The following is a 72,089-nucleotide window of genomic DNA, read 5'->3' on the forward strand; positions in this document are numbered from 1 at the left end:
AATTTCATATTTTTTTATTATTTTGGGGGGTCACAGCCTGAAAAGGACCACCAGTGGTGTAAAGTACAATTACTCAACAAAGTACTGCACTTTTTTTTTGGTATTTGTACTTCCAATTTCCAATACTTTTACTTATACTTCACTAAATCTCAGAGGCATTAATGTCTCTCATATATGTTGACGTGTTTCTTTTTTTGCCATTTTTTTAAATCTTTAGGTAAGTCTAAATAGTCAAATTAGCTGGTACCCACTGCGATTACTTGGTAGATTTTGATTATTATTACAAAACATACATTAAAGGACAACTTTGTTTTTTTTACAACAAGGGCTCATATTTTAGATTGTAATTAAAGAATATAAAAGATGAGTGTTAAAATTATTTCATTTACTTCTTTCTATTGTTTTAGAGATTCTTATTTCAGTGGCTGGGGGCATGCGTACAAGTGGCTAAATATGTAATTTTACACAGAATATGGCCATTCCCAAGATACAACGCAACCTTTCATGGTTGGATGTGACTTAAGGGGGCTAGAAGTGTTACTGTAAATAGCAATAAAGAAACTGCTGGCTTATTGTGTCTAAAAATGCGTATTTAGCCACTTGTACGCATGCCCCCATGTGTACGCATGCCCCACATTTTAGCACGGTAAACGCGATAAAACAATAGAATGAAGCAAATGAAAACATTTTAACACTTCACTTCTCTTTTCCCTAATTACAATCTAAAATATGAACCCTTGTTGTAAAAAAACAAAGTTGTCCTTTAACCACTTCTATACATTTCAGCCATTTGAAAATAGCCGATCTAGAAGCTCACAATATTGCGTAGCCAAATATTGGAGTACTTCTACAGGGCAGTATTGATACTTTTACTTTTCCACCACTGAGACCACTGATGTAGATTATTTTTTTCCAGTGGCATCATGGTTTGTCTTCCCCGTCTTGCCAGTCTCTCTGGACTAGACAGATCCGTATGAGGACACACACACACACACACACACACACACACACACACACACACACACACACACACACACACACACACACACACACACACACACACACTGACAGCAGCCACGTGTCGCGGACACATTAATTATGTATATAACACACACTCGGCACCACAGGCCACAGTGGAAGCAGCCGCGTTCAATCACATGTTTGGACACTGTAGATGTGCTCACACTGACAGACACACAGAGATGTACTGTCTGTACAAACACGCGTGCGCATGGGCATATGAACCGACGTACATGCTCTAAACCAGTGGTTCTCAACCTTTTCAGGCTGTGAACCCCCCAAATAATCATATGACAGCTGAGAGCTTACTCTGATAAGCGCGAGCAATTCACAAGTTGAGACATTACCTTTAGTTTGACTCGGTTCCACAGATAAATATTGTGAAAATAGCAGATCTACAAGTTCACGGGAGGCAAATTGTGAGCTTATAGATTATAGCTTATATTATTTGAGAATTTGGTTAATGTTTGACCAGTTCTTATAATATAGTTTGTGATCAGTTCTTATTGCGACCGTAGGTCGCAGTTTAGTATGAGAACGGTCACACCTTGTCTCCGTGTAACGTCCGTGTAACGCTTGGTTTGACGCTCTGACCTCACACTCTGACATCACTGTGATGCCAGGGGAACCACACTAACAGAATCCATTTTATGCCCATATATGGAGATCCCTGATGTCACATACACATGCACGCACGCACGCACGCACGCACGCACGCACGCACGCACGCACACACACACACACACACACACACACACACACACACACACACACACACACACACACACACACACACACACACACACACACACACACACACACACACACACACACACACACAGACACACACATTATTGAGAGAATGAGAGATCTTTTGGTGTGTGCCTTCCTTGCCAGCTTCTCTTTTTGTTCAAACGATTGTTGGCAGCCGGCGACAGTTAAGGCCAAACGAGGAGAAATGTCTGTTATAGTCAGAGCTGGAGCAGAGACATGAAAGACAACAACAAAAAAACAATCATTGGATTTACAGGAAACAAGGGTTGTTCTTTTTGCTGTTGTCACTCTCAAGAGATTGAAACATTGCATGTGTGTGGTTGCTCTCTCTCTCTCTCTCTCTCTCTCTCTCTCTCTCTCTCTCTCTCTCTCTCTCTCTCTCTCTCCTCCCCCTCTCCCCAATTCAATTCAATTTAATTCAATTCAATTCAATTCAATTCAATTCAATTCAATTCAATTCAATTCAATGCAATTCAATTCAATTCAATTCAATTCAATAGGGCTTTACTGGCAAGGCAGACATACAATATGGCCTACTTCAACATTGCCAAAGCAAGTGTCTAGTCAGTGTGTAAATGTATGTACAGTTAAAACTTAATTTAACTGGCCTACTAGAATAAAGAACACACACACACACACACACACACACACACACACACACACACACACACACACACACACACACACACACACACACACACACACACACACACACACACACACACAGACTCGCACTGACCTTTGGACACTGCACTATTAGGTTGTGTTAGTAGTTTTTTGAGTATTTTTGCTTGTGTTTGACATGACGGTGAGATACTACTGACAGCATTGACACTTTGATTCGCTTGGTCACTTTGATTTGGGCACTGTATTGATAGTTGTGCTTAAGGACACTTACATATATATATATATATATATATATATATATATATATATATAAAATGTGTTCCTTTTCTGGGTGTACCTTGCTCTTTACTGTACTCCGTTCTTGTTTTTCTTTTATATTTTTCATACTTCTCTGTAACTTTGTAAATAACCTTATACTGCTGTGCTGCCTCTGGGCAACTGATTTTCCCCCTTGGTATAATAAAGGTATCTATCACACACACAGTCTACTGTGGCAGCAGTAGCTATTGCAAGCTGGTGGTGTGGGAGAGGTGCTACAGTCGTAGCATGTGTGCTGAGCAGTGCATTACGATGCAGAGCACACAATCTGTCTGGGAGATGAATACTACTGTCCAGTGTGCAGTCGCCATAGACAGACACTCGCATTTCTGTATATCGCTGTTGTCGGGTGGAAAGCTTGTATGTCCAAAACTGATGAAAAGCTCCACTGGCTGTCCCTCCGTCTGTCCGTCACGTCACGTCACACTTTTGCCCCTACTCTTATCTCTGGCACCGTTGCCCCTATCCATGCCAAACTTTGCACACACACACCCATTGGATGGCAAATCACAACCTCCGCCCCTGATTTCTCACATGGCCCTTTTCTTGCGCCACCATCAGGCCGATTTTTGCAAAACAAACTTTTGGACACTGCTCCTACAGATTTTGGCCTAAAATCACGCAAAGCGGTACACAGTATCTCTGAAGTCATGTCATCAACATGGATCTGTCCCATTTCCCTCCTGATTGGCTACAATTGCCTTCTAAAGTTTGTGTATGCAACGTGACGGTCGCTTATCTCCGGATTAGGGAGTCTTACTGGACATTTAATAATGATTTAAATTAGTGGAATTAGCCGATCTGCAAGCACACAAGGCCTCGCACCGTGAGGCATTGTGTGCTTGTAGATCTGCTATTTTCACTAGTTTTGTGCGATGAATCAGGGCTTTACTTTACGAAAAAAGTAAAAACATACAATTTTGAAACTTGGAGATACGAGGTTTCTGCCTGACAGTGACGATATTTCCTCATCCTCCCACCGATCAATTACTGGCACCGCTGAGATCGCTGTAAAAACCTCTGTGTTAGTATAACTCAGGGAGTATACAAATGGAATCCATTCGTTCCATGCATGGGTTCCATTCGTACAACACGTAAATTAACACAGGGTCTTATGCTGCGTAGGCCCTGTACTTACAGTATGTGCATGTGTGCGTGCGTGCGTGCCTGAGTGTGCATGTCCAGGACATATATATTCCCTCTTCGGGGAGAAGGTAACATTTTAGCGTTCTGGCATTCATTGTGTCTAGAATTAGACTCAAGTTAGGAGCGGGACATGTTTTTAGGTCAAGCAAAACAGACATAGACCTACTTGTGTGTGCGTGTATGTGTGTGTGTTTGTGTGTGTGTGTGTGTGCGGGCATGGGCGTGCGTGCGCGAGTGAGTGTGTGTGTGTGTGTGTGTGTGTGTGTGTGTGTGTGTGTGTGTGTGTGTGTGTGTGTGTGTGTGTGTGTCTGTTGGACACATACAGTAAATGCCCTGACTGGTTGTTGGAGGATAAATTAATCATAGCAGGACGGTTGTCGCGCTGAAGCTTTCCCAGATAAAGTGGCTCTCATCCCGGCATGTTGTGAGAGCATGCGACCCCCACGGGGAGAACACAAGCCCATGGGGGGGGGGGGGGGGGGGGGGGGGGGGGGGGGGGGGGGGTCACAGAGGTGACATGTGACAAAGTGGGTGAGAGCTCTCCGTTACTTACCACTTGTTCCCTTATACATTATTATTGCACTGGTTCCCAAGCACTGGGTCGGGACCCATTTGTGGGTCGCGGACACATCTTTATGGGTCCTTTAATTCTTGTTTCTCACGTTTTGTTTTTAGTTATTGTGGGCTCGCCTGGAAGGCGAGCACACGTATGTTATCTTCATTATTGTGGGCTCGCCTGGAAGGCGAGCACACGTATGTTATCTTCATTATTTATCTATCAGTCAGTCAGTATCCTCAAAACTTTGGCGCGATTCATCTCTTAAACGCTTACACCTTTCAACACCATTCAAATTTTTATGTGTTCAGCTTACTGAGGACACGTGTGCTTGTATTTTTGGTTTTGAAATGTTTTGTAGTATAAATATAAAAAAATAAAAATGTTTAACTTTAAGCACCCAATGCATTTCCAATGGGTTTAGTGAGTGGAGAGAAGGATAATAGACCCATGTTTATGTTAAGGCGCTGTGGCTGCAGTGTTCACACTTCAGATATGCTATCTATATCATTGCGTTCACACAGGTCTGCTCTCTGATTTGATCCAAATATCTAAGCTTTGTGATGTATATATTCTGAGTTAAAACTACAAATATCTATAAATGTCCCTCTCCACTCTACTGATTGAGACAGCTGTGATTAAAGGCCTGTCTGTCATTGGCTGTTCTGTGGTGCTGCAAAGTAACTAAGTACATTTACTCAAGTATATACAAGTACTTGTACCTACAGTACAATTTTGAGGTACTTTTACTCTACTTTCCATTTTTGTTACATATACTCTACTATAAATACAGCATTTGACAGCCTCAGTTACTTGTTACTTTGCAGATTTTATTATTAATAAAAAACATAGATGGACCACTTAATACTGCTATGAAGTTGATCTACAATGTGCACACGCACGCACGCACGCACGCACGCACGCACGCACGCACGCACGCACGCACGCACACACACACACACACACACACACACACACACACACACACACACACACACACAAACAACTGTTACTGTGTTACTGTGAAGACGTTTGCTTGTATTTGTCTTTGAGACATGTTTTGTAGTGTTTTAGAAATTGTTCTTAAAAAGAATAAGGTTTTAGGATCCCGGGCAATGGGATTTACAGTATATATCCTAGAACCCGCAGGGACAATCAGCCGTATTAGTGGTTGTTGTTGGTTTTCAGGGAGATATCACAACCGATGCATTTTCAAATCAGATCCACAAACACAATAAAAGTCATGCTCCACTCCTCAGTCTGGAGTGGCCACATAGAAGAACGCCTTGGTTATAGACATAGTGGAGGACAGATGTGATCTGGGATTGTTAACCTACAGTATATGCACTCAATATACACCTCTAGAACACATAGAATATGTACAGTAAGGTTCAGTAGAGTACAGTAAAAGTACAGTTAGGTTCAGTAGAGTACAGTAAAGTACAGTAAGGTACAGTAAAGTACAATAAAGTACAGTAAAGTACAATAAAGTACAGTAAGGTACAGTGGAGTACAGTAAAGTACAGTAGAGTAACGTAAATTACAGTAGAGTACAGTAAAGTACAGTATAGTAAGGTACAGTAGAGTACAGTACAGTAAGGTACAGTACGGTACAGTAGAGTACAGTATAGTATAGTACAGTAAGGTACACTACAGTAAGGTACAGTAGAGTACAGTAAAGTACAGTACAGTAAGGTACAGTACAGTAGGGTACAGTAGAGTACAGTAAAGTACAGTAAGGTACAGTACAGTAGAGTACAGTAAAGTACAGTAAGTTACAGTAGAGTACAGTAAAGTACAGTAAGGTACAGTAAAGTACAAAACAATAAAGTAAGGTACAGTAGAGTACAGTAAAGTACAGTAGAGTACAGTAAAGTACAATAAAGTACAGTAAAGTAGAATAAAGTACAGTAAGGTACAGTGGAGTACAGTAAAGTACAGTAGAGTACAGTAAAGTACAGTAGAGTACAGTAAAGTACAGTATAGTAAGGTACAGTAGAGTACAGTACAGTAAGGTACAGTACGGTACAGTAGAGTACAGTATAGTATAGTACAGTAAGGTAGAGTACAGTACAGTAAGGTACAGTAAAGTACAGTAAGGTACAGTACAGTAGAGTACAGTACAGTACAGTACAGTACAGTAAGGTACAGTACAATACTGTAGGGTACTGTACCTTACAGTACCTTAAAGTATCCTATTTGTTGGGTTGGAATCGAGCCCACACTGTTTCGAAGGAACAGTATTTCTAGTGACAATATCTAACCGTCATATCAAGTTCTCCTCAAAACTTCGGTTCCTTTCTACTCCTACATACTTAGTGAGAAAATGAAAATAAAAACATCAATGTGTTCAGCTTACAGTGGCGAAGTGTGCTATTATTTTTTACAGCAATCGGCCAAATGGTGGCGCTGTAGGAAGCCTTCGAAAGTGCGATCTTTGAACAGGTATAGCTCATGCTGTGTTATACGTACAGCCATGAAACCTGTATACACTTATGCGTCTCCTCATGCCGAACAACTTTTACCCTCTAACTTTTGACCTCTGACTTTTACGTCTCCCACAATTTGGAATTATATGAAAAACAGTAAAAATCTATCTCCTCCTGGGATTTTTGCATAACGCGCACGAAACTTTTTGCACATGAACTTTGGACCAATACGGTCAAACTAGTCTCGGCGGATTTCTTTTAAAGTGAAATATAATTTTTTAATGATTCAATCAATATTGCGGTTTTATGCAAATTATTCTTCGGCCTCTAAATCATACATGCAAAGTTACACGTTCATGGCATTTGGCAAAGATGTGGAGGGTTAGTCAAAGTATCACTGAAACCAATTTTATTCCAATCGGCCAAAGGGGGGCGCTATACGAAGCGTTTGAAAATTCTAACTTTTTAACGGGCATAAGTCATGACTCGTTTTGTTTGAAGACATGCAACTTGTTACACGCGTGCTTTGACTCGAGCGGAATACATCTGTGTCGTTGTTAAGTAAGCTCCAACCTTCGATTTTCCACCATATTGAGCAGTTTGTAAAACGCGTAAACCCGCTTTTATTCTGGAATTTTCGCTCCACGTGCACAAAACTTTTTTTACGTGAACTTTGGACCGATATCTAAAGATCTGTCAGATCGGATTTCTTTAAAATTGAAACATGCTTTTTTAAATAAATTCAATGAATATTGCAGTTTTATGCAAATTATTCTTCTGCCTCTAAATCATACATGCAAAGTAACATGTTCATGGCATTTGGCAAAGATGTAGAGTGTTAGTCCAAAAATCACTAAAACCAATCTTACCCCAATTGGCCAAAGGGGGGCGCTATATCATTTTGAGCAGTTTGTGAAACGCTTAAACCCGTTAGGATTTTTTTTTTGCAATTTGCATGAAACATTCTACACACAATCTAAGGACCTTTATCTAATATGCCTATGAAGTGCACACACACAAAAACATAATAATAATGAATATAGCTGCAAGCAGCGATAAAGTGGCCAAAGCCAAAAACACCTCAAATCATGAACACAGCCTGCAATGTGCGTGAAATCTTGCAAGCACATTCCCAATAGGTCAAGGAACAGATACCACCCTTCTCGCATTGGCCTGTTATAGCGCCACCAGCGGGTCAACTTTTGCACAACACATTTTTGGAACAAAATGGACCAATCTTTGACGTCAGTAACGTCAAAGAGAGCACTGCCTGCGATCTTGACATTTTGTACTTTTATAGCCATTGTTTTCTGGCTTGAAGCGAGCCCACAATTGTTTCGAAGGAACAATATTTTCTAGTTTATATACTATACTAGTCAGTATCTCCTCAAAACTTTGGCGCGCTTCATCTCTTAAACGCTTACACCTTTCAACACCATTCAAATTTTTATGTGTTCAGCTTACTGAGGACACGTGTGCTTGTACTTTTGGTTTTGAAATGTTTTGTAGTTTAATTATAAAAAAATAAAAATGTTTAACTTTAAGCACCCAATGCATTTCCAATGGGTTTAGTGAGTGGGGAGAGAGTGAGACAGAGGAAAGGGACCCATGTTTATATTAAGTCGCTGTGGCTGCAATATTCACACTTCAGATATGCTATTTATATCAATGCGTTCACACAGGTCTGCTGTCTGATTTGATCCAAATGTCTAAGCTGTGTGATGTATAAAACTATAGTTATAGTTAAAACTATAAATAAATGTCCCTCTCCACTCTACTGATTGACACAGCTGTGATTAAAGGCTTGTCTGTCATTGGCTGTTCTGTGGTGCTGCAAAGTAACCAAGTACATTTACTCAAGTATATACAAGTACTTGTACCTACAGTACAATTTTTAGGTACTTTTACTCTACTTTCCATTTTTGTTACTTATACTCTACTATAAATACAGCATTTGACAGCTTCAGTTACTTGTTACTTTGCAGATTTTATTATTAATAAAAAAACATAGATGGACCACTTAATACTGCTATGAAGTTGATCTACAATGTGCACGCACGCACGCACGCACGCACGCACGCACGCACGCACGCACGCACACACACACACACACACACACACACACACACACACACACACACACACAAACAACTGTTACTGTGTTACTGTGGAGACGTTTGCTTGTATTTGTCTTTGAGACATGTTTTGTAGTGTTTTAGAAATTGTACTTAAAAAGAATAAGGTTTTAGGATCCCGGGCAATGGGATTTACAGTATATATCCTAGAACCCGCAGGGACAATCAGCCGTATTAGTGGTTGTTGTTGGTTTTCAGGGAGATATCACAACCAATGCATTTTCAAATCAGATCCACAAACACAATAAAAGTCATGCTCCACTCCTCAGTCTGGAGTGGCCACATAGAAGAACGCCTTGGTTATAGACATAGTGGAGGACAGATGTGATCTAGGATTGTTAACCTACAGTATATGCACTCAATATACACCTCTAGAACACATAGAATATGTACAGTAAGGTTCAGTAGAGTACAGTAAAAGTACAGTAAGGTTCAGTAGAGTACAGTAAAGTACAGTAAGGTACAGTAAAGTACAATAAAGTACAATAAAGTACAGTAAAGTACAGTAGAGTACAGTAAAGTACAGTATAGTAAGGTACAGTACGGTACAGTAGAGTACAGTATAGTATAGTACAGTAAGGTACAGTACAGTAAGGTACAGTAGAGTACAGTAAAGTACAGTACAGTAAGGTACAGTACAGTAAGGTACAGTAGAGTACAGTAAAGTACAGTAAGGTACAGTACAGTAGAGTACAGTAAAGTACAGTAAGTTACAGTAGAGTACAGTAAAGTACAGTAAGGTACAGTAAAGTACAAAACAATACAGTAAGGTACAGTAGAGTACAGTAAAGTACAGTAGAGTACAGTAAAGTACAATAAAGTACAGTAAAGTAGAATAAAGTACAGTAAGGTACAGTGGAGTACAGTAAAGTACAGTAGAGTACAGTAAAGTACAGTAAAGTACAGTATAGTAAGGTACAGTAGAGTACAGTACAGTAAGGTACAGTACGGTACAGTAGAGTACAGTATAGTACAGTAAGGTACAGTACAGTACAGTAAGGTACAGTAGAGTACAGTAAAGTACAGTACAGTAAGGTACAGTAGAGTACAGTAAAGTACAGTAAGTTACAGTACAGTACAGTACAGTACAGTACAGTAAGGTGCAGTACAGTATAGTAAGGTACAGTACAATACTGTAGGGTACTGTACCTTACAGTACCTTAAAGTATCCTATTTGTTGGGTTGGAATCGAGCCCACACTGTTTCGAAGGAACAGTATTTCTAGTTATAAAACATTCCCCCCAAAAGCTAAGATTTTCATGAATAAAATAAATTCAACGATTTCTCTAAGTAATTTCATTCATAAATAAAAGAAAAATCTAAGAAATTCCATAAATTGTAAGTAGTGAAAATAGCCGATCTACAAGCTCACAGGGGAGACCCGGGACAAAAGAAAAATGTGAAAAACCACCCACTGCACTCAACTCCTGGGGTGGTTTCCTCCAGAAAGTTTCAATAAATATTGCCAAAAATAGGATCACCGCAATTACCCTGAACAGCAGAAGGGCTTTTAAGCCGTGACATCATTTTGTAGGCAGAGGAGAATCTGCCCCCAGAGCATTTTCTGTCCCTCGCTATTTCAAAAAACAACGACTAAAGAATAACGACTAAAGTATAATTCTAACACTTTCCTTTCAACAACAAAGAGAAGAAAAATGTGTAAATAGTAAAAATAGTAAAAAGATTCACGGAAACTGGGGGCAGAAATTCTCCTCTGCCTACAAAATGATGTCATACTTAACAGCCCCAAGATCTGATACGATGCCGCACCACAATTTACAAGGTAAATATTGCAATGTAGGCTACACCATGTTTACCTTACTTACTTTACATTGTTGAATTGAGCAACTGATTATATATAGGTCTCAAGTAAACCTTTCAACCCTGTGACCCGGTGACATACTAGCATCATGTCCATGTCAGAATTCAATTAACACAGGTCAAAATAGCACTGTCAGGGATCCCTGTGTAGATTAGTACCAGCAAAGAAACTGAGTTCAATACGAATGGCGACGCGACATGACATTGCCGTGCAGGCAAGTTTGAGAACCCCTGTGTTTAGAGAAAGAACCCATGTGTTCCCACGTGCTCAACCAAGAGAGAATCCCTTTGGCTCTGTTGCAATGTGCTGGGTTTGTCTGATTGATGCCCATGTAGACAAACACGTTTTGGGAAAATAACATAGGCCCATCTATGCCCTGTAGCTATATCTGTGCATTGTTTTCCTCTGTACCGAATGTGCTGTCCAGAGTATGTTTAATGGGCTCAGCTATTATTATGACTGTTATTTGGTCCTCCTTGGCCAATTAGATTCACACGTGTACCGTACATCAGAGCCTATAGATGTCAATGCTTGTTTGTCTTCAACAGGATGTTCACACCAGAGCTGAGCTAGCTGCTAATGAGCTTGATTGATCTATATGTGAACCCATCTTGGTTGCTTATAGGAGGGCCTGAGGAATAACGTAAAGCGGAGACAGCCTGTCAGCCTGACTGTGTCCAATAACTGGATTACTGTCAGAAAAAGCCCACCGCTGTGCAATAATTAGAATTCTGAACACAAGAATAATTAGCATTTTAATACAATCAATTATATTTCTGGAGTTATCTTTCTTTTTAAAGGGATAAAACAGAGGGGAATGTCTATTTCTGTGCCATTGAAGGCTCCTGAAACAAGTCAAATCAAAGGCAAATAGATTTGCTATGTCGGTCTCATATGGGGATATGATTACACACACAGAGAGAGAGAGAGAGAGAGAGAGAGAGAGAGAGAGAGGTGGAAACAAAGATGCACTTTTCAACTCCCAAATGTACCACGACAGAGACACATATTTCCCTCAGATTACAATTAACATTCAAAAATAATTTGAAACCGTATAACAAAATCTCCCATGTCTGCAGGGTGAAGTAGGCTCCAGCAATGAGCTGTTGTGACAGGAGAACAACGTCCAATGGAACACAACCATGAGGACTGCCAGTCATAGTCTATTCACCAGTTGCACTGTAGTGATCTCAGTAAAAACCTACTGTTGATATAGAGCAAATATACCTTTATTTTAAGATGTTCCGTTTTACTTTATTTCGTTTATTTACTTAGGCCTACCAGACAGACAGCCAGAGAGATAGACAGACATAAGAGGAACAGTGAAAATAGCAGATTTGAAATATTGGATCCATTCCACACGCTCACAATGAAGTAAGCGGTGAAACTGGCTTGGGATGGGCGAACAAATAAACAGGGTCATGTTGACTCGGTCTATAGTCTGAACACTGTCCAGGGTTTCTCAAAGTGGATGCCGTGATGCAAGTCCAAGGGTGTTGGAGAGTACTTTGATCATATTTGACTTTGTATATGGCCCGGAGTTGCACTATATAGTTGGTGCATTCATTTTCAGTCTACACACCTGTCTCTTGACCAAAAATAGCAGATCTACAAGCTCATAACGCGTCACAACATGACGTGCGTTGTGACCTTGTAGATCGTCTATTTTTGGCAAATTTTCTCCCCAGAATAGGGATGCTGGGGTTCAAGTGCTTAAATGTCAAGTATAACGTTATTTTCAATACGTCCCAACGGAAACCGACATCCTCGAACGTTTTCCTCATGACAGGCTGTATTTTAGGGGGGAAGATTTACATATTTACATACCGTAATTAATAGGACATGAATCAGTGTTTCTCAAATGGGGGTACGTGTACCCCTAGGGGGGTATGCGAGGAAAACTAGAAAATGTATTTTACTGTTATGGTTAATGATAAAACATTGACAGAGTTTGTGTGAACCTGGTCATTTGTACATTTCTTAGCCAAATAATCAATAACTTGACTAGTTGTAACAGTTAGTTATTGAATAGAAAGCAACGTTTATTTGCCATTATGGCGTTTTATTTTGAACGTATTGGCATTGGAACTGGACTTGTCAATGTTGGTGTAGTCAGGGGAAGGGGGTACTTGTCTTTGAAAATCAGTTAAGTCCACTGACAAATGTAAAGTGCTGTAAAGTAGCCTACTAATGTCATTCAGGGGTGCCGTGGACAAAAAAAAGTGAGAACCACCCACTGCACTACCCCAAACCCTGAACAGCAGAACCACATAGAATAGCCCAGAGCCTTGTATTCAGAGAGTCGCATCACTCCTGTCCACTTCATGGGGCCAGGTCTTCTACATACACATCTATTGGCCTATAAGTGACAAAGCGTGAACCGGAAGTTTACAGAATGCATTGAAGTCTATGAGGGGAAAGTGACATTTCGAGTTACATGAACCACATGACCGATGCCGTTTCTGACCCCGCGTTGGCAGAACTCTCTGTACAAGGCTCTGGAATTGCCAAGGTGCCTTGATCCGATACGACGCCGCACCACAATTGACATGGTAAATATTGCAATGCCTAATATTGCAATGTAGGCTACACCATGTTTACTTTACTTACTTCAAATTGTTGAATTGAGCAACTGATTATATAAGTCTCAAGTGAACCTTTCAACCCTGTGACATACTAGTGTCATGTCCAGGGGGGTGTAGGCTACTTGTACACCAAGCTGCCTTGAAACAGGAGATAGGCTCCTCCTGCCCTGCCCTATGGGCCTTGTGGATCTGCAAGGCTTACTACAAATCTTTCAACACAATTACAAATAAACAGTGGTGGAAAAAGTACTTGTTTTACTAAGTAAAAGTATCAATACTGCAATATAGAAATACTCTGTTATTACAAGTGAATGTCTGGAATTCAAAATGTAGTCAACTTGAGTAAAAGTAATAAAGTATTGTCATCAAAACATACTTAAAGGAGTAGTTCACCCCCAAAATGACTTTTTTTTCCTATTGATTAGTCACGCCATGGAGACTAAAGTTCAATAATATTTTTTGTTTTTTGTCGCATTCCTAAGACAAAAACTTGATTCGAGTAAATTTACCCCCATTGATTCCGGATGGGGACCCGTTTCGAAACGGGTCCCCATCTGGAACGAATGGGGGTAAATTTATTGTTATCACATTTTTGTCTTAGGAATGTGACAAAAAACTAAAAATATTATTGAACTCTAGTCTCCATGGTGTGACTAATCAATAGAAAAAAAGTCATTTTGGGGGTGAACTACTCCTTTAAAGTAAAAAAAAAATAATCTGAAAATAGCAGATCTACAAGCTCACAAGGTGTTGCATCGCGACGCGTTGCGAGCTTGTAGATCGTCAATTTTCAAATAGCCCAAGTATAAAATAGGGCTAAAGTGGTTAAGATGTTTTATAATATAATTAATCTACAAAGTAACTAGTAACTAAATACAGTAAATGTAGTGGAGTAAAAGTATAATATTAGGATCTGAGATGTAGTGGAGTAAAACTTAAGTAAAAGTATTGGAAATCGGAAACACTCAAGTAAAGTACAAATACGTCAAAATTGTACTTAAGTACAGTACTTAAGTAAATGTAATTAGTTACTTTACACCACTGCAAATAAACACCAAGAAAGACATTGGCAACTATGAGCTCCATCAGGAAAAGGCCATTTATTATTCATAAAGCTATATAAATCTCTTTTCTAAACAAGTGATAGCAAAAGAATCTCAGCCCTTCCTTGATCCGATTGGCGACATGCTTGTGAGTTGTGAGGGTGACAGTAACATGTTGATGAGCTTGCTTCACAGTACGCAATACGCATTATCATTTGGAAGGGGGAAGAAAATACAAAAATAAAGTCAGTGGCCATATCCCAAACGTAGAAATTGTAACAACAGCATTTGAGCTCCCAACGGGAGCCCTAGAAAGGCAGCAGTCAGTAGTATAGACAGACGTTTTGGTCCTTGGAAGAAAGGGGAAAAAAGCAGTGCAAAAGTAGGCGACAGTTACAGCTACAGTTCCTTGTTTTGACACTTCCTCGGTCGCTGCCATTGCTCCAGATTGCCACGTTGCTTTGTGGCGTTGCTTGTTTCCATTTCCAATAAGGCAGATAGTTGTCATCAGAGAGCAGGCATCCAGAGTGAGACACACAACAAGCATATGATGTGTTACTGTGTTCCACACCACCGCCACTGACAGCAGAAGGAATGATCAGACAGAGCCTTTATTAGCTAAAACTGTCCTTGTCGTCTCCGTGCGTACCAGCCCAGGCCGACGCACACGCCCACCACCGACACGACGGTCCCCAGCAGCAGCGCCACGGCGTCGCCCGCGTCCCATGCCTCCGCGGGGGGGATCAGACAGAGGAATGTCACGGCTGCTGCAGCCACGTTTGAGAGTTCAAGTTTGGGTGCCATGGTGTGTTGTTACCTTCCTACACGAGGCTCTTTGGTGATCGTTTGGGGAAGCGAAAGGCGCGCCTGCGTCAAAGAACTAAGTCAGACGATAGCAACAGAGTGTGAGCTATGCGTGGAGCCGGCTTCCTGGTTCCCTCAGCCAATGGCGTTGTAGCTTTATTCTAACGACTGCCCCCCTCTCTCTCTCTCCTGCTTTGTTGTCCAGCTTCCCCAGGCAGCATAACTAAAAAAACTAAAAGCAAACCTAGCCCAGCCTTACCCTTCTATTGTAAATAGCTTATATATATATATATATATATATATATATATATATATATATATATATATATATATATATATATATATATATATATATATATATATACTATCTACTGCATAGTACTGTTCTTCTATCCGTCTGTCATTCAATGTTATGAGATGCTTAAGTGGTTTCCTGTATAAATAAGCCAAGGGCTTTCTAGGATCTCCTTTTAGTTGACCTTGTACCAGTGAACTGTACCGTCATGTAACTACCTTTTTCTATGCAAACTTCTAATAAAGTCTTCAATCAATCAAAAACTCAGCAGCTCTCATAGGCAGCATAAAGTGGAGCCCATAAGCCGCTTTTGCGCTAGTCAAAAGTTTTTCATGAATGCTCTGGTTTTGCTGGGGAAACGGGACGACAGGGGCATTTCTGCCTAATAGACCCCATGTACAGTCATATGGGATCAATATAAGTAGGAAAATGATCCTAGATGTTATTATTACTTGTGCCAGCAGAGCGCACAAGTACTAAGTTCGGTGCTGTCTGTTACCGGTTGTCTGTTTCCGTCCGTCTGTTTCCGGGCCAACAGTACAAAGGCAGGGCCTTGAGCCAATGAGGGAGAAGCGTTCTCGGTGACGTCACCACCAACAAGTGCGACCTGATGTAAATAACAAATCTCAAGTTGGCACCTCGACAGAGTGCCAACTTGCCCGCCCACATACATACAGACAGCACTTGCACGCTCTGCTGGTGCACAAGTAGGCCATATATGGCCACGAGTGCACAAAGCGCAAGTTGGCACCTCGACAGAGGGCAGCCTAGTTTAGTCTGGAGTTGTCCTTTGATCTGTATGCATATTGATTTGTCAGAGATGGTATTGGATATCGTAATGTGACAATCATCCAAATGAGTACCGGTAATTTCTTTTTGGACTTGTTTACTTCGTCATAGATTAGGCAATGTACTGCCTATTTTATCCCAGTGAGGTTTATTCTTAGACTGCGTTTTAGGGACCCTCATTTGATTCGCTTTTCATCCCCGGGACCCCAATCTAAGAAAAATGTGTATTTGTTGGACATGGTTTGGTCTGATATGGTCTGTTATTTGGATCCAGAATGTCTTAACTACTGCCATATTGTTATAGTTGTTACTGTGGTTACAAATGACAACCCCACTGTCCTTGAATGAACTTTGTTTTCCTCATCTATAGTGCCACTGCAGCTATGCAATTTTGTCTAGTAAGCCATGTTCCAGCCAAGTAGCCTACTTTGGAGTGATCAAATATAAATGACATCTGAGTATCGTGACTAATAATTGAAGCCGAGGCCGAATTGGGCCGAATCGCATGGATGAGCCCTGACAGCACATGGTTGGTGCTACAGACTCCAAATTTCGCACGCAGATAGCTCAGACCTTTGCCTACGTTCTTAGCTAGGCCTCGACCCGACCCGAATATGCGGTTTTCCGGAACCAACGCTAAAGGTTCGGAATCTCCATATGCGGAGTCCTGACTACTAATTGAAGTCAATGGACGCCGAATCCGAATGGCCCGAATCGCATGGATGAGCCCTGACAGCACATGGTTGGTGCTACAGACTCCAAATTTCACACACAGATAGCTCAGACCTTTGCCTACGTTCTTAGCTAGGCCTCGACCCGACCCGATACACAGTTTTTCGGATCCGGCACGAAAGATTTGGAATCTCCGTATGCGGAGATGACTGACATCGGGCTGTTCCGGAGCAAGCGCTGACTCATTGTGACATCACTTCATAAAAGGCTCTGACATCACATACGCTAGATGAGTCAACTAAAAATCTCTCTGAGTGTGGCATAAACTAAAGTCTTTCTTCCTCTCACTTCGAGGTGAGCAAAGTTCTGGGTGCTCTTCAGAGCGGTTGGGTTCAGGGGAATTAGCGGGCTGTGCCTTTAAGAGAACCAGGTGAATAATGTGGATAAGCCCGGGCAGTTCCCTCTCACGCTAAACTAATTGAAGCCGAGGCCGAATTGGACCAAATCGCATGGATGAGCCCTGACAGCACATGGTTGGTTCTACAGACTCCAAATTTCACACGCAGATAGCTCAGACCTTTGCCTACGTTCTTAGCTAGGCCTCGACCCGACCCGATCTGCGCTTTTCCGGAACCAACACGAAAGGTTCGGAATCTCCATAGGCGGAGTCCTGACTACTAAATTGAAGCCAATGGACGCCGAATCCGAATTGGCCCGAATCGCATGGATGAGCCCTGACAGCACATGGTTGGTGCTACAGACTCCAAATTTCGCACACAGACAGCTCAGACCTTTGCCTACGTTCTTAGCTAGGCCTGGACCCGACCCGATACACAGTTTTTCGGATCCGGCACGAAAGGTTTGGAATCTCCGTATGCGGAGATGACTGACATCGGGCTGTTCCGGAGCAAGCGCTGACTCATTGTGACATCACTTTATAAAAGGCTCTGACATCACATACGCTAGATGACTCAACAAAAAATCTCTCTGAGTGTGGCATAAACTAAAGTCTTTCTTTCTCACTTCGAGGTGAGCAAAGTTCAGGGTGCTCTTCAGAGCGGTTGGGTTCAGGGGAATTAGCGGGCTGTGCCTTTAAGAGAACCAGGTGAATAATGTGGATAAGCCCGGGCAGTTCCCTCTCACGCTAAACTTAAATAATAAAGGGGAATAAGGAGCCCAGGGGCTAGGGAACTCCGGGGCGCTCTGTAAGTAAAGTAAGGGGTGAGTTACGAAGGCTCTCACTTGCTCTCACGTCATACGGGCAGTTGACAGGTTGCGTATGGTTACGTATTGAATGTTGAAACCCATATATGGAGACACCTGACACATCTCATTAAGTCTTCGGAATCTCCTTATGCGGAGCTGATTGTTGACATCAGGCTGTTCCGGAGGAAATCGGCGCAAGCGCTGACTCATTGTGACATCACTTCATAAACGGCTCTGACATCACATACACCACATGAGTCAATGGGCATAAATTGACACAGGCAAACAGATGGTCAAAACGGGTCCTATGACAACAGGTATAATGGGGTTTGCATTAAAGGGGGAACCGGCACTGTCTGCAACACAGTCGGAGGCACAGACAGATACAGAGATCTCCATAATGGGCATAAAGGGACATAGACAAACAGATACAGAGATCTCCATATGGGCATAAAATGGATGCAGACAGACAGATACAGATATCTCCATATATGAGTATAAATGGACACAGGCAAACAGATGGTCAATACGGGTCCTACAGATAACTCCATATATGGGCATAAATGGACACAGGCAAACAGATGGTCAAAACGGGTCCTACAGAGATCTCCATTTATGGGCATAAAATGGACGTAGACAGACAGGTATCTCCATATATGGGCATAAATGGACACACGCAAACAGATGGTCAAAATGGATCCTATGACAACAGGTATAATGGGGTTTGCATTAAAGGGCGGGGCATTCATTCCCTATTTACATTGTTCCCGAGTTGGCCAGGGCGCCGACTAGACGCTCGGCCGCCCATCTCCATATATGGGCATAGAATGGACGTGGACAGACAGATATCTCCATATATGGGCATAAATGGACACACGCAAACAGATGATCAAAACAGATCCTATGACAACAGGTATAATGGGGTTTGCATTAAAGGGCGGGGCATTCATTCCCTATTTACACTAGACGCTCGGCCGCCCATCTCCATATATGGGCATAAAATGGACGCAGACAGACAGATATCTCCATATATGGGCATAAATAGACACACGCAAACAGATTGTCAAAACAGATCCTATGACAACAGGTATAATGGGGTTTGCATTAAAGGGCGGGGCATTCATTCCCTATTTACATTGTTCCCGAGTTGGCCAGGGCGCCGACTAGACGCTCGGCCGCCCGAAGGGCGTTCGGGCGGCCGAGCTTCTAGTTATTATTATTATTAGGCTATTATCATCGTTATTATTTACCAGTAAGACTCCCTAATCGGGAGATAAGCGACCGTCACGTCGCATACACAAAATTTAGAAGGCAATCGTAGCCAATCAGGAGGGAATATGGGAAATGTGACAGTTCCATGTTGATGACATGACTTTAGAGATACTGTGTACCGCTTTGTGTGATTTTAGGGCAAAATCTGTAGGAGCAGTGTCCAGAAATGTGTTTAGCAAAAATCGGCCTGATGGTGGCGCTAGAAGAGGGCCATGTGAGAAATCAGGGCTGGAGGTTGTGATTTGCCATTCAAGGGGTGTGTGCAAAGTTTGGCATCGATAGGGCCAACGGTGGCAGAGATAAGAGTAGGGGCAAGAGTGTGACGTGACATGGCGGACAGACGGACAGACAGCTGAGCCGGTGGAGCTTTTCATAGTAGAACTTGCGACCTGACAGTCGCAATGAAATGAATGAATACAAATAAATAATAATAACTTTGTATATCCTGATAATAACATTGTTTGTTGAGCTATTTCATATTTTAATTGCGACCGTAAGGTCGCAGTTACTGTCAAAACCTCGACCAGCTGTCCGTCAGTCAGTCAGTCAGTCTGTCAGTCAGTCAGTCTGTCACACGTCACACTTTTGCCCTGCTCATATCTCCGCAACCGTTGCCCCGATCCATGCCAAATCAATTCTCACATAGCCCTCTTCTAGCGCCACCATGAGGCCGATTCTTGCAAAACACATTTTTGGACACTGCACCTACAATTTTTGCCCTAAAATCACGCAAATCGCTACACAGTATGTCTACACTCATGTCATCAACATGGATCTGTCCCATATAGCGCCACCATCAGGCAGATTTTTTAAAACACATTTTTGGACACTGCTCCTACAAATTTTGCCCTAAAATCACGCAAATCGTTACACACTTGCTCTACACTCTTGTCATCAACATGGATCTGTCCCATTTAGCGCCACCTTCAGGCCGATTTTTTAAAACACATTTTTGGACACTGCTCCTACAGATGTTGCCCTAAAATCACGCAAATCGGTACACAGTATGTCTACACTCATCTCATCACCATGGATCTGTCCCATATAGCGCCACCATCAGGCCGATTTTTTCAAACACATTTTTGGACACAGCTCCTACACATTTTGGCCTAAAATCACACTGTGACCTGATGGTCGCTTATCTCCCGATTAGGGAGTCTTACTGGTCATTAGTATATGTTTTGTTTTTTGTCTTCCCCCAAATACTGAGACCTCGTTTTTGAGCAAACACATTTCAGTTCTGCCTCAAAGTCTGGATTATCCTGGCTGAAAGGGGAAGACGGAGAAGGAGATCAGCCGGAGAATCGGAGCAGCAGGAAACGCCTCGGTATACTCCCTGAGGGAGTGGAGGAAGTTGCTCGGGATAAGGAAATCTGGAAGTCTCCGTTGGAACCGTTACCCCCGCGACCCGATTCCGGATAAGCGGTTGAAGATGGATGGATGGATGGATGGGATAAAGAGTGTTACACTAACAATGAATTTAACTGTGTGCACATCTGCTATTCGAAAACAGCATCAATAATATAACGTACCGTAGCACTCAGTTGAAACACATAAAGCACATATAACTAACACGTTCTGTGTGCATGTGTGTGCCGGCAGTACGTGTGCGTGTGTACATGCGTGCATCATATCATGGCATGCATGCGTGCACTTGTGTGTCTGCATGAATTAATGACATAAACGAGGGAATCACTTGTAATGCCCCCTCGTCATAACGTCACATCTCCCCATACGTAGTTCAGGAATCAAATGCCATGAATTTATCATGCTGCTGCAGGCTGCATGAACAACGGCTGAACAAAGTGCTTGTCAATTATGCATATAATACATGCACAGTCATTTTACCTCCTGGTGAACCTTTACCTGAGTCAACCCTCCTTCTCATAAACCACTTAGCCCATGCATTGCCATCTTGTTATCAGTGGTGGAAAGTAAAGTACATTTACTCAAGTACTGTACCTATACTGTATAAGGGTGCCCTCACACCAAAATACCTATGAGAGTGGAATCCGCGTTCCGCCAATGCAATTCAATGAGAGTGAAGCGGTTTCATGCCAGCAGTGGATTTCTGCAAAAAACGCTCCCTATTGAAATGCATTGGTGGAACGCAGATTCCACTCTCACAGGTATTTTGGTGTGTGGGCACCCTAAGTACAATTTTGAGGATCCAAATACTGTACTTTTACTCCACTACATTTATTTGAAAACTTCAGTTACTACATTACTTTGTAGATTTTGATTATTATTACAAAACATACATTAACCACTTCAGCCCTATTATACATTACAGCCGTTTGAAAATAGCTGATCTACAAGCTCACAATGCCTCTCGATGCGATGCAACGTGAGCTTGTAGATCTCTGCTATTTTCAAAAGATCTTTGAACATTTTATCCATTTGAAAACAAAATGGGACTCTGCATAATGAGTACTTTCTACTTTTGGTACTTCAAGTATGTTACTATTGATACCAATACTTTTGTACTTTTACTTAAATTCCAGACTAACACAGACTAGTATTTCTACATTGCAGACACTTGTACCTAAAAAAATGTGAGTACTTTTCCCACCACTCCTCTGTAAACCACTTGGCCATATCTTGCTATAATGAAAAAGATATGTGGGCCCCATGCAGGTTATCAAGCAAGGCCAGATATAGGCTAAACTGTGAAATATGATATGTAGGGCTGTCACAATTATTACATTATCAGCTAATCGCAATTATATGACATAATTTCCAAAAAATCATATATATTTTTTAAAGTCAGAAATAGTAGAAATAGCCGATCTACAAGCTCACAACGCGTCGCAATATTTCCACTATCAATGTTCTTTTTTAAGAAGTTGTCAAATATGTCTGTCATTCTTTGTATATTTAGGTTATGTGTCATATCTACCATGTGCAACTTCAAAGCCTACAAGCCAAACAGAAATGTAACTGTCAACGACAAAAACACAATTAAATCGTTAATCGACAATTAATCGTCATGTAAAATGTCATATGGTGACAGCAGCCCTAATGATATGGCCTAATAGAGTCTGGTTTGAGTCCCTGTAGATTTAAATATAATGTTCTCGGCTCAGCAGACAGAGGGCCCTGGGGTCTGGGTACTAAAGTATAATCTGATTTTCAGTAGGAATTGAAGTTTAAAAAATCATTTTAAATGAACCAATATTAGATTTTTTGGGGGGGCTAGAAAATCAGGCGATTGAAGCAAAAATGATTTTTTTTAAACTTCAATTCCTACTGAAAATCAGATTATACTTTAGGGGTCTTCAACAGGGGGTCCGGGACCCATAGGGGGTCCTCAGAGTTACTACAGGGGGTCCTCCAAATCTTTGTCTTCTTTTTTTTATATTAACCACTTGAACCCTAGTGTCTTTATTCTGAGAACTTTAGCCAAAAATAGCCTATCTACAAGCTCACAACGCCTCGCGCCGCGAGGCGTTGTGTGCTTGTAGATCGGCTATTTTTGGCAAAGAGTTTGGTGTAGAGGGGAAAGAGCAGACTAAGTACAGAGTGTAAGATCAAGTTTAGTAAGCCTTACTAAAGACTTAAATATCTGAAAACACAAATTGACATGAATCCAAAATACACTGATGACTGTGCTGTCAAACGATGAAACAATGAATCTATGAAAAGGTTGTGGGGGTCCCTGCTTCCTCTCTCTCTCTCTCTCTCTCTCTCTCTCAGTCTCAACTATAGGGGGTCCCGGCCTGAAAACGTTGAAGACCCCTGCTTTAGTAGCCTACCCAGACCGCCCTGCATGGTGGAACTGGAACCAGATGCCTCTTGCAGCAGTATAGCACACTTAAACCATGATGAGGTAGTGACCACGGCTGGACTGTGTTCTGCGACGCACCACGCCAGAGACGTCCAACCAGATGCACTGTGCTGACTATATGAGTGATGGAGGGAGGGGAATGGTACTGCCCCCCCCCCCCCCCCCCCCCCAGCAGATGTTACACAGAGAGAGAGAGAGAGAGAGAGAGAGAGAGAGAGAGAGAGAGAGAGAGAGAGACGGGGCCGCGCTGCTGCAACAAGACACAAGACGCGTCTTGGATCACAAACAGGGGGATGCAGCGCGCATGCTCCGTCCGCCGCTCCGTTTACTGTATATTCACAGAGGAGGAGGAGGGGAGAGAGAAAAAAAAGAAAGGGAGGGCAGGCAACAAAAAACAGGCTTTTTAATCAGCAAGCAAACCGACTCCTGCAATGTAAATAAATAACCTCCAGGGAAACGTTATAAGAGGACGGATTATCAATCAACAGGTAGGATTTCTTTTTTGATTGATCTTTCGTGTCATTTTGTTCTCTCCGGTCCCTTTTCTGGCTCCGATTCTTGTCAATTCATAGAGATTATTCTAGATATGGAACATTCATAGGCTACAATGTATCCGCGCGTCCATTAAATGGACGTGCGGATAGAATTGTAGCCTATGAATGCTTCACCCGACAGCCTTATGATCGGATACACTGACTGTAGCCTACATATGGATGCTTCATCCTGACAGTGTATGATCGGAGATGCGACGACAGTAAACGTTTGATCGAGAAGGCTAATAATCTCTTCGATGTTGCAATTGTTGTGCCAACATAGCCAGCTATGTAGACTACTCGTCTGATCATTTTGATGATGCGTAAAATCGCGAGTATTAGAGTCCAACAACGTCAGTAGCCTATTTACAATTGATATCGACAAACAATAGCAGCCTGTTTAATATTCAAAATAGCCTAAATCATGTTGAATATAACGTTCCGGTATCACGACCAGGCACGAACGTCGCGGGTTGTCTTCATAACCTATTTTGATATTATTTAATAGGCCTAGATCTATCCTATTTTGATTGTGAACGTAATCATCATATAGGCTATGTGGCTTATACCTAAATATGTCAAACATGAAACACACTCTCTCAGTTTTATGTATTTGTTTTATTAGCCTATGTTTGTAAGCTACATAGCTATAAAAGCCTACAGTTTGTCTTAGTTCATCAAATGGATAGCCTAAGATCGAGACTCTCTTAACGAACAGACGCCAAACACCGCCCAGTAATAACCATTGTGGCTTATTAAAACGAGGTGTAAAGCCAGGGAGAAACATGGTCGAATGTATTCGTCGATTGTTCGACAATGCATGAAGGCAGGGGCGAGTTATATTCTCGCCATCACTCGGTCTCATCCAGCCTTCATCCGTCCTGCAGGGTGGAGGCTGTGATGATAAGACCTTTTCTTCCCCTTCTTTTCTTCCTTGAGAGGAAGAAGAAAAAGGAGAAAAGCATATAGCTGCATTTCTCTTAATGTTGGAGAAATGTTCTATTTTTTATGTTTTCCTCCATAGCACCCAAACCTTTTGTTTATACCCCCGCCTCCCACCCACCCTCCTCTCTCGGCAGACACGGGTCGTGATGCGTCGTCTGTTAACCAAGGCTCAGCGATCATGGCTGCTTTATTATGATGGTGCTTTTGTTCAGTCGATTCTGAAGAGGTGTATAGCCCGCGTAGGCCTACTGTAGCTATTAATAATGATGTAGTCTCATCGAGATCTAGATATCTTCGTTGCTTTTCTGACTGTCGGTCTCTCTCCAGACAAAGTATTCAAGCGAGGAGTGCTGGCTGGCTGCATGTCATGTATAGAGGCGATGAGCAAAGTGAATATATATATTTTTAAATGGCAAGGAAATGGATAGCCTACACCGTTGCCTAGATGTACAGATTAAGCCAGCGTAGTTAAAAATGCAAGTGGATTTAATATGTGACTGAATGAATCCTGACAAATGGCTAATATTTTTCAGGGGTTTCTGTTTTTTTTTCTTTTCTTTTTTTTTTTTTTTTAGGCGTGATGAGACAAAGGAACAAAGTATGCCTTAGAAGAGAGGCTGCCTAGATGCCTGGAGACCCCCTCAAAGCACAGCGCCAAATGGATCTATCGGCAACCCCCCGCCGCCTCTAGACCATGATACTTGGCTGAAGCTATTCCGCTGTCTTTATGATCCCTCCTCCATCTATGGCGAACTACAGCCATGCAGGGGACCACAACACCATCTTGCAGAATGTCTCTCCTCTCGCCACCTTCCTCAAACTGACCTCCCTGGGCTTCATCATCGGCGTCGGCGTGGTCGGCAACCTCCTGATCTCCATCCTGCTGGTCAAAGACAAGAGCCTGCACCGCGCGCCCTACTACTTCCTGCTGGACCTGTGCGCCTCGGACATCCTGCGCTCGGCCATCTGCTTCCCGTTCGTCTTCACCTCCGTCAAGAATGGCTCCGCCTGGACGTACGGCTCGCTCACCTGCAAAGTGATCGCCTTCCTGGGCGTGCTCGCGTGTTTCCACGCGGCGTTCATGCTGTTCTGCGTGAGCGTCACGCGCTACCTGGCCATCGCGCACCACCGCTTCTACACCAAGCGGCTGACCCTCTGGACGTGCCTGGCCGTGGTGTGCATGGTGTGGACGCTGTCGGTGGCCATGGCCTTTCCGCCGGTCCTGGACGTGGGCACGTACTCGTTCATCCGCGAGGAGGACCAGTGCACGTTCCAGCACCGCTCCTTCCGCGCCAACGACTCGCTGGGCTTCATGCTGCTGCTGGCGCTCATCCTGCTGGCCACGCAGCTGGTCTACCTCAAGCTCATCTTCTTCGTGCACGACCGGCGGAAGATGAAGCCCGTGCAGTTTGTGCCGGCCGTCAGCCAGAACTGGACCTTCCACGGGCCCGGTGCCAGCGGCCAGGCGGCCGCCAACTGGCTGGCCGGCTTCGGCCGAGGCCCCACCCCGCCCACTCTGCTCGGGATCCGGCAGAACGGCGCCGCGGCGGGCCGCGGCAGGCGTCTGCTGGTGCTGGACGAGTTCAAGACAGAGAAGAGGATTAGCCGGATGTTCTACGTCATGACGTTTTTCTTCCTGGCTCTGTGGGGGCCGTACCTGGTGGCCTGCTACTGGCGGGTGTTCGCCAGGGGGTCCCCGGGGGTCCCCGGGGGCTACCTGACGGCGGCCGTGTGGATGAGTTTCGCCCAGGCCGGGGTCAACCCTTTCATCTGCATCTTCTCCAACCGGGAGCTGCGGCGCTGCTTCAGCACCACGCTCCTCTACTGCAGAAAATCCAGGTTACCAAGGGAACCTTACTGCGTTATATGAAGGCTTTTTGCTGTCGGTTGATGTTGTTTTTCCTTTCTCTCTATCTCTATTTTCTCTGACTGATCTAGATCTGGGCTTGATCCCACTGTACAGTTCTCTCTCTCTCTCTCTCTCTCTCTCTCTCTCTCTCTCTCTCTCTCTCTCTCTCTCTCTCTCTCTCCCCCTCCCTTTCTTCCTTTCCTTCTCAATTCTCTTCATCCTTGGGTTTTCTCCTGCAGACCCCCAAACCTCCACGGCATTTTTTTTCCCTTCTTCCCTTGTTTAGTTTCCGTGGCGGAAGTTGGGACTGTCAATCACGAGGCTGTCGACGTGGTTGCATTGTCAAACCTTTGGAGGTTGGGAGGGAATGGAATACGCAGGAGATCTGGATAACAACCCCCCCCCCCCCCTCCCCCCCTCCTCCTCCTCCCTCGCGTGTTTATGTTCTCGTAAACAAATGCCGCGGAAGGCTGCGATGATACAGAGAGCAAAAAAAAAAAAAGAAGGCAGTGGGAAAAAAAGATTGTTGACAAAAACAGTGAAAACAAAACGACTGAATCCCCCCCCCTTCCCCCTCCCCCCTTCCCCTGCTTTGGATATTTTCAAGATGCGCGATCCTCTGACGTATAAAAAAAATCCTGAAAATACGAAAAGAAAAATGGAAAAACGAATGAACTCGAAACAAACTATTTGATTACCTCTCAAGGAATCACTTGGAGCTGTTTTACATTTTTAAGAGTTGCACTAAAAAGAAGATGTAAAGATGCTTTTTTTTCTCCGTTTTTTGGTCAGCGAGTGCCATTTTGCATCACAAGGACAACTTATTCATTTTCTTCCCCAAATGAAACGATGAATGCTTTAATTTGCAACAGACCTCACAATCGCTGTAATTAAAAAGCAAAAACTTGGTGACTGTTGGAATACACCATCCCAAGAGGATAAATATGGTGGTTTTAATGTAAGTGATATTTCTTTTCTTCATTTTCTGGGCGGGGCTTAACGATGATGAAGGGCGGGTGGGGAGGGGGCAGGGGGTGGTGCTTTCCTGATGTGTGATTCTGAAGTCGCAACCTTAAAAACTAGAAATGATTTCTCGTAGTTTTCTGATCAGTACCATCCCTATAGTGTCTGACATTGTTATTTTCTTATCACTTTTTGCTAAGAAAAAAAAAGAAAAAAAGTGGACAAAAATGTTTTGGATTCGAGGGGGGGGCGGGGGGGGGGGGGGGAACGTGGGAAAGAGAAGCGTTGCTTTTGAGAAAGACCTTTGTGCTTAAAAAGAAGGGGTAAAAACAGGACAATGAGAAAATAGATCAACGGTCTCACCATGTCCAGTTGTCCATGTACCTGAACACGCTGACGTATAGTTCCAGTTACTGCTGAAGCCACTCCGGGTGTTTTTTGCCTTAATGGTTATGATATTGTCACGTTTCCTCTTGGTTGTTGGGTTATTTAATTCATTTCTTTACTCCATTCACTCGCGAAGAGGTCCTTTTCTATAGACGCAGAAGGGGGAGTTCCTTATGTTTTACATCCAACATGTAATGCATGTCCATAAAAAATTCAAAAAAAAGAAAGAAGGAAGGAAAATACAAAAGAACAAAAAAATAAAATAAATTAAAAAAAGAAAATAAGCCAGTCCACTCCCATGAACGTTGAGCATCACAGGCCATACACTGAGCAGCCCATTTTGTATTCTGCAAAGGTTTGCTACACCCCACAGCGTGCTCAGAGCACAGGGAGTGTGCGTGTATGCATGCGTGTGTGCGTGTGTGCGCGTGCGCGTGTGTGTGTGTGTGTGTGCGTGCGTGTGCGTGTGTGTATGCGAGCGTGTGTGCGTATATGCGTGTGTGCATGCGTGTGTGGGTGGAGAGATGAGCGTGCGTGCGTGCATGCATGTGTGTGGGTCAGTGGGAGCGTGTGCGTGCGTGCGTGCGTGCGTGCGTGCGTGCGTGCGTGCGTGTGTGTGTGTGTGTACATGTATGAATCAGACAACTGTCATTTCAAGACCAGAGCCTTAGTATGAAATCTTGCACAATTTGTAAAAAATATAAAAGGTTGTAAAAAAACAACAACAATAATAATAATGAAGAGACATTTAAGGCACAGCGTCTTGTTTCTACTCTCCCAACATTTGCTCTGTACTGATTGTTTTCAAGAAGTTACTTTTTTTTCCTCCTGTGGCCATTTTAATATTTATTATTATTATTATTATTATTATTATGTATTATTTTTGTATATTATCGATAGATTGTGTGTAAGTATGTGAGTCTTTCATTTTGAAGTCCCGAATGTGAGTACAGTTTCAGTTAGGATTGCATTTGCTGAAAGTGAATTGTGTAATCTGTTGCTTCAATTTTTTTGAAAAATAAAAATTTTCCATTTTGCAAAATTGTTCATTCAATCTCATTGGCAGATCGAGGGCCCTACTCCTACCTTATGTTCACGCTCACAGATGTCACATGTCTCAGTGTGCTTGTTGACAGTAGCCGGAAATAGTCAATCTGCAAGCTAACAAGGCGTTGCAGTGCGTCACCTTGTGAGCTTGTAGATCAGCTATTTTCGTTTGTAAACATGGAACCGGGCGTAACAGTAGTAATGTGGCAATTTGTGTTTCAGCCTGATTTCACAGCAAAGATATATTAGTTAACAACATACCCTTTTCCGTGCGATATTGTGTGAATCGAAAGTGGAGCATGTGGACTTAAACTGGCAGCGTTTTGACTTTAAACTAACCTTAACCAAACTAACAGTGCCTAACCTAAAGTTGTTGACCCCAAAAAACCCTGCGCCTAGCCTCTATCAAAAGTGACAACAAATTCATATTGAAAAACTGGGTTGACATGGTCTGCATTGTGATTCGATGTTTCAAGGCTAGTGCCAATTATTGTTGAAATGTTTTGCAACTGATTCTATGAACTTGTGGGGACTGTACTTTTCGTATGATATATGAACCGTAATGAAAATATGTATTTGGTATTTTTAAAATGGTGAATGACCGAGTGGTGCCTGATGACCCCGCAAGATAAGCGCAAAGCTGTTGTTTTTATTTTCCTTATTACAAATCAAGAGCTTTGCATTCATACAGTATGCATACTGTAGCTCAGTGGTTCTCAAAGTGGATTTCAGGGACTCTCTCCCTTTATGGGGGTCTAAATTGAGCCTTACAAGTCTGTAACTTTGACAGTGTACAAATGGAACCAAATGGACCTGTTGGGGGCCATTTGGTTCCATTTGTACACTGTCAAAGTTAAGGGGAGACCTTCAAATGTCAAAGTTTGAGAACCACTGCTGTAGCTGACTTGTCTTTACCTGAATTCAAGGTGTTTGATTTCAAAATGCCATAGTGTACATACCTCTATCAGTAAAAACAAACAAAAACTACGACTTGTATGTTCCATAAAAAGCGATCAAATTTCTTATTATGCAGTGGATGACACAGCAGTTGAAATGTAACATTTTCACAACGACAGCATTGTTTTATGAGCCATCTTCCAAGGTGCACATCTCATTTTGGAACACAATTCACCAATTGACTTGAAATTTAATTTCAAGTCATTTGGGCCATGGGAACAGGTTGTCGATACAGATGCTAAAACATACATAGGGCTTAAGAAGCCTGTGCCTGAACCTGAAGTTTCACTGTGATTACTTAATGTATTGTATTTGTTTATGGTTGCTGGGAAATCATAATCATAACATTTATGGTATACAAATACCCCTTGACATTATTTATCTGATGTGCTACCTTTTAAATGTTTGCTTGTTGTGGGTCGTTTTCCCTGAAATGAGAGACAAGAGTTTGTCCATCGCTTCAGTAGCAATGTCTCTGTGGTACCGTGTACACCTCCGAATACTTTCATTTAACAAAATGACACAATGGCAGATTTTAACAGCTTCCTGGGAATTCATTTGCTTTTTTGCTTTTCTTTTCATAATGGAAAGCTCAAGAAAGACGTTTTAAATTTTGAGGTTCATGATGCATTGTCAAACAGTGCTGTGACTGTAGGTGCTACATCACAGACTGATGTCTTGGTTCTTGCCCTGAGACAAACTTGTTCATGCTTACAACCGACTGGATGAGTGATTAGATAACTATAACGACCATACGACTGCCATATGTTTACTTATGCTGCATTCACACTGAGAAAAGCCAAGCTAATGGTTTGCTTGGTAAATCAATGTAATCTCAATGGAAACCAGCTTTTAAAATGTCCAAGCTTTGTTCTGAGCATCTCGGCATTAAAAGCTGGTTTATTAAATCTAATACACTCATTATATAAATTGTATTAGCTGCAGCTATGTTTCTTACATAGCTGCAGCCTACCATGCTTTTGCCTTTCTGTTGTTTTTGAGCGAAGCAAACCGCTCCTTACATTTCACTTGTGTGTATTCTATTAACGCGTTACACTTAAAGTAACTGACGCCACAAACAGAACGGCCATACAAGGAGATACAGTATACACGTGTGTCGTGTTTGCGTCACTCACTTCGCACTGGTGTGATTTTTTTAACCTGCAGGCCACGGGAAAACAAATGGCAAAATCGTCCCAGGGTTTAATGCTCCTCTAAGGTTTTCTTTTCTGACATATGGCTGTATCGGAATGCAGCCCTGAGAGAGTACTGTACAATGGGTCAATGCAAAACTGACGCTATATTATTATGTACAATTTAGTCAAATGATGTACAACATATTTGTTTTAACGCTCTCGTATAACTTGTTTTACAGTTTCCTATCCCTCCCGCCAGCCACCCTGAAAAGAAAAAGAAAAATAATAATAATTTAATTAAAAATAATAATGACCTTAGCCTAGTTGCCTGAAAACACAGAATATGCTGGTGGAATCACCGGCTAAATTGCACACTGCGCTATGGGTGCCAACGATGAGAGATACATATTAAGAAAGCCATTTTCATTATGAGGTTGGCAATTACTGCTTTGTTTTGAACATTGATCATTTCAATTTGGGCCCAGAGGGGGCTAAACCAGACAGTACCTACACAGGAAAATCCTCAGTTTAACTGAAATGTTTGTAACTTGTAGTGTACTCACAAGCGTAATTTGTATAGGGTTGATGGGTTTAATAAACCCAAGGGCCCCCCTATTGGTGACAGTAGGGGGACAGTAATTCATAGGCTATTATATCGCCGTTGTCGGGTGAAAACCTTGTATGTCCAAAACCGTTCATTTTTCATTTTTCATTTTAAAAATGATTTAAACTAGTGAAAACAGCCGATCTACAAGCACACAACGCCTCGCACCGCGATGCGTTGTGTGCTTGTAGATCTGCTGTTTTCACTACTTTGGTGCGACGGCCTTGTCTGATGAAGCAGGGCTTTGCTTTGCGAAAGAAAGTACAAATTTGAAACTTGGAGGTACGAGGTTTACACCCAACAACGCCGATATGTATTTAGCCATTTCCAATATAAATGTATTAGGGGTCTCTAATCTCCTAATCTATGGGCCCCCCTCACAGCAGTACAGGGCCCTTTTGATCTGAAAACCCATGCAGAATAAGATCTAATTTCGCCCCTGAGTGTACTCATTGAACAGAGTTAAATTAACCTGAGGATTTTACTTGTGTGCTCTGTAAGCATTTCTGGATAACACCCTGGGATCTCAATGGTCCTATTCCGGTGTATTTGCATACTTTTATTATGTACTAATAAATTGTATTTATTTTTTTAGTAGAAACATTTCTGTGCTCCCTCAAAGTCTAGATTATCCTGGCAGGGGGATAAAGAGTGTTACACTAACAATGAATTGAACTGTGTGCACATCTGCTATTCGAAAACAGCATGAATAATAGCACTCAGTTGAAACACATGAAGATAACTTGCACGTTCTGTATGTGTGTGTGTTTGTGTGCGTGTGCGTGTGTGCGTGCGTGCGTGCGTGTGTGCGTGCGTGCGTGCGTGCGTGCGTGCGTGCGTGCGTGCGTACGTGCGTGCGTGTGTGTGTGTGTGCGCGTGTGTATGCGTGTGTGTGTGTACACACCAAGGAGACAATACCACACTATTTCTCAATGAAAATCTTTCATGAGAGGCCTAACAGAGAGTTTAGCATTTCCATTATAGCCTGTGTGTATAATTGTGTGTTAAAGTTTTAATTGAATCCAGAGAGAACATACAAATTGTTACGTATATTCTCTGGGGCTCAATTGACACTCCGAATGTTGCTGTGTACTTACACCACAATGCAAAGCATTGTGCACTGTGTGTTGTTACTGTATAGTACTGATTAGTTGCCATATAGCCATAGGCTACTTTCTTGCGTTGTGTAACATTGTGTAACGTGAAACAAAACTTTGCACTTTGTGGGTTTTTCATACTTCTGTTATTTGAAATATACTGATCTACACACACGTAGACCTGCTATTTTCAAAGAAATAAGAAAAAAGTGAAATCTTTTTAACAACACAAATATTCTCTTATGGGGGTTCCTCGAAATCTTTTCAAATGTTGGTCTATAGCATAATACCAATTTGGGGGTCCTTGACGGTCTATAGCATAATACCAATTTGGGGGTCCTTGACGGTCTATAGCATAATACCAATTTGGGGGTCCTTGACATACAAATGTTTGAGAACCACTGTCCTAAGAGACATGGTAGGGTTACATTTCTGATTATCTAAGTACTAATTATGATTGTGTGGCCTTATGTGTGTCTCATTTGACCGGGATTGTTTCCCTGCATTGGAGAGAGTAGGCCTATTGGAATAATATTTTTATTTTCTTTGAAACATCTCGGCAGACTTTGCATAATGTCATATTTGTGTTGTATGGCAATAGTGCCTGAGGGATCAGGGGTATATAGAAAAAAAGAAAGAAAGAAAACATTTGTCCCAAGTCCTTGTCTATCGTGTGTCGTGGGGGGGGGGGGGAGCATGCCAAACATTAATTAACCACTTTAAACCTGGTGGCCCTAATATGGGCATGTCAAAACCCCCTTTTTTAATACCACAAACAGCTAACTTACAAGCTCACAATGTGTCGTGAAGAGCTGTAGATTGGCTATTCTCTTTGGCTATTTTTGAAATAGAGCTTGAGTCGTTAATTAAAGTGAAGCAGCAGCCCGTGACAAGAAGTAAGCAGCTTGCCTTGAGCATGTAGAATGGAGTCTGTACATCTCAATTCTCAGCGAACATTGCACACTTGAGTGACACCTCGCGGGTGTCACTCTTCTCCTCTATATGTATCAGATGCTGTGGCTGTGTTTTGCTCGAGTGTCGCAGAAATGTGTGCCCCAGTTGAGACGCTGCACACATGCTTTCTCAAATTGGCTTGTTGCAGTGTCATTGATTGAATGCACAGTACCAGAATGTTCCTTGGAATGATTTAGACACCAGTGGAAGTGGGGATCAGGGACCTCCAGGGATGTTTGAGGGCATTCCAGGGGGTCCTCATCCCAAATGAGGTGTACTTCTTGAGCCACTTTCAATCTGGGTTCCGGGCTTGTCATTTTAGGTGAAAATGTTCAAGCAAATGTAAAAAAAGTTAACAAACAACAAAAACAATAAAATCACAAAAAGAATCATAGGTGGTAAAGTGATTGTCATAACTGTCACAATTCAATTCATGTTATTACAATACAAACATGTTGAGTGATTATTCTAACAACATGCTCCAGATCATTTGAAAAGGAGGGTTCATGGCCAAAGAGAATTTGCGGTTTGAAAATGTCTGAATGCCCCTTGTTTTAGATTGTGACATGACTTGGTGCAGTGCACATGCGTACGCCCGTCCATGGCGTGCGTGCATGTGTGTGCGTGTTGAACTTATCTCCTTTGATGCAGATGTACTGTACATACGTAGCTTATTGTATCTGAATGTACAAACGTGATGTTTGACACGGTGACGAAGCTTGTTTGTTTGCGTGCGCGCGTGTGCGTGAGTGTGTGCCCACTAGCAGTGTGGGGCCTGCAAGTATGGTGCACAATGTATTCATTCATTCATTCATTCATTCATTCATTCATTCATTCATTCATTCGTTCATTCAACATTTAAAGGTAGCTGAACAAAGGTGTGGACATCTGTGTGTGTGTGTGTGTGTGTGTGTGTGTGTGTGTGTGTGGGGGTGTGTGTGTGTGTGTGTGTGTGTCTGTGTGTCTGTCTGTGTGTGTGTGTGCGTGCGCGTGCGTGCGTGCGTGCGGGTGCATGTGTGTGTGGACAGGTTTATATTACTTTGTGAGGACCAAATGTCCCCACAAGTATAGTAGAATTGGAGAAATAGACATTGTGGGGACCAAATAGTAGGTCCCCACAACGGTTAGGGTTAGGTTTAGGGTTAGGGTTAGGGTTAGGGGTTAGGTTTAGGGATAGAGGTTAGGGTAAGGCCACAGGAAATGAATGGAAGTCTATGTAATGTCCCCACAACCTATGAAAACTGTGTGTGTGTGTGTGTGTGTGTGTGTGTGTGTGTGTGTGTGTGTGTGTGTGTGTGTGTGTGTGTGTGTGTGTGTGTGTGTGTGTGTGTGTGTGTGTGTTTGTGTGTCTGTGTCTGTGTGTCTGTGTGTGTGTGCGCACGCGTGCGTGCAGGTGCATGTGTGCACTGCAGTTATACATAATTCATGTGTGTGTCTGGCTGCTGTTTGTTCTCATACAGCCCCTAGAGACAGTTTGTCAGAAGATGCTGGAAAGTCCAAAATATGGCTACAACTATTGATTATCTGCTCAGCGATTGTTCTATCGATCAATCAATTTATTATTCTTTGTTTTATTATTATTTGATGACTTAAGCATTAGGCCTATTTGACACTTTGATGTCTTGATTTATTTTTTTAAATAACTGATCTACAAGCTGATCTAAGCTCACAACGTGTCGCATTGTGACACGCTGTGAGCTCGTTTAGATGATGAGATATTTTCAGTTTTAGATTTTGTTTAGCCTATACGTGATGACATGCTGAAAATAGTGATCCATTATTAACCAATTATTTTATTAATATATCGTTATATAATGTACTATAATCAATGACATTGATTAGTTCATTGTCTGCTGCGCCCCTTGTCCAAAACATGACGCTGTAAAACAGACCCCTCCAGTCCTCCACCTATAGTCTCCAACACGGGTTTTCCTTCAAACCATAATTCCACTAGTTTCCACGGCAACAAGGCAGGTGTCATGAAATAAGGCCACTGGTGCAAAAGCTGCTGCTAAGAGGCGTCAATTTGGGTATGGCAAGGTATCGCAGCTGCCATACCTTGGCTACAGGGGAACATTTTATATCTTCGTCTTAAAATAAATTCATGCCTGTTGCTAAGGTATGGAAACATGACTGGTGTCTTGCACGCAAGACACCAGTCATGTTGCCATACCTTAGCTTTTGCTGGACTGACGCCACTGTGCTGCTACAAAAAAAGAAGTCCTCCAACACAAGGCCTTTCATTCTATTAGTGTGTGAGTTCTAATGCTGTGATTCTCAACCTTTTCCATTCCAAGGACCCCCGGTTTGATAAGCATCAGGCCACAGACCCCCTCGTTTATTTAATTATTTGTCTCTGGGACCCTAATCTACACTGTCAAATACTTTTAAAGGACAACTTTAGTTTTTTACAAAAAAGATGAGCATTAAGATGTTTTCATTTACTTCTTTCTATTGTTTTAGTGATTTTAACTATTTTGATTTGCAAGTGGCTAAATATGTCTTTTTAGACACAATAAGCCCATTTCCAAGATGCACCGCAATCTTTCATGGGAAGATGTGACTTATGTGGGCTGGTGTAAATAGTAATAAAGAAATTGCCGGCTTATTGTGTCTAAAAAGATATATTAACCACTTGTACGCATGCCCCCGACCACTGAAATCAAAATACTAAAATCTCTGAAACAATAGAAAGCAGTAAATTAAAACATTTTAACACTCGTCTTTTATTTTCTCTACTATTACTATTACTATTTGCGTTAAAAATCTTCACTCTGAATTTGGGTCTTGCATTAAGCTAGGTGCAGAATAGACACACGCATGCAGCTCAGACCCGTTGGCAAACGCCAGGTCGCTTGACTTCCATCCCTAACCCTGGAACGTGTATTATAATCGCTCCCCCCTCCCGAAAGGATGAAAGCCACACCCCTTTAAAATGTTGTTTCGGCGATTCAGGGAGTCTGGTGTTGCTCTCACTGAAGAGGTTTTCCTCATTTGGAAATCCGTACGGCGAATCAGCGTCGTGAAACAGCATCTTGTGTACAGCGTGGGTGGGGTTTTCCAAGAACTCATGTGTGATTCCATGTAACCCAGCGCCGCCGCCGGACTGGACCGCACATTCCCAAACATAAACATTGCGTCGCCCATCGCGGTAATATGCAATCGTATCGATCGCTATGAAACATCAGTAGCAAACATGTTATGTTGTGTTTGATTACTAGTTCGTAGCGCTCCTATTCTGCCTGTTTCTTTGGTTAGAAAGTAGTACTAGCAAGCAACAGGCTAGCTACTACTTTTACTTAAGTGATAGCCTACATTGGAGTGCTTTTTCCACCACCACCACGTTTCATTCATTGACCCAAAAGTAACAACAAAACAAAGTATTTCCTTGCTTATTCTCTAAAAAAAGAAAAAACTGCAGAGGGTGCTGTTTCACCCTTTTTTCTGAGACGCTTCCCCAGATTGTGTTTATGGTAATGAAAGTATTTCATAAGTGTTGCGCTGGCCATCTGCTCAGCACAACACGGTTAGCCTCGGAAAACAAGGAAGTGTTGATCAAATATAATCCGTTTTTGGTTACTGCTTCGTACATTTCTCGCTTCAAATGTTTTCACAAACACTCTTGTGAGCAGTGTTTAGCTTGTGAATGACATTGTGTGCTTGTTTACATGTTGGATACGGCATGGAAATCAAACAGTGGCTCTGAGCGCAGCCAGGTGCTCTGAGCCTTTGATTATGCCTGTTATTGAGCGGAGCGGTCATTATCCAGAAATAACACACCTCTGAATTCAGTGATTGAGCAATCAGAATCAAGCAGGGGTCATGGCCACGTTGGCTTGTGCTGGAATGTTTTTGTCATTCATGCCACGGACATACAAAGCAGACAATAATATTACCAGAGAGACAGCCTGAATAACCATAACAGGTCTGTTACTGTGAGGGTGTTCAAATGGAACCAAATGGACCCTTATGGTTCCATTTCATTCTGAACTTGACATTACTTTTGATCAAAGTAAGAACATTATAATTGTAAAAAAGAACATCTAAAAATTGCCACTGACAAGACCAAGACTTTGCCATGGACACATAATGACCGTGTACGGACATACTGATGACCCCTGGAATCAGGCATTCAACCAAGCCGTGTAATAATGAAGCAATAAGCCACAAGAGGCAAGTGGTTACCTGGTATTTTACACCGGCTGAGAGGCCGGTGTAAAATACAGGTAACCACAAGCCTCGTGTGGCTTATAGGGTGTGCCAAATGTAGTTCTAAGAGCGGCCATTTCTTGGGTAAACACAGCCTTACACAGGTGTTCTGATTAGACTATAGCATTAGTTCTATGCAATCAAACAATTGAAACACCTGTGTTTTGACCCAAGAAATGGCCGCTAAGGACTACAATGACGTAGCCGCTGGCACACACTATTGCTTTTCTAAAACGGTTACAATATGGCAACATGAAAAATCATAGACATGTACCAATTAAAACTGTTCTATGCCACTAATAATTCACTATAAGGTCTGCTCTGCAAGAAAGTAGTCCCCAGCTACAAGAAAGTAGTTCCCAGCCAGGCTGAAGAAACAACACACCTGTTACTTGCAATCAAGTTCTATAGTCTAGCTTCACAACCATAGAGTTATAATAAGAATAGAGAGGACACCGGATATCCCCGCCCGTCCACTTGCATTGAGTTGCTCACCCAGCGCATGAAGCGTACTTCCGCGTTTGAGACGTAGTGGGGCTTCTATTTTGCTTCTGTGACGCATTTTGCGTCATAGTTTGTGTTCATGGACGCGCTGGGGCTCTAATTCATGAACGAGCACTTCCGGTATGAACGCGTGTCAATACAAAGAAGCCTAGATGCGCGTTCATGCGGTTCATGAATAGAAGCCCCAACTGCAGTTCCTCAAACGGCCACCATGTCCATTTTGTTTCAGGGCGCCCCCAGGGTTCTGGGGGCTTGTTCACAAACACTGTGGAAAGAAATAACGCGCCTGGGTTTGATATAAACTGCAAAGGTGTGGGTTATAGTCTCACATACCACAGCAATTAAAGGGAAACCAGCCAATCAGAATCAAGGAATGGAACTAGCCGTTTTAGAAAGACTTATTAGCCGGGGAGCCACTGGGCCAAAATGAGAGAGGACCTGTGATGTCATGACATACTCCAAATTTTTGTTTGTCCTATCAATTTGGTCAATAAGGTACACAGAATGAGAGGCCTGCTCTGCCGGAAATCCTGCGAATTTTTTTTTCCCATTGACTTCACTATACTTAGGGTGACCATACGTCCTCTTTTGCCCGGACATGTCCTCTTTTAGGGGGCTGTCCGGCCGGTCCGGGGGGGTTTTATAAATTCCTTCAAATGTCCGGGGTTTCGCGCATATCACAGTTTAAGCACGGACATTTACAATGCACGTTCAATGGTTCTTTTGGAAACACACTGTGAGAGGCGCTAACCCCGGAACGTGTATTATTCATACTACTCTCTGCCTGCGATCCCTCCCTCCCTCAGCCTGTCTCGCTTTCAGATCAGAGGCAGACAGAGCAGAGCAGAGCTCTGCAGCAGATCGCGCAGCGCAGAGCCAAACGAACTGCAAACGCTATTAATGCTCACTCCCTCAGCAACTGTGTTTACATTGGTGAAGGAATCTTGCCTGCTACTCCCTCAATCCTGGTCTAAAAATGACGGGAGACGGCTCTACGGATGCGTATCGGCGAGGCGAAGGTGGTCGCGACGACCGCGGCTTTCAATCACTGATGAAATGCACAAAAAGTGCGAGTGACCAACATTGAGAAGCAGAGCGTTCTGTCAGCAAAGCTGGTAGTCTTCTGTGTCCATTTAGGCATTTTACAATTATAAAAGTTCTGCTTCAAGCCCATAACACTGCAAAGTAGCTTACAAGACAGTCTGTGCGAGGTGAGAGCTCTTCTGCTAACTAAATTGACAGAATCTTTTCTACAACCTTGTAAAGCAGATACGGCGGTTTGAATAATGGGCTACCTCTCTTTTATTTAGTTACAAAGCTGAACGTTCATACAGGAGTCAAAAGGCATACTTTATCAGTGGATCTCTAGCCTATTAATAGATTTGTAAAGGGTCCAATTGGAACCCCCTCAAAATTGAATACATAATAGGCTATTAGTGGTATAGGGCATAATTGAGCGGTAAACTAGTAATAGAAAAAAAATTGGGGGAAAAATTATATATATATATATATATATATGCCGGGTAGAGTGTCCTCTTTTTGGATTTTCAGAATATGGTCACCCTAACTATACTGGAAAAAAACACACCAAAAAAAGTAGCATGTGAGGGGTCAAACTAAGGGTTCTTCATGATTCTGAATCCATTGCAAGCATTTGTTTTGCATGAAAAACATTCCTTGGGCTAGATTTCAGCCTCTCAAACCTGTGAAAAGTGATGAGTCATCACTTTTCACCGTTATTTTGGTCCGTTTTCTAGCCCAAGGAATGTTTTTCATGCAAAACAAATGCTTGCAATGGATTCAGAATCATCAAGAATCCCTAGTTTGACCCCTCACATGCTACTTAAAGCATATTTTTTTTGGTGTGTTTCTTTCCTTTATATTGAAGTCGATGGAGTGAATATACAAATGGCCATAACTTTTTTTCGCAGGATTTCCGGCAGAGCAGGCCTCTCATTCTGTGGACCTTGATGACCAAATTAATAGAAAAAACAAAAATTAAAAGTATGTCATGACATCACAGGTAACATCCTATTCTTTGAGCTTTTGGGCCTGTGGCTCCCCGGCTATATAAGAGTCCATGTGGACTGCTGGTGGTTCCCGGACCGCGCCTTCTAGAAGCGATGTTGTGATGTACCGGTATTGCAGGAATTGACGGTTAATTGCCATCATTGTAGCCTGGGTTGGGTTTGTGCACAGCGGAGCTGCATTGTAGCTTGTCCTCTTAACTCATTTGCTGCCATTTTAACATTGCACTGTATGGCTTTTCTGCCATTTTGTATAATGAATATTTTTTTTTATATTTAGATTTTTCCTAAATTCTGTGTTTGCACGACCATGTCATACATTACTGGAAATGGAAGAGGACAAGCTGTAGTTTCACGAAAAAAATATAATCTTGCATTTACGATGTACCATTCTATAGTTATAGCCATTTCAAAAACCTTGTTTTTTGATTTTCCGAGCTTGAAAATCAAATGAAAAGGAGTTATTTAAGTTTTTGTGAATGTTCTCTTTTCAAGGAAATAACTCACTTGATATCTGTCTTTATGGCTTCAGGCACTTATCAGATGAGTGTACTAGTGTAATAAGTGTAATTGTGTATAACTGGAATTGTGTAATAGTGCTGTAATAGGCCACATCTTGCCCTTAGGGCGTCTTACTTCACACAAAGAGAAATACGCTTTTTATATTGGACTGGCCCACGATGGTCTGCAGTACCTCCTCACACACACATGCACACACACGCACACGCACACGCACACACACACACACACACACACACACACACACACACACTCACACTAACTATACTGTAGGCTATACACATACATGTACATAATAGCAGATCTATATATATATATATAAATATATATTGCTAAGCAGGTGGGAATGGTACCCCCTCCAACTGTATTATGTTACCCATTTTCAAATGTTTTTATTTTATTTGTGACACTTGCTTTGGCGAGTACAAACCACTTGCGTTTTCTCATGTCAATAAAGCTCCACCGAATTGAATCTGTTGGGATCCGTTAGTGTGCAGTTGCAGTGGCGTCAGTTCAGAAAAAGGTAAGGTATGTTGCCATACCTTAGCAACAGGCACAATGAAAAGTACATTTTATTATTTCCCCCTGTAGCCAAGGCATGGCAGCTGCATACCCCTGCCATACCCAATTGACGCCCCTGTACAGTTGCCATATGTAGTTGCTGATCAGGTCCGTTTCTATACCGGATGCGGAAACGTTTATGTATGTGATTGTGTAAATAACCGGATATTAGAACGGATCACAAGCATAGAGTTATTGATCACATCAAGAAGAACGCATTACAACATTACAATGCTGTGTGCGATACACATGCTGCAGCTGATCACACTCAGGGGGAGATGCAGGAGCGCCACGATGGATCGATATTCACTTTCTTTTCAGTCTGCACGTTGCGTGCAGGGAACGGGACACCGACACGGGAAGCACAGAAACTTTGGATGAAAACAAAGCAACTTACTTTCAATGAATCGTCGCGATTGCTTACTCCACTGTTCCCGGTGGGATCCATCTGTTAGCGTGCAGACACGGAGAAGACAAGGCTAACGCTCGACGAGGATGTCTTATAAGTTTTACCGACGCGAATAGAGATGTTGTTTGTGGTCAAATCAGCCTCCGGACACGACATGGTTGCTTGACCAGGAGTCCAGGACACAGGGGGACATATACTCTGCCGCGAGCAGTGCCTTGTGATCGGGATGTAGTCGAGGGGACCCCCGCTGACGTGAGGTGAGGTGCAGATGTGTTATCTATTTGTTGTGATGGTTTATTTTGGTTCAGGCAGTCATGAGGCAGAGATGCTTCCAACTCTCTCTAGTTGGCTGCAAATCTGGACAATAGTGTGGTGTGTGGGGTTATGAAGCTGTGGGTTGTGGAGGCCCATAGCAGATTATGGCTTTTGAAGTGAAAATGTCACGGGATTTTGTTTGATTTATGAAGAACGGTCTCATCGAGCTGAACTGTTTAGTTGTTGCTATAGGCTAGGCTGGCTAGCCTCCGCTTGGGGGGCTTCCTACATGGTGCCATTCAGATTGACTTCTGGCAACACTTCCATTGTAGGGCAAGGGCATTGGTGTTGGAATGGGGGTGTGTGTGAATGGCATGCATGTTGGAGTGAGGAGAAAAGAAAAAAAAGAAAAAAAAAAGAAAAAGAGCCTCCGCTTGGGGGGCTTCCTACATGGTGCCATTCAGATTGACTTCTGGCAACACTTCCATAGTAGGGCAAGGGCATTGGTGTTGGAATGGGGGTGTGTGTGAATGGCATGCATGTTGGAGTGAGGAAAAAAAAAACAAAAAAAAACAAAAAAAAAAAGAGCCTGGAAAAAAAAGACGCATTCTGTGTGCTGGAGGCTGCAGCGGTTGCCAGCACTGTTCCTTCTCTGTTGATTATGGGGAGAATTATAGGCCTACACTTTTATTGAGATTTATACATTTATTACACTCTTGTTTTCAAACACACTCACTTTGATGTGTGATATTTTGGTTTCCTTATAAGATAGAAGGCTAAAACTTTTTGAGGAGCTGTGGGAGAGTCTAATTTAGCATTACATAATTTAAAAGCACATTGGCGGGATTCACGGGCGTGGCAGGGACGTACAGCGGGATTTTTACGGGATTCACGGCCATCGCAGCAAATGAGTTAATGGCGTCATGTAGCATTATGACTAATGTGCGGCAGCAAATTGATAATGGTTTAAGCCAAGCGTTATAGGAGGATCGCTCCATTTTGCTTTGAAAATTGCGTCGCAGTGTTCATGATTTGTGTGCGCGCGTATGAGTAACTGCTCACGCTGTGTGTGTGTGTGTGTGTGTGTGTGTGTGTGTGTGTGTGTGTGTGTGTGTGTGTGTGTGTGTGTGTGTGTGTGTGTGTGTGTGCGCGCGCGTGTGCGTGCGTGCGTGTGTGTGTGTGTGAGATCGCTCCTTGTGCAAGACATCGTTGTCCTCGTGATTTATTTTCCACAACGTCTTAATGTCCTCTGCCGTTTTCATTGTGGCTATGTGGCATTCATTCTGTCCGTTCGCAAACCCATCACTTTTTCATTGGACCTGAATGAATGTCATTTTCAAAAAAAAAACAAAAAAAAACTCGCGAGTGTCAGTGCTAAAGACAGGCTGCCATGTCCCCTTGCAAACAAACAATGCTGCTGGGCCCCCGAGAAGGATGCATCGTGCTTAACAGATCCTTGTGGGTTGTATACATCTGAAGAACAACATATTCCAGTACTCTGTAGTAATAAATGTGAGATGTTGCATTGCTCCAATGAGGCTACTTACATCTCATTTCTCTCTATATCTCTCTCTCCCCCCCTTCTCAAATAGGCAAAACTGCAAGTCGACATATTGCTGTCCTTTAAAACAGACCAGTAAAACATCCTTCCTGCAAGAGCGCGGAGGCTAAACGGGGGCGTAATATGCTCCTGCACATTGTGCGATAATACGTCCACCTCGTTAATGAAGAAGAGAGCTTTAGATTAAGATACCGTGGGTTGAGATGCGGGCGGAGAGAGAAGACTCCTCTATAAAACAGAGCATAATGATGATTCCTATTCCCCGGAGGGGGCTGGGCTTGGAAAAACTGTTGCTGTATTTATTGTCTGACAAACTGATAGTTATTATAGGCGGTGCGGGCCCCTGCATACCAATGATCCACCGCGGAACAAAGTCCTCCATGTAATGGCATCGGTGCTCGGATGCTGTTCAATCCCAACCTCCGTCCTCCAAAGTACCACCCGTTGCTTTAAATATTAATAACTCACGACACGTTGTGAGCTTGTAGATTGTCTGTTTTTAATGCGCGACACCCACAAGCAACAAACTATAAATCAGGCTTTAGCTGCACGGTGGGCCCACCGTTGGTAAAATCCACATTTCCATTCGTGGCAACAGCAGCCGGTGGCCTACATAAGTCTAAGTGCCCACACATGAAATTAAAGAAAATAAAACAAAAACATACAGAGGCGCAGTTTGGTACAGTATGTGCGTGTCATAATGTCATCACCACCGCCTGCTAACTGTATTCTACATTTAAGCCACAGGGGTCAGGACGTATAAGCCTAAAGCTGAGGATTCCCCCCGCCTACAGTGTTAGGCTTAAATCCCCCCTCGCTGCGGGCAGGAGGCAGGCTCCAACATGCACCTTACTCCCACTAAACACCAGGGATGAGCCGTGGAGCCGTGGAGGGCGGACGTGACTAATAGCTTAGTTTTTCGTACCCCATATGGCCATATCTATCGGACAGTGAAATAATTATTTACATCGATAAACGGAGGAAATGTCTTAGTTATAATATTATTATTATTATGATATTATTTATTCCAGGAAAGAGATCGTACAAGCATTGGAAACCACCGCGACCGATACAAATCCGTGGAGGGGTAGAATGCATGGTAGAACGTAATTTTCTGGCCAGGATTTGGGGATTAAGAGGTTAAGAATCCTTCACCATGGTAAACACTGTAGCTGAGCGAGGCTACTTCCTGAAGACATGGCAGATAAGCTGTGATTGGCCGGTAGTGTATCATGTGTGTATGATTCGCGATGTGATTGGCCAACGTATACAGATGATGCAGATGACGCTATTTTTCCGCGAAAACCGAACCCCGGCCAGGATCATAGAAAACATATAAAGAGAAGGCTTTAGAAGCTGAAAATAACGGAGTGGGTGTTCTAAAACTTTAGCGATTTAACAGTTAGGACAATTTTAAGATTTGTTTTATAAAAAAAGTTTCTCTTTAACAAAGAGATACAAAGTTTTTATACACATATAGGCGGTTGGGCCTGGCGTCCTTACGTCAAGCCGTCAGTGGACATATTAATGTGCTCAGTTTCCTGGGCAGCCAGGGTTTCTGTGACATCAAAACTGTAAACAACTCCCAAGGTTAACTTCATAACTTCCACCAAGCGAGCCATTCTAGAACAATGTCGATAGCAGCCTGAGAGGCACAGACATTTTAACCAAACGGATACACCAGAGACATGCTGCTTGTCTACCTAATATGCACAAGCACATACACATGAAATACCGTATATCTTTCTCAGAGTGATAAATACATATTCATAACTCTATCGGTGACCCGGCTGCCAGTTTATCGGCACGTGTGAATGCTAAAGTTAGAATATGAGAAGGAAAGAGATGGGGGTGTGGGGGGAGATGTGCAATCCGGGAATAATCCTCAAACAAGGATTATTTGTGTCTTTGTGTCTCTCATGCTAGATTAAACAGACCCATGATAGCCTGCAGCATCCAAATCCTCATGGGGGGGGGGGGGGGGGGGAGATCAATGGCTCAACGGATGACAAATTATCGCCGTCGTCATCTTTATTGTCAGCCCTCGAAGAAGACGGCAGTGGCAAGCTAGATTTTCTTTGGCGGATGTTCGCTGCAGACTGACGTATACCGTTGATCCGAGTACCAATACGAGTGGTTTGTTCTCGCCATAGACTGTACAGTTTGTGTGTGTGTGTGTGTGTGTGTGTGTGTGTGTGTGTGTGTGTGTGTGTGTGTGTGTGTTGTACTTGTAAGGTCTACTGTAGTATGTACACATTTTTTTTTTTTGTTCTCGGAAAGTGTTGGTCCGTCCGACTTGCCATTCAAGCAGGCCATACAGTATCTCAGGGTCTTATCAGAAACACATGCCAAGTTTGAGACCAAACAGAGCGACAGAGTGAGCTTGTACTCCGCTATCAAATTTGAAACTAACAACACTGATCTTGTGTGGGGTTCCCCGCCCAGCACAACATATTTTCACATGGGGGTCCATGACCAAATGCATACGGGGGTCCTTGACATGAATGTTTTTGAGAACCACTGCCTTATAGTGCCTACTTATATGACATGGAATCAACCAGGGCCTTCCAACAGTGCGGCACTATACCGAGCACGATAGCATGGCATACAAATATTAAAAAGAGACAGAAGCCAAAACAATGTGTAATTTATGTACTGTATGCATGGGTCGGCGCAAGAAGATTCCAATTTGTTTTCTTGTTTTTGTGCGAGCGGTTAATCTTATGTGTTTATTTTTGTAGCTTTGCACCGACTCATTCCTCTCCGCTGCTGTACGGCTTGGAAAAATGAGGGTGATATTTATACCGCGTTGAAGGAGAGAAGAAAGGAAGGGAGGAACAAAGAAATAGAGGCAGATTTTGTGGCTTGGACTGTTAATGTGTTATATCTGAGTGTGACGTAAGTTTTTTAAGGTTTGTGCCTTGTGTTAGGTTGGTGCCTGGGGAGGGGCTGTTTGTTCACGCACATGTTTAGTTCTCACTCATTTGGCATGTTTGTGGAGAATACAGGGGGCTTTTCAGATGAGAGAGAGCAAGAGTGTGTGTGCGTGTGTGTGTGTGTGTGTGTGTGTGTGTGTGTGTGTGTGTGTGTGTGTGTGTGTGTGTGTGTGGGGGGGGGGTTAATCCACTAGTTTCTTGTGTTGCGGCCTGTTCAGCAAATTCCCTCATGCACTGCTGTCTCTCTTGCCCTCTTTCCCTTTTTCTCTCCCATTCTCCTTTATTTTTGGAAACATCTCATTCTCGTGAGTCAGACCTGTCACGCTCACAAAGGCTCAGCCCATAGCAGACTCATGTCTTTTCTCTCTCTCTCTCTCTCTCTCTCTCTCTCTCTCTCTCTCTCTCTCTCTCTCTCTCTCTCTCTCTCTCTCTCTCTCTCGCTCTCTCTCTCTGGAGGAGAGAAAAGCACAGTTGGATGAAAACCTACAGGAGCTGGGGAATAGCACGCATCACACAGACATACAGAGGTGTGCACTGATACACATGCATGTTATGAGTATAGGCAAGCAAGCACATTCACACACACAAACATATGCAACCAGCTACACATGCACAGGTAGAGGTACAGTACACACAGATGTGTGCACATGCATGATATGTGCACACATGCATATTTTCGCAGAATGTTAGCCCCTGTCCCAGAATATGCTTCAAGTGGGTGAAATCACTTAAACCCTATACGGTATATTTGGTTGACTGTGGTCTCCCAGGGATCTATAGATAGATAGACAGATAGATTTATTTATTATAGATTATAGATTTATTTTCGTGCCAGCCCACATGGACTTACAGGACACATCATTATAAATCATTTCATTGGTACTATACATTATACAGATATACATTTAAAAATAAAATAAAAACAAACAGACAAAAAGACTGTTTTTAAAACACTTTGTCTTTTTTCCCAAGCCTTACACACATAATCTGCCAAAAAGAAAATACCTTTACTAAAACATAATTCAAGTCTTTCATAATCGTCCAACCAAAAAAAACACAAATAGATGACATTTTACCAAATAATCTGTCTTAATTCATCATATAATGGACAATAAAACAAGAAATACTCGGCACAGATGTGTGACGGATGCTATGGAGTTATGAGCAGTGGTGGAAAAAGTACTCCCATTTATTACTTGAGTAAAAGTATTAATACTGCAATATAGAAGTACTCCATTACAAGTAAAAGTCTGGAATTCAAAATGTACTTAAGTAAAAGTATTAAGTGTTGCCATCAAAATGTACTTAAAGGAGCTATAGTCAACTTTTCATTGTAGGGCTGACACTTTGTTTACATCCTAGTCTATAGACTAGAATGTAAACAAAGTGTCGTTCTGACCATGGCCAAAATGATTATTTTATCATTATTTTACACCTTTTGTGGTCATTTTTTGAATAGAAACATGTATGAAGCTTATTTTTTTATAACATATTTTCGAAACATTATTTTTATTTTAGCATCCGTTTTTCAAGAAAAAGTTGATATAGCTCCTTTAAAGTACCAAAAGTAAAAGTACAAAATATTTGAAAATAGCAGATCTACAAGCTACGAGCTTGTAGATGGTCTATTTTCAAATTGCCAAGGTATAGAATATGGCTAAAGTGGATTAATGTATGTTTTATAATATAATCATTTATATCTACAAAGTAACTAGAAACTAACGTTTTCAAATGATTGTAGTGGAGTAAAAGTACAATATTTGCCTCTGGGATGTAGTGGAGTAAAAGTAAAAGTACTGAAAACTGGAAATACTCAAGTAAAGTACAAATACCTCAAAACTATACTTGCAGTGGTGGAAAAGGTACTCACATTCTTTACTTAAGTAAAAGTATCAATACTGCAATGCAGAAGTACTCTGTTACAAGAGTTTATCTACTTGAATAAAAGTATGAAAGTATAATTTGGCACCAAAATGTACTTAAAGTACCAAAAGTAAAAGTACTAAATGCTTCGCAATGCTACACGTTGTGAGCTCGCAGATCGGCTATTTTCAAACAGCCTAGTTATAACATAGGGCTAAAGTGGTTTATGTGTGTTTTATAATGTTATAATTTATAGCTGCAAAGCAACTGGTAACTAAAGTTTTCAAATAAACGTAGTGGAGTAAAAATACAATATGTGGATCCGAGATGTAGTGGAATAGAAGTAAAAGTATTGGGAATTGGTTCTACAGTACTTAAAGGCCCGCTGACACGCCCCGAAATTATAATAGTATGATACAGTAGGTCACGTGACGTGGTCTCTTTGAAAACGGTCTGAAATAGTCTGAAACTCATGTCACAGTGTAATTTGCCCCTCGCCCCCCAACAACAGCTGACCAGTACAGTAAGTAGTCTAAGTACACTCAATTACATTGATTGGCTTATAATTGCGCATTCCCACAATGACGTCATAAAACTTATATTTTAAGATGACTTCTTAAGGTGACAGTACCCCTTTAGGTGACAGTACCCCTTTAAGTAAATGTACTATACAGTACTTTACACCACTGCTCACCTGAGAGTCGAAAAGCGAATGCTGAATGAATGCTGTGTTTGTGGCCATGTCATAGAGCCGGATCAATGCCATGATGCAACCACATCTTTGGCATCCATCATCATTTGTCGGCTGATGTTGATGCTAATGTTGACAGATGGTCCCTGGTTTGACTGATCGCCGTGTCACCTGCACTTCTGCTGTCTCTTTCGTTGTCGTCCCCACATCTCGCCCGCCCGCCCCCCTTTCTATCGCCTTTCTCAGAAGAGCAATGCAGTTGGATGCATAATGTGGGGTGAGATCGTTTTAATTAAAATGGGATTTTGGCTGAAATGAGAGGCAATATGCTGAGACGATTCCCCCTGAAATAAAGGATAGGCTACACTGTTTTCCTCCGCATAGTTTATGAAAGGAGTTTCCAGGGACGTGCTGGGCCCCTGATTCAGCCCGGGAAAAAGAGTTGGAGAGGCCCTCATTGCTCAAAGATGCTGCTACTCAAAGATTTGCTACTCAAAGATTTGCCATTTCAGAATTCAGATCATGACAAGTGGCAAGCCAGTGGGCCAATTACATGAGTTATATTTCGTCGTTGTCGGGTGGAAACCTTGTATGTCCAAAACCGTTTGTTTTGTATTTATCATTTAAAAAATTAATTAAACTAGTGAAAACAGCCAATCTACAAGCACACAACGCCGAGGCATTGTGTGCTTGTAGATCTGCTCTTTTCACTACTTTTGTGCGACGGCCTTGTATGATGAAGCAGGGCTTTGCTTTGCGAAAAAATTTACACATTTGAAACTTGGAGATACGGGGTTTCTGCCCGACAGTGACGATTTACTTTGTTGGCCGCCCAGCCCCCAAAATGGAACGAAGGCCGACATTTTATTTTAATTTTTTTGCCATTCGGGAGTGGGCTCGCTTTTCCCAATGGCCAGCACGTCCCTGGGAGTTTCCTTGGCAACGAAGTCTCATCCAACAAGCAGACTTTTCCATAAAAAACAAGATTTTCACACCCCCGCCTCAAATTTAGATTGTAATTCATAAAGTCTCAAAGTTCAAATGAACGGTGGGATTTGTTGAGGTGGACTTTTCCGCAGCGTGGGATTGTTTTTCTGCGACTCGCACCCGCTTCTCGGCGCTGTGCCTTGACAAAGCCATTGTCTACCGTATCAAAGGATTGCGTGGGAACAGGGTGATTCATCTACTTGTGCTAATTACGGCGATAACCTGCAACAAATTGTTTTCTGCAATACAAGCCTCTAAGAGAGCATAATGAGAAACTTTTTTGGGTGTTTTTTGTTGTTGTTGTTGGTGTTGTTGTTGGAGGAGAAGAGGGACCTATATTCGCCCACGGGCAGCAATGTTAAACCAACATCCGAATCCGTTCATTATTTCCCAATAATGCTGCAGTTTAGTGAACGCTGCTTCACCAGCGAGAATGAACTCCAGTGCAGAGTTGTCCCTTAGGTAATGTTTTATTTGTATTGTTTTATGGATTGTTGAAAGAGATTATCACCACTAAAAGCAGCGAGATGAAAAGCACATCAGTAGCACAAAAATGTATTGCGCATGGATAGAAGTTATTACCAAAAGTAGCCCTCATTTTAAACATTTAATCCCTACAGGCCTATAGCTACTTTGTCGTACGATGAGTAGTAGAAATAGACGATCTACAAGTTCACAACGCATCACATCGCAATGCGGTGTGGCTTATAGATCTGGTCACTGTTGCTATTTCTATAAATTATGCAAAGTGTCAAAATGATGTGTGTTTGTTTCATACTGTAAACATTGGTGTAGTTCACTAAAGTAATTTTCTGGCCCCTGTGTGTGTAGGGGAGATTCAGTCTTCCTCTTGTGAAAAGATATGCGTATGTAGCACGAGGACGTTAGGGCGGCAGAGGCTCAGAGGGTAGAGGAGGCTGCCGGCTCGATCTTGGGCTCCTCCAGGCTTTCCAAGTGTCCTTAGTGAGATATTTAACCCCTAACCACCACTACATGGCGCTGGTAAAAAATAGTCGCCCACTGCTCCTAATAGTTAGGATGGGTAAATGCAGAAGATGGATTCTAGGGAATGTACTTGGCAAATACCCCAATGACATAAAAGATTGTGGGCTCACTTCAGGACACTCAGTTCTCCCCACTAGCTGTATAATAGCAACTGTGCAACTGTAGGTATCTCAAAGCTTTGGCACTATTCATACCTACTTTCACCTAGAGACTCCTTTCAAACTTTAAAGACGGGTGCAGTGATTTCTTCATCGGGTTTATGATTATACTTGGAGGAAGATTAAAAAAAAAAAAAAAAAAATACACAAAGTGTGGAAGGGGATGATTTTTATTGTGTCACTAAAGCAGTGTATGTGTGTTCGGGGCATGGATTCCCCCCGTTATCCCCATCAAATGGAACCCTGGCTGTTTTGCACGTTGCGTAACAATGACGTCTATACAATGACCTCTCAGATCCCCAACATTTACAGCTACCGATAAGTCAGGGGTTTGCCTGGTTAATAAACCAGACTCTATCACACACTTCGTCTGTGCGGTCTGGTTTATTAACCAGGCAAGTCAGGGGTGCGAACATCCGTGAGGGATAAATAACGTAAATCTAAGGACGGAGGTATAGAACGAATATTTTACCTTTCCTTCGAGACAAGGGCATGTCAGAGCGAGTTAAGTATGATGATAATGCAGGGGTGTGCATGTCTGTCTGTGTGCGTGTGAGTGTGTGTGTGTGTGTGTGTGTGTGTGTGTGTGTGTGTGTGTGTGTGTGTGTGTGTGTGTGTGTGTGTGTGTGTGTGTGTGTGTGCGTGCGTGCGTGCGAAACAATGCTGCAGATCACTCGTGTAACACAAACTTCATACATATTTAATCGTTTGTGTTATACAGTACGGCTCAATCACGTGGTTAGCGCTTTTAGTCCTATATGTGCCTAATCTGCATGATATACTAACATCCGCATGGACTTGATTTATGCAAGATGGTGGAGGCAGGGCATTACCCGGTGTTGGCTGAAAGTGCCAGAGATGTTTACGAGGAAGGCAGACCCCCGTTCGGTACAGTATATAGGCCCTGTGCCTGGAATGTTCACTGGTGCGTGTTGGGCTTGTGCGGAGGAGAGAGGAGTGTCTTGAAACGGCGAAAAGGCCCCCCAAGCGAAGCACAGATAGAGGCGTGGTGGTTAGTCAGGGCAGTGACAGCACACGGTCTCCTCAAAACCCGTCACTGTGAAAGCAAGACGTCTCCGGAATCACGCTCAAGTCGTAGCTACAGCCCTAGCTCTGCAGCACAGAATGGTTTAACCCCCCCACAAGCACACATACTCATATAAACACAAACACACGCCCACTGTGCAAGTGACTGTGTTATTTTAGGTTGTCTTTATGTTGTGCCTACGCTTTGTTTCAAGCTTCCTTTCCCTGGAAAATGTTCCTTAATTGAGCAGCATGTGATTTGTAAAGCCATGATCAAAGGGACCCATTTTTACATCCCCACACACATGCAGAAAATGTAATGTCAGGGCGTGGTAGAATCACATGTAGTACCACAAATTAAGTCCTTGTGGGTGTTTTTCTGTGGACTAAGACGAAAAGATTTAGCACATTTTAGGACCATTGAACATTTTAAAGACAAGGCTGATGCACACCTCAAAGGTTGGTGACCGGTGCGCAGGACAAAAGTATATATATTCAAAAAAAGGATAATAAAATTAAAAAAGAGGCCCGCACACTGCCTAGAACTTGCAGAAAAAGAAAAGTAGCTTTATTTCGACGTTTTGGTCATGTGGGCCATCATTAGGAAGGACAAAGATTTGTAAAGCATAAGAGGTCTGCTGTAGCCAGACGGGAGAGTGTTTTTTACAGGTCTTTCAATCCGAGTGTATCAAAAAAGCAACTGGGTTAAGCACCATTGGTCCGACCAGTTTAACATTCTCACCAGCTTTGGCACTTTGCAGATATAAATTATAATATTTTAAAACATACATAAACCACTTTAGCCCTATTCTATTCTGTGGCTATTTGAAAATAGTATTATTGCAGTATTGATACTGTTACTTAAGTAAAATATGTGAGTAATTTTCTCACAACTGTACTGAGCTTAGGGTTAAGGTTAGGTTTAGGTGTATATCTCCGTCCCCCTGACTTTCGTCACCTCCGCGCAGCCAATCACAAGCTTCCGCTGCCTTAACCCAGTTGTCTTTTTGATACACTAGGACTGAAAGACCTGCAAAAAAACACTCTCCTTTCAGACACTTCAAGTCTGCTGGCTGTGGTGTTTGTAGGCTACGGTTCATGGGTATTGAGGTTGTTAGGCCACTTCTGAGGGGAGGAGATAGTTGAGTACATTTCTCCAAAGAGAAAAGCCTATTATTGTATACACTACTTATGGGCCGAGGATCGTAGGGGCTTGAAATTACAATACGGGACTGAATGAATAAAAGGATATTTTAGAGTATGTCGATACAATATTCTACATCTGCAGTGTTTTTGGAGGTGGTCTCCCTACTCTTCTGTTGAGAAATGCCAGAGCCATGGTGTCAGGTATGACACGTATTGGTTGTCAATGGCAGAAAAAGTTATTTTAAGCAGACGGGACTCTGGATTGACATTATGCGCCACCATCTTTATTGTAGTTTGGATATCGTTGCAATAGCTTCTCTTTAAACAATGAATTGCTACAGTACAGGCAGTGGTGGAAAAAGTACTCAAATGTTTTACTTAAGTAAAAGTATCAATACGGCAATGTAGAAATACTCTGTTACAAGTATAGGCATCAAAATGTATTTAATTACCAAAAGTAAAAGTATAAAATGTTTGAAATTGGCAGATCTACAAGCTCACAACGTGTTGCATCGCCAAGCGTTGTGAGCTTGTAGATTGGCAATTTTCAAAAAGCCAAAATAGGGCTAAAGTGGATTAATGTATGTTTTATAATATTCTAATTCATATCTGAGAAGTAACTAGTAAAGTTTTCAAATAATTGTACTGGAGTAAAAGTACAATATTTGGAAATGTGATGTAAGGGTGCCCTCACACCAAAATACCTATGAGAGTGGAATCCCCATTCCGCCAATGCATTTCAATGAGAATGGAGCGGTCCACTCTCTCATTGAAATGCATTGGCGGAACGCGGATTCCACTCTCATAGGTATTTTGGTCTGAGGGCACCCTAATGGAATAGAAGTAAAAGTATTGGAAATTGGGAATACTCAAGTAAAGTACAAATACTTCAAAAGTGTACTTAAGTACAGTACTTTGTTACTTTACACCACTGAGTACAGGTGGCTATTATTGATGTATAACATGTGCAGTTCCTAAGCCAGTTCTGCATTTTCTTATTCTTAGTGTGTAAATCAATTGGCTTCTTACTTGATTGTTGCAAAAACAAGATTGTTTCTCATTACAAAATGTTTTCTTACTATTTAAATTATGGTGTTGGCATGATGTTGTTTTGATTATTTGTACGGTATATCAGCTGGTGGTTGATCATTAACAGCTCCCTATAGGGGTCACACCCACATACAGTATGTCTCAGAACAGGGACGTGCTGTGCCCCTGATTCAGCCCGGGAAAAAGAGTTGGAGAGGCCCTCATTGCGCGCTATAGAGAGAGATCTCTCTCTATAGCGCTGCTGCTACTCAAAGATTTGCCATTTCAGATCATGACAAGTGACAAGCCAGTGGGCCAATTGCTGTACATGAGTTATATTTCGTTGTCGGGTGGAAACCTTGTATGTCCAAAACCGTTTGTTTTGTATTTATCATTTTAAAAATGATTTAAACTAGTGAAAACAGCCGATATACAAGCACACAACGCCTCGCACCGCGAGGCGTTGTGTGCTTGTAGATCTTCTGTTTTCACTACTTTTGTGTGACGGCCTTGTATGATGAAGCAGGGCTTTGCTTTGCGAAAAAAATTACACATTTGAAACTTGGAGATACAAGGTTTCTGCCCGACAGTGATTTACTTTGTTGGCCGCCCAGCCCCCAAAATGGAACAAAGGCCGTAATTTTATTTTTTATTTTTTCCTAATGGCCGGCCTGGACCGGCCGGGAATGAAACGGCCGTTCGGGAGTTGTCCCGCTTTTCCCAATGGCCAGCACGTCCCTGTCTCAGAAACACGAGGAAGGCCTTGGGCTCAAACACGTCTGTTTCCTTCTGCCTGCCGTGCGTCATTAGCAAGTAATACATTTGCAGGTGCTGACTTCATTTGCTATAGGTTGTTACCAGATAGATTTCCTCCACCTCAGAATAAATTATTCACACCACAGGGGGAATAACAACTTGGGTCGTTCAGAGTGGCAGGCATGTATGTTGATTTGGTGCCCTCAGGGACGTGCAGAGAATGTTAAGAGAGGCATGGGCTGAAACTTCTAAAAGGGCCTTTTGGTGGAAATATCGAAAATAGCAGACCTCCCAAGCTCACAACGTGTCGCGCTGTGACGCGTTGTGAGCTTGGAGGTCGGCTATGTTTGGTGCGTGATACCACACTGAACTAAGCATTATTAAGTCAATACTGGAGATGTGGCGTAACGGCATGGATTTCTACACAGAGAGGACAATTCTTTCGACATAAGATGCTGCATTCAAGTTCAGGAGAGTTTGGACAAGGCAATTCTCTTGAATGCTGCCTTCCGATATGGCATGGAAAGAGGGCAGTTACATTTCTTTCACCATAATAAAAACTGCCCCCTTTGATGTCTATGTGTGCACATGCCTGGGTGCCCTAGTGCTGAACCCTTTAAGCCCTGTCAAAACATGATGGGCTCCAATAACGGCTCGGATCACAGATCTTGGTCTTCATTTGATTTCACATTTTTATGGGTCCCTTAATTTTGTGTGTCCTACATTTTGCTTTTAATTATTATTATTTCAAAACATTAAAAAAGAAAAACATTCCCAAAACAGCAAACATTTTCATGATTAAAAGCAATTAGTAAGTAATTTCATGAATAAATAAAATTACATTTTAAGAAATTCCATAAATTAGAAAACAAATGTTTAAGAACTAGTGAAAATAGCCAATCTACAAGCTCACAACCCTGCGCGAAGCGACACGTTGTTTCACTAGTTTGGGTCCCAAGTTTATTAAGTACTGACGGTTCAAGTGGTTAAATATCTGAAAACTCAAATTGACATGAACCCAAAATACACTGATGATTGTGATGTCAAATGATTCAACTATATGGAATCTATGAAAGGTTGTGGGGGTCCCTGCTTCATCTCTCTCTCAACTAAGTGGTCCTTGGCCTGAAAACGTTGAAGACCCCTGCTCTACACACTCGATTATGAGTTTATGACCGAGGAGGTCGCGAGTACTGCGCAGCAAAAAAGGCACTGCATGATGATCAAAATCACGGAGTCCATTGAAAAGATTTAGGCATATTTCTCATTATGAAACAGAGCCAATAAATCACAGCCCATTGTGTAGACGACTGCTCTGGTATTGTACATGATATGTCCATGAGAGGGAATCCAGGCGTGTCATGATATTCAATTAATATGGATTGCTCTACGTGCTCCTCTGTGTGAGTTATGGAGACCCTGTGGGATTTCATATCCACTCTCACTCTCTCTCTGTCTCACAGCAAAATCCTCGATGCTAATTTATCCATCTGTAACTCTGTGAGTGTACAAAATGTAACAAAATGGACCCTTGGTCCACTGAATCCATTTGGTCACATGTGTAGAGTCAACACCAATGTTTCCGTATCTCTGTGTTCCCTCAACATTAATCCTAACTCTACACACTAACCCCAACCCCAACACTAACCCCTATACCCTACCCTACCCTACCCTACCCTACCCTAACCGGTCAGGTCGACAGTTTAGGGCCTAAACTGTTGGGAACATGCTGTAGGGCAGAGGGAACAGGGTCGAACCCATTAACACTGAGGAGTTTACTGTGTACCTTTGTTTTTATATTTAATGCGGTGTGCAGCGCTTTGTAAAAAGTGTCATACAAATACTTTATTATTATTACTACAACTAATAGCCCACTACTACAACTACTGTACTACTACTACTGTAAACGTATTTCTACTACTATTACAGTGTAAAGATTCTGCTGCTGGATTCTCTGGCTGTGAGCATCCTGTACAGTGGATATTACTGTCCATTTTCATAACCATACAACTTGTGCCACACACAGATGGACAAATGTACCCGGCCGTCCATTCTTAGGCTCTCAAAAGTTCAATTAACTTTCCATGTTGGCAGGCAGGAGTGGGGTTAAGTGTTAGTGGGAGAATAAACGTTACGTAGGCAACCAATATGAAGACAAAATGCGCCTGTCCCCAGCCGAGATTTCCTGCCATACATCTTTGTCTCAGCGGGTTCAGGGGAATGTACCGTTGGACTGAATCCAAGTGAGACGCGGCACAAAGGAAATGCTGTCTGTGGACGAGAAAAGTTAACGTCCACACTAGTGGACATTTTGCCCTCATCTCCACTCTGGTAGATTTAAAATGATAAAATGTAAAAAAAAAAGAAATGGCAGGCAACATGCCGTACCCATGCATATTGTCACTGTCAGGCAGAAACCTTTTATCTCCAAGTTTAAAATGTGTACATTTTTTCGCAAAGCAAAGCCCTGCTTCATCATACAAGGCCGTCGCACAAAAGTAGTGAAAACAGCAGATCTACAAGCACACAACGCCTCGCGGTGCGAGGCGTTGTGTGCTTGTAGATCGGCTGTTTTCACTAGTTTAGTAAAAAACTTTAAATGATGAAAACAAACGCTTTTGGACAAGGTTTCCACCCGACAACGACGATATTCCAGTTCGTAACTGTAATCTCCCAAAGGGGAAGCATAAAGTGTCGGCTAATGATCCCACACAGCTTGGGGGTTCATGGAACCCACGAATAAGAGCACCAGAGGAGCTTAGTATATATTATTAAGGAGGACCGGGTATATATTCCAACACAAAGAAAGAATTTCTGGTCGGCCTGAACCCCGAGCTTTGCTGTCATCTGTTTTTCTATTTGTCCTGCTTGTGACAGACCGCCATTTCTCAACAGGTCCTCAAAGGGTGCAAATACCCCCATACTGGAATCTCTCCCTGAAGATGCCTTTTTTTTTCTTTTTTCTTTTTTATGTATACCGGTGGCAACCACACAAGCCATTACTTTGCTATTCTGTTGGACCCCTGAGCCCTCACATCCCTTTGAGATACACAGATGGTCCTCGCTCCAAAGGCCTAGTATTATAGGCCTAGTCTCTTGACGAGAAAAAAAAAAAAAAACTGAAGCTGCAACATCAAGCGTTCATTTCTTTGTGATCAGTGGTCTCTTATGACCGTGGGTAGAGAGTGGAAGAGAGACACACACAGAGAGAGAGAGAGAGAGAGAGAGAGAGAGAGAGAGAGAGAGAGAGAGAGAGAGAGAGAGAGAGAGAGAGAGAGAGAGAGAGAGAGGAACAAAGAGAGCCACTGCCATCCTCAGAGACCAGCTCCAGAAACATCATAAGAATGTACCCCCCCCCCCCCCCGCCCTTGTTGGTATCCCCTTCTCTGGTCTCTATGGCCCTTGAAAAAGAACATGCTGCAGGTAATGGCCCGCACAGTAAAATAAGGGAAAGAATCTCACCACACAACAAAACCTGCAGTGTCAACGAGATGAGTCAGAGACTGGCGAGAGACCTGGTTGAAGGTAGGTGAGTTGAGACAAAGCCAGAGTGTCTCAGCGTGCAGTTCTTTCCACCTGCGGATTCTCTATGGACTGCTGACACTACCTCAAAGCAGAGATCTTTTGCCTACCAAGGGTCTTCAACAGGGGGTCCTCAGAGTTACCACAGGGGGTCCTCCATGTTGTTGTGTGATGGAAACATTGTTCTACTTTCTATTATAATAACCACTTGAACGTCCATATTCTGAGAACTTTAGCCAAAAATAGCATATCTACAAGCTCACAACGCCTCGCAGGGCGAGGCGTTGTGAGCTTGTAGATCGGCTATTTTTGGCAAAGAGGTTTGGTGTAGAGGGGGAAAAGAACAGATTAAGTACAGAGTGAAAGGTCAGGTTTATTAAGTATATGAGTGGTTAAATATCTTAAAACACAAATTGACCTGAATCCAAAATACTCTAATGCTTGTGCTGTCAAACGATGAAACTAGGTTTCAAGGTTGTGGGGGTCCCTGCTTCATCTCAGTTTCAACTAAGGGGTCCTTGGCCTGAAAACGTTGAGCACCCCTGCTCTAAGACTTACAATCATCTTTTGCCATTGCTGTATTGCAGTGTCAGACACGCACACACTGTTATACACATACCGGTATATACCTGTGTGGTCCATGTTCCATACAGTACATGACTAATCAATTCAATTCAAATGAGCTTTATTGGCATGAGAAAACATACTGTATGTTTACATTGCCAAGGCAAGTGTTACAAGTAAAATAAAAACAGTTGAAAATGGGGAACATAATATATACAGTTGGAGGGGGTACAGCATTGTGCAAACAGAGCTGTCACATTGTGTACTGTGTGTGTGTGTGTGTGAGTGTGTGTGTGTGTGTGTGTGTGTGTGTGTGTGTGTGTGTGTGTGTGTGTGTGTGTGTGTGTGTGTGTGTGTGTGTGTGTGTGTGCGTGCGTGTGTACACACAGGGTACACTTTTGGAACAAATAGCAGCATTATTTTTTCTCAAAATGCATTTAAAGGTAGGTAGCAGCTCTGTTTCATACTGTATGTGCAGTAGGTCTAGATGTCAATCCATGGTTTGTAGTCCTAATCATTTATTGTTACATCCCTATATTTGTATACATCTTTTGAGTACTTCCTTTGTAGGCTGATTGCTAAAGAACAAAATTCAGAAATTGGACATGGCTAAGAAATCCAAAACACTGGACAATTTAGTTGTAGTTGTAGTTGATATCTAATTCTGGTATTTTTGTTGAGGTTTCACGCTCCGGAGGACAGTTCATCAGGCTGTCTAGTGCCTGCCTCTGTTTGTGTGTGGGTCCCCCAACACACACGCACGCGCACGCGCACGCACAGACACACGCACACGCACACGCACACGCACACACACGCACACACACACACACACACACACACACACACACACACACACACACACACACACACACACACACACACACACACACATAGAGAGAGGCACAAGATTAAAGTCCAATGCGCTGATTGATTGCCAGGCACCTTGGATCTCGGGGCTCCCGGGTTGCAGCAGCCCCTTGAGTCTGTGTATTAATCTGGGCCGGGTCGCCCTGGGTCACCGCTGCCAGCGTTGGCATAACGGAGGGCACTAAAGTGACTGACGGCAGCCAGGTCATTTGTTTTATAGCTAAATTATTTCTAGTTGTTAAATGTTCTTCTTGATAAGGGCAGGCCTTTGTAAAAAAAAGGAAGAACATCTTGACAAAAGGGCACTTCAAGAGGCATTTGCACCTTGAGCATGATGTTCTATTTGGCAAGAATAAAAGGGTCGTTGTCGTTCATTGTCAATTGTCCAGTGTTTTGTCCCTATATGCTTACTGGAATGAATGAATGAATACTTTACATACCTACCAGTACTTTGTCAAAGAGTGTTTTTCTTAAAGGGCATACAATAGAAAGTGCGTTTCATCCTCCACTTCACCAAATTAACAAAATCCACATCTTTTATCTAATTCTGTTCCTGTGTACCGTCTCGTTTCAATATAGTGGCACTATTCCAGAGCGGAACTGGAAATGATGAAACATTAGATTATGAGCGCTAATGTGTTGAGGACACAATGTAAATACAGATGGACTGACAGTCAGATTGACAGGCATAGTTAGATTGATAACCAAGTATGACACTCGACTCCCCCCGACAGCCAATCGCTGAACATTAAACATTATGTAGCGTGAGAAATAATCAGGGTTTCCAGATTATCACAATTATTACACTTAAATGTATTCATCTGTTGTAAATGTATTGTCCTATAAGTATAGTTTTACTACTTGTAGGGACATTTAGTACGCACATACATACTGTACATACTCAATAGAGAGCAAATCATACTCTACAACCAGTGTGATGCAGTCCGTTGTAAGAATCCTTGTACTTTCATTTTGAATATGTATAGAGGGTATGCACATCCACTGGGACCCGCCCCCCTAATCTAGAATGAGTGGCAAAACATTGAGCAGCATGGAGCGTTGGAGTTTGGAAGTGCTAGTTGCAAATCACTCAACGGCCCTGCATACCACCTGTTACTAAATTGCACATAATGCAGGAGGCAGCAGGATGTTGTGTTGTAGAAAATGAGTGCTTCCAAACTCTGACACTTGGAAAAATAAAAACCTGCACAGAATGTCTTGACAGAAAGTAGCTCATAACATGGCTATCGTGGATTTTTATGAAACAAAAACTTTGCAGATAGAAAGAGGATAATTCAAGCTTTCAGTACAGCCGCAATGTTGGTGAGTTAACTTTGTTTAATACAATCAGATAGGACTTTTCTGTTTGGATGTATGGGCTGTCAATGGCAGAAATCAGTGTTTTGCCACTCAGTAGGCGTGTTCCCACATAACTTCCAGCAACAGTGATGTCATGAGCATACCCTCTATTGCTATATAATTCAGAATTCAAAAGGGTATGCTGTGTATATATATACTAGCCCTTACCCGTTCAAAGATATGAGCTCCGAAATGATGTGCAGTGTGTGGGTTATGGGATGTGCACTGTGCACACAGTATATGAGGGATGGAAAGTAACTTTAACTGGTGCTTGCATGCTAATATGTAGGAGCATCAATGTAAGAAATACCCGTTCCATGTAACGGCTACAGAGATACTGTGTACCGATCTGCATGATTTTTGGACAACATCTGTAACAGGGCCAGAACCCCCCACCCCCCCCGCCCGCCCGCCCGCCTGCCCGCCTGCACACACACACACTCCCCCCCCCCGTGTGTGTGTGTGTGTGTGTGTGTGGGTTTGTGTGTGATTGTGCATGGCCTGAACAACAGCGCCCCTCCCTTAACATGTGTGGTCACAAAAGGTACTGTAGGCTAAATAGATATAGATACACCATAAAAATGCTAATATACAGCATACGATTTGTGAAAGTGACAAACGGGCTTCACAGTTATGTCAGGTGTGTTCATATGCTGATGGTGATGCGATTTCAGATTAATTGCTCCAGCCACTGAGGAGAAACGCTGAGACAGACAGACAGACACTCACTCACTCACTCAGACATTCGCAAAATTATAGTATAGACTAGCCCTTACCCGTTCAAACATATGAGCTCCGAAATGATGTGCAGTGTGTGGGTTATGGGATGTGCACTGTGCACACAGTATATGAGGGATGGAAAGTAACTTTAACTGGTGCTTGCATGCTAATATGTAGGAGCATCAATGTAAGAAATACCCGTTCCATTTAACGGCTACAGAGATACTGTGTACCGATCTGCATGATTTTTGGACAACATCTGTAACAGGGCCAGAACCCCCCCCCCCCCCCCCCCCCGCCCGCCCGCCCGCCTGCACACCCCCCCCCCCCCCCCCCCCACCACCCCACCCCCCCGTGTGTGTGTGTGTGTGTGTGGGTTTGTGTGTGATTGTGCATGGCCTGAACAACAGCGCCCCTCCCTTAACATGTGTGGTCACAAAAGGTACTGTAGGCTAAATAGATATAGATACACCATAAAAATGCTAATATACAGCATACGATTTGTGAAAGTGACAAACGGGCTTCACAGTTATGTCAGGTGTGTTCATATGCTGATGGTGATGCGATTTCAGATCAATTGCTCCAGCCACTGAGGAGAAACGCTGTGACAGACAGACACTCACTCACTCACTCACTCACTCACTCAGACATTCGCAAAATTATATGTTTGATATATATATATATATATATATATATATATATATATATATATATATATATATATTTTTTTTTTTTTATGTTGTTGCGTGTGCCCCTTTACCTGCCCCTCTGCATGGCACTGTGGCACCATGATTGCTCTACTTTTGTAGGGACATCCAAACGGTCTACTTTTGTGGGGACATACAGAGACAGAGAACCAACCCTGTTCTAGACGGCTGGCTCCTTCGGTGCCATGCCGTAAAAACAAGATCGAGGGTGACAGAAGGTAGGGGATGAGGATCGAGGTTATGAGGAGGAGGCAGGTACTTGGGGGACGAAGCACAGCTCGCAACTCTGAATTAGAGCTCAGCTGTTACATAACTCCTCTGGCCTCAAACATAGTGAAATTGGAAAAACAAACATAAACATGGTTTTATTGTGAGGCCTCTCATTTTGCCCTGCAGCCCTGGAGATGAGTGTTGGGATGGCTGAATCGGGGACCAGTCAGATGGACTGTAGTCTCTATACATCCAGTGGATTCACAATATATGTAGTCTGTAGTGGTTCAACCTTGGGCGACAGACAGTGATGAATATTGTGCGACATTTTGTGTAACAGTCTCGTTGGTTATTGCAAGAGGCTGAACAGCAACCAGTCAGCACTGCTGGAACGCATTTTCCGAACAATCCAATTTTGCTGTCACAAAATTAGGTTGACAGTTCCCCTGTCTCCTGTATATCCATTTTGGCGATAAGATCATGCTGTACTAAAACAGAAAATCAGATTTTGGGAAACAAGCACACAAACACACACATTTCCTACTGAGTAGTTATTTTATTTTTTTCGTCCGACATGGGCCGATTAGTAGAGAAGGGCAAACATGAAACAGATTTAAGCACTTACTTAAATTATTACCATTTAATGCTCTAATTCGTTCTAATCTTTGTAAATCTCTTCTTCTCTGCTGTTTACTGCACTTTCGTTCACTCTCCCTCATTAAGCCCTGGTTTATCCTTTGGCTACAACAAAAGATTGCAGATCTGCAAGCTCAGAACGCATCGCATCACAACGTGAACTTGTAGTGTAGAGCTGCTCTTTTCAAATACTTTCGAAAAATATAGAAATATTTGCCCAAAATATGGACACGTGGTTGAATGTGGTTACCTCTCGTTCTCTACTCGTATCGACAATTCCAGAAATGGGGCTTTTAAGCCGTGACATCATTTTGTAGGCAGAGGAGAACTCTGCGCCCAGAGCATTTTCTGTCCCTCGCTATTTCAACAGATCCGAGACAAAAATAACGACTAAAGTATAATTCTAACACTTTCCTTTCAACAACAAAGAGAAGAAAAATGTGTAAATAGTAAAAATAGTAAAAAGATTCACGGAAACTTCTCCTCTGCCTACAAAATGATGTCATACTTAACAGCCCCATACAGGCTCTGTGAAACCGATCCACTGGCGCTAAACACACTGGCACATCCTCCGTGCATTTAGGGTCAAGAGCTAAACTGGATCACAGATCACAGTTCACTATACTTTTCAATTTCAATGAACACCAGGTCACATCAGGACGACGCTGTTCCCTTTTCTCTCATTTCTGGTCAAAACTCAAAGAGACTGTTGAGGAGGCAGCTTAATTGGGAATGATCCGTGTGTGATAGTGTGCCAGGGTTTTGCGTGCCAGGGTGCCAACTGATCCAAGGGGCCCAGAGTTGAAAAGTGCACTGGAACAAGGCAGAGATGCGGGGCAAAAAGTACTTCTACTTGGTGAAAAGATGCTCAGTCAACACACATTTACCTATTCTTTTTTCTTTAACTTTTTTCTTGTCAAGCTGCCGCTTGTCACCTATAAACAACTTGCTTACCAGCATCATCATTATTGCAACCTAAAGAGATGACCACCTGTTAAAAAATATATTATTCTCATTGCTCAAAGATACCTTCAGAAAACTAAATAAATAAATAAACAATGTTATGTAAATGTAATCTCTCAGAAACAAACTAACTGTACTCTGTCATGAAAAAGCGGTATCAGCCCGCATTTTAGGAGGCCTTGGAGCCCATGGGTGTCAGGGCCACCTTGCCCTGCCCCTGTGTGAGTGTGTTCATGCGCGTGTGTGCGCATGTGCATGCGTGCGTGGACACAGACAACATATTGTCGTTGTCGGGTGGAAACCTTGTATGTCCAAAACCGTTTGTTTTGCATTTATCATTTTTAAAATGATTTAAACTAGTGAAAACAGCTGATCTACAAGCACACAACGCCTCGCGGTGCGAGTCGCACCGCGAGGCGTTGTGTGCTTGTAGATCAGCTGTTTTCACTACTTTTGTGCGACGGCCTTGTATGATGAAGCAGTGCTTTACTTTGCGAAAAAAATTACAAATTTGAAACTTGGAGATACGAGGTTTCTGCCCGACAGCGACGATATACAGTAAATAATCGCGCAATGCTTTCATGGCACTTTTATAAGTTACACATGCATCTTTGAGTGGCGTGCAGCCAGTGTGTAGTCAAATCGAACGTCGTCTCTTTGCCGCTGCTGACTGAACTCGAGTTCTGATATTCCTGCCTGCACGTACGCTCGCTCCCTTTCGTTCCCGACTGCATGTACACGTGTCGCGCACGGCAGGAACGCTCTGGGTTGACATCAATATGTGATGAAGAGTGAAACCTCGCCTTGTCTGAAAACAGACCAACGGCAGATCAGATACGTATGTATGAGATTAGCCGGGGTGGGGGGTTGGGGGGGCGCTATGTAAAATAGGGCGGTGAGGGCGGCCAACGTTAATATAATCAGCTCCATCAGCGGCTTGCTCTGCAGCTGAGGGCTACGGCTGTGTCACTGATGTGATTATACCTGCTCACGCGGCGCTTCTGATCTCAATGTTCGCTGACGCCACAAAGAGGCGACTGGATAACTCGCCCACAATAAAAATCCTTGGTGTACAAATCTGAGGGTTACAAATGATCGCCCATGAATGCTGTGATGCACTTGATAATGCTGGATTGTCCTGCGACGGTCAAAAGCGGCACTGACTGGCGGATATAAAGCAGTACAGTACTAAATGTGTAGTACTGTAGGCCTATGTGAGATGATGATGATGATAATGTGTTGTTGCAATAGTAGTCCCGATAAGTACTGTACGAGAGAAACCATAGGTTCAGACATCTGATCATATAGATCAGTGGTTCTCAACCTTTTCAGGCCGCGACCCCCAAAATAATCATATGTGAACTGGGGAACCCCCAGTGCTCCACCCTGACGTGCATTAAGAGTTGAGACATTACATTTTGTTTAACACAGTTCTATTGTGTAAATGGCCGATCTACATGCTCGGTTGCGTCTATTTTCACAATTTCTGCCTCTAATATTTGACAATTTGGCCAATGTTTCATTTGTCATTTCAGAGGTATTCAAAAATCCTTAAATTGTCACTTTAGAAATGTGCTGATACCCTCTATACACTTAAACTTTGTTGGTTTGTTTATTGTTGAATGAGAAAACAGTGTTGAAGTTAATCATCTGGGGACCCCCCTGGGGTCCCGACCCACAGGTTGAGAACCACCGCTTTGTGATCTATATTATAGATCACAGGCATCCCATGAGCCGCTGGTGTTGTCACCTGATGTATTGTTTGGCAAGCCCTTTTCCCCCCGATTCAATCACTTGCCTCTGTTGATTCCTACGTGTGTGCAGCGGCGGCTCTAGAGAATTGTCACTGGGGGTGCTATGGGGGAGCTGGCTTTTTTAGAGTGGGGGCTAATTCATTTTGGCAACAAACAATTATGAATAGTACTAATATGACAAACGAGATTCTCTCGCTTAGAGTATGGATAATGGAACTGACCAGATCATTGGCAGTTTTCAGCTCCAAATCTGTGTACTGTATGTGATCAAATAGGGTTTTTGTGAGGCTGAAGATGCTTTCCAGCATAAAAAGTACAGTTTTATAGTATGGTTTACATAGAAGTCAGTCAATTGTCTTTCACATATTCATATATATTTCATTTATGTATTCCACACATATTTTTCATCACAATTGGGTGAGTGGGGTGGGGGCGCTTAGGGGGTGCTAAGCCTTCACCAGGGGGGGCTAAAGCCCCCCCCCCCTGGAGCCACCACTGCAGGTGTGTATATGTCACACTATGGCTAGCGCTCTGATCTTAGCCTGGCATTGCCAGACGAATCTGCCATTGCAAAGAAAAATTGCCCTTGGCAGATTAGGTCTGGCCCGCTCAGTTATTCAAATATTTCACATGAGGAACCAACCAGGAGCCCAGTATGCAAATGTATCACATTTTGCGCTACTCTGATTGGTGGTAGGTTTGAATCTTTTTGTAACCACCCCTTGGGGAAAAAAATAACACTGACACCAACCAGGGTCCAGTATGCACACATAGGGCGGATGTATCACCTTTGCGTTACTCTGATTGGTTGTAGGTCTAACCAATAGAGTCTGTTTGAATATTTTTGTAACCACCCCAGTCTGTTTCAATATTTTTGTAACCACCCCAGACTGTTTGAATCTTTCTATAACCACCCCTTGGGGGGGAAAAAAAGAACACTGAGAAGAACCAGGCTAATATCCACGCAGTGATATTGTCTGGCTATGCGAGGCTACTCTGATCTTTCACCTGCAGATAGGCTACCACTCTTACCATGCATTCACAACAGATCCCCCATTGGATCCCCCAACCCATGATCCATGAAGGCATTTTTTGGGTATTCTCGGGTTTGGTTGGGGCAGTAAATGAGTTAATGTCCACATGCAATACCCTCGCAGGTTGGGAATGGCTGGACTAGGCTGTGGCGCATGCAGCCAAAAATCCACTGGATGACATCTGTAAAGTTACCGTTGTTTCCTGTTGAGATTTCACACAGATGTTTTCCTCTCACTCACGTCACTTTGTCTGCTGACCTCAATCAGCAAAGAAATAAAAAGAAAATAAACAAAAATAAAAATAAGACAATTCACAGGAGGCAAGCAGTGATCACCGCAAGATGTGCACTGCAATGCAGTTTCAAATGCACCGCTTTTTTGAGAGTAAAAAAGACCCATGTCATGTGACATGTGTGATCTTGGCAGGTTGCCCCAGGAAATGTGCCAGTCTCGACAGGAAACAACGGTAAATGTGTATTTACTTTATTTAAATATGTATTGGAGATGAGATTCATCTGGTGATGGAGCACATGCCATCTAAAGTGTGAATGGTCTCACAGTAAGTAGAGACACGTGGCTTGTATAGTACAAAAGGAGGAGGAGGGCGAGGACTGGTGTGTAATTGGGGTTGTCATCCAGTAATTCTATATAATGCACTCGTTTGTTCAGAATCAGAGAAAGCTGGACAAAGGCCTCGCGCAGACAATTGCATGGTGTCTAGACAGCCCGCTGAAAATTGGACCGAAGATGTGAGGCCGGAACAATCGCACCGATACGCGTAACAATTTGACATCGCCGTCCAGCGGGAGCACAGATAAGGGGGACTGAGATTAGCTAGCTCAGTCTGTCACTTCTGGTGAGGAGGGCAGCAGGAACACAAGCGAAAGGACCCAAATGCAGATGACTAAGATTTATTTAAAAGCCACTGGAGGAACAAGGCTTTACAATTGCCGATGCAGGCAGCCCTAAAAAGAAGAAAAGCTTATCTACAAAGGTTCTGAGGGGCTTTATGAATATTAAAACAATGACAATTATTAACAAGAGCTTGTGACCAGGGACGTGCAGAGAATGTTAGAGAGGCAGGGGCTGACATTTCTAAAGGTGAAAATATCGAAAATAGCAGACCTCCAAGCTCTGCGACGTGTTGTGAGCTTGGAGGTTGGCTATTTTCAATACTTGATACCACACAAAACGAATCAAGTCAATTCTGGAGATGTGGCGTAACGGCATTTCTACACAGAGAGGGCAATTCTTTCAACATAAGATGCTACATTCAAGTTCAGGAGAGTTTGGACAAGGCAATTCTCTTGAATGCTGCCTTCAGATATGGCATGGAAAGGGGGCATTTGCATTTCTTTCACCTTAGTGAAAACGCCATTCATGGTCCGGAGAGGGCTCTTTTTACAGATGGGTAAAAGGGCAGGGGCTCAAGCCCCCTTTGATGTCTATGCGTGCATGTGCATGTGCCTGCTTGTGACTGAATAATAACTACCCAGGATCCAGTGGAACGTAACGGTTTTCGACATACAAGGTTTCCGCCCGACAGCGACAGCATGAGACTGCATGTGAGAATGATGCCTGTCTGTGGAATAAGAGAGAGAGAGAGAGAGAGAGAGCAGGGAAGTGCTGGCCATTGGGAAAAGTGGGACAACTCCCGAACGGCCGGTTCATTCACGGCCGGTCCAGGCCGGCCATTTGGAGAAAAAATAAATAAATAAAATGTCGGCCTACATTCCATTCCATCTCCAAGTTTCAAATTTGTAGATTTTTTTCGCAAAGCAAAGCCCTGCTTCATCATACAAGGCCATCGCACAAAAGTAGTGAAAACAGGAGATCTACAAGCAGATCGGCTGTTTTCACTAGTTTAAATCATTTTAAAAATGATAAATACAAAACAAACGGTTTTGGACATACAAGGTTTCCACCCGACAGCGATGAAATATAACTCATGTACAGTAATTGGCCCACTGGCTTGTCATTTTGTCATGATCTGAAATGGCAAATCTTTGAGTAGCAGCAGCGCTATGGAGAGAGATCTCTCTCTATAGCGCAAAATGAGGGCCTCTCCAACTCTTTTTCCCGGGCTGAATCAGGGGCCCAGCACGTCCCTGAGAGAGAGAGAGAGAGAGAGAGAGAGAGAGAGGAGAAACCAGATGAGACCAGTCAAAAATGCTCAAGCTCTCTCTCCGCCCTGATCGACACACTACCTCAGAGTGACAGCTCCATTTCCAATGCCGTTGTGCGCAGATTTGCCACTTGATGGGCACTGCGATTGAATTTTAATACCCACTCTGCATTGCTAACAGTGAAGCCGAGTGGTTTGTCAATGACAAAATAGAATACAGCATCACTGTGCGGATGTTTCGGGAATTGTACATTATTTATTGCAGGAGATTTTTCTTTTCTCTCTCTTTCTTTCTATAATTCAATTCTGCGAAGTTTTAAGAAGATGTGACACTTTTGTTTTATTAGCTGTTTGCAATGAGATTGAGTGATTTTGGTCAGGCTTTATTTCCTTCATTTGCTTGGCAGGCTCTGCTGAAGACTTAAGTAAAAGTAATGTACTTGAATAAAATTACAAAAGTATTGGTATCAAATTGTACTTAAAGTACCAATAGTATACTCATTATGCAGAATGTATATGCAGAAAGTTTTGAAATGTATAAAAATCTTTTGAAAACAGCCTCACAAACAAGCTCACAATGTGTCGCGATGCGATGCATTGTGAGCTCGTCTATTTTCAAATGGCCGAAATGTATATATACTGTAGGGTTGAAGAAGTGGTCAATGTATGTTTTGTAAATGTAATAGCCTAATCTATCTATAAATGCGAGAAGTCTCTGCGTGTCTGTCTGTCTGTCTGTGTGTCTGTCTGTCTGTCTGTAATCCGCGTATCTCGAGAACCGTTCATCCCACCGGCTTCAGATTCGGCACGCGCGTTCCCCGCCGCGGCACGGAGTGCAGTGCCGGGTCTCGACCCGACCCGACGCGCGGTTTTCCCGAACCGGCGCGAAACGTTCGGAATCTCCTTATGCGGGGTTGATTGTTGACATCAGGCTGTTCCGGAGGAAATCGGCGAAAGCTCTGACTCATTGTGACATCACTTCATAAAAGGCTCTGACATCACGTACGCCACATGAGTCAACAAAAAATCTCTGTGAGTGTGTATGTATGTATGTAATCCGCGTATCTCGAGAACCGTTCGTCCCATGGGCACGCGCGTTCTCCATATATGGGCGTTCGTCCCACGGGCACGCGCGTTCTCCATATATGGGCATAAAATGAATGCCCCCATATATGGGCATAAAATGGATTGCAGACAGACAGATACAGATATCTCCATATATGGACATAAATGGACAGAGGCAAACAGATGGTCAAAGATCTCCATATATGGGCATAAAATGGACGCAGACAGACAGATACAGATATCTCCATATATGGGCATAAATGGACACAGGCAAACAGATGTTCAAAACGGGTCCTATGACAACAGGTATAATGAGGTTTGCATTAAAGGGGGAACCGGCACTGTGTCTGCAACACAGTTGGAGGCACAGACAGATACTCCATATATGGGCATAACATGGACGCAGATAGACAGATATCTCCATATATGGGCATAAAATGGACCCATGGGCGTTCGTCCCACGGGCACGCGCGTTCTCCATATATGGGCATAAAATGAATGCCCCCATATATGGGCATAAAATGGATTGCAGACAGACAGATACAGATATCTCCATATATGGACATAAATGGACAGAGGCAAACAGATGGTCAAAGATCTCCATATATGGGCATAAAATGTACGCAGACAGACAGATACAGATATCTCCATATATGGGCATAAATGGACATAGGCAAACAGATGTTAAAAACGGGTCCTATGACAACAGGTATAATGAGGTTTGCATTAAAGGGGGAACCGGCACTGTGTCTGCAACACAGTTGGAGGCACAGACAGACACTCCATATATGGGCATAACATGGACGCAGATAGACAGATATCTCCATATATGGGCATAAAATGGACCCAGAACTATAACTGCAGTGATCTCCATATATGGACATAAAATGGACGCCGACAGACAGACAGACAGATACAGATATCTCCATATATGGGCATAAATGGACACAGGCAGACAGATGGTCAAAACGGGTCCTATGAAAACAGGTATAATGGGGTTTGCATTAAAGGGCGGGGCATTCATTCCCTATTTACATTGTTCCGAGTTGGCCAGGTCGCCGACTAGACGCTGGGCCGCCCGAAGGGCGGCCCAGCTTCTAGTAATAACAATATACAAAGTAACTATAGTAACTAACGTTTTTAAATAATTGTAGTGGAGTAAAAGTACA

At 42.7% G+C, this 72,089-nt stretch overlaps 1 protein-coding gene across 1 annotated transcript; it reads left to right on the forward strand.

Annotated features, from left to right (window-relative positions):
* Nucleotides 1–25,485: 25,485 nt before the first annotated feature.
* On the forward strand, nt 25,486–26,628 carry gpr85 (G protein-coupled receptor 85; the record flags this gene model as incomplete). The annotated part of the gene is made up of 1 exon (XM_080753943.1): nt 25,486–26,628. The coding sequence occupies one exon, from the start codon at nt 25,486–25,488 to the stop codon at nt 26,626–26,628; it is 1,143 nt and encodes a 380-aa protein (XP_080610069.1).
* Nucleotides 26,629–72,089: the final 45,461 nt, after the last annotated feature.

This window comes from Nannobrachium achirus, assembly GCF_963921795.1.
Source record: "Nannobrachium achirus genome assembly, chromosome: 23".
Taxonomy (NCBI): Eukaryota; Metazoa; Chordata; class Actinopteri; order Myctophiformes; family Myctophidae; genus Nannobrachium; species Nannobrachium achirus.